General features: G+C 36.3%; 3 protein-coding genes, 1 non-coding gene and 1 pseudogene across 4 annotated transcripts; 2 read left to right on the forward strand and 3 right to left on the reverse strand.

Moving 5' to 3' along the window:
- Positions 1-1402: 1402 nt before the first annotated feature.
- LOC148852946 (uncharacterized) lies at positions 1403-1792 on the reverse strand. The gene has a single exon (XM_088945872.1). It carries the CDS (start codon positions 1790-1792, stop codon positions 1403-1405), a length of 390 nt encoding a protein of 129 aa, XP_088801998.1.
- A 1210-nt stretch (positions 1793-3002) lies between these two features.
- Positions 3003-5247, forward strand: LOC148852947 (basic form of pathogenesis-related protein 1-like; annotated as a pseudogene).
- A 9897-nt stretch (positions 5248-15144) lies between these two features.
- LOC148852948 (basic form of pathogenesis-related protein 1-like) lies at positions 15145-15928 on the reverse strand. The gene has a single exon (XM_088943076.1). It carries the CDS (start codon positions 15781-15783, stop codon positions 15280-15282), a length of 504 nt encoding a protein of 167 aa, XP_088799202.1. The 5' UTR covers positions 15784-15928; the 3' UTR covers positions 15145-15279.
- Positions 15929-35751: 19823 nt separating this feature from the next.
- Positions 35752-35858, forward strand: LOC148852949 (small nucleolar RNA R71). Its single transcript, XR_016100050.1, has one exon. It is a non-coding gene; the product is annotated as a small nucleolar RNA R71 (small nucleolar RNA).
- Positions 35859-47440: 11582 nt separating this feature from the next.
- On the reverse strand, positions 47441-48183 carry LOC148852950 (basic form of pathogenesis-related protein 1-like). Its single transcript, XM_088946623.1, has one exon. The coding sequence runs from the start codon at positions 48142-48144 to the stop codon at positions 47656-47658; it is 489 nt and encodes a 162-aa protein (XP_088802749.1). The 5' UTR covers positions 48145-48183; the 3' UTR covers positions 47441-47655.
- Positions 48184-60948: the final 12765 nt, after the last annotated feature.

Raw genomic sequence — 60948 nt, forward strand, 5'->3', positions numbered from 1 at the left:
GTAGAAAAATCCAAACGGCTTGCGAGAAATCATCAACAATAGTCAAAAAGTACGAGGCACCACAAGCCGCCCGTACAGAGTACGGACCCCATAAATCACAATGAATCAAATCAAAAGTCCCTTTAGCATTATTTTCAGTAGATTCAAATGTACCTCTTGTCTGTTTGGCTTTTGAACAAACACCACAAATCCTATTTTCGCTACCACATCTAATGTTCAAATCAGGAAGAAGTTTAATTACTTTCTCGGAGGGATGACCCATTCTCTTGTGCCATAACTCGTATGAAGCTTCGACCTTTGTTTTGTGAACCTTGCTTGAGTATGCACCTTTGAAGCAGTAGAGCCCTCCGCGTAATTCACCAGCACCAATCACCATCCTCAAAGTGCGGTCCTGTATAACACAAAACTTATTAGTGAATTGGATATTACAATTTGACTCCTCTAATAATTGCGATACAGATATCAGGTTACAATTCAAATGAGGAACATAAAGCACATTAGTAAGTTTCATGTATTTATTTAAAATGATGGTCCCTTTCTTTATTGCCATGACATGCTTTCCATCGGGCAATCCAACCTGACAACCAGTCATGGTCTCGGCATCATGCAAGTGACTCAAGTTCCCGATCCTATGGTGTGAAGCTCCTGTATCAATTATCCAATTCATACCTGTCAACTTCTCATTTGTTCTGGGTTTGCAAGAATTCAATTAATTAAGAAAAGTGGACCACTGTTCATTAGTCAATCCACCGAATGTTGTACGATCTCCCTCGGTCACGTGAATTGATTCAGAGGTTTGCCCTACCGCTTGTGCAGCATTTGCTCTCTGTACACTTTCATGTCCATGACCAGTTTTGCCTTGTGTTCCTCGGCCTCGAGCTTTCCCACTTCCAGTAGATATCGGCCGGTCCCCCCACCATTCTGGGTAGCCGATTAGTTGAAAGCAACTCTCAGCCTCATGTCCTGTTCGTCTGTAGTTTGTACGCACTCCAGATTTCTCTTTTGTGCTGTGTCCCGTTCTCTTTGTGCCACCTTTTGCTTGCGCAGCAAAGCTCATCGCCTCTCTTTTTTCTTCTTTGCCGCAGGTCACGGTTCTCAGCCGCTACTCTTGTATCACCATGGCATAGGCTTTGTTCAAGTTTGGCAGCAGATCGGTGCCCAGAATATTGGAACGCACTGTTCCATATACTGTGTCATCCAAGCCCATTAGAAACTGATGGACTCTTTCTTCTTCCCGTCTCTTCTCCAGCTTTGCAGCAATGTTGCAGTTGCAGCCCGCACAGACGCATGTTGGAATTTGCTCGTAATTAGCAAGTTCTTCCCAAATTTGTTTTAGTTTTCCATAATATGTCATGATTGGGAGACCGACTTGCTTGCTGTTTGCGAGATTTGCCTTGAGTTGCTAAATTCTTGGCCCATTGCCTACTGAAAACCGTTCTTTGATGTCATCTGATAGATCCTTCACGGCCTCCATATACGTGATCGTAGAACGCAGGCTCGGTTCTATCGTGTTGAGGATCCATGAAACCAGCATCGAGTTTATAGTCCACCAGTCTTCCAATTCCGGTGAATCATCTGTGGGCTGAGATGTAGTCCCATCGAAAAATCTGATCTTCTTCTTGGCTCGGAGCGCCATCCGCATTGCTCGAGCCCATTCTTCATAGTTATCTCCTTTTAATTGAACTTGGGTAATTATATTACCCGGGTTGTCATTAGTAGTCAAGTAGTATGGTGAGACTACCTTTCTGCTTCCGCCCTCACCTTCATTTCGCTTCTCTCTTCCATCTGCCATGATCGATCAGTCAAAGCAAGGTTTCATCTTGGTTTCAGCGAAGAACAGATACCAGTTTCAACAAATGGAAGTAAAGAGAGTTCTACACAATCCTCAGAGATCTGCTCCAAAAGAACAAGGATCAGGAATGATCGAATATCGCAAATACCAGCTTTGGAAGTAAAGAGGGATCTGCAAAAATCCTCAGAGATCTGCTCCACGAATAGAGATCAGGAATGATCAAAATTTGCAAACTCAAAATGTTGTGCGACAGTCGAATGTTCCTGGCTCTGATACCATGAGAAACTTCAGGTTGAAGGAAAAGATTTTCTTTCTATTCTATTTCAGCAAACGATTGTAGAGAATATATACAAAGTCTGAGTTTGCTCCCTCTTGCGAGGATCTCGGCTAACCAATAGGTACAAACTCCTAAAAGAATAATGAAAACAAAAACCAAAACCAACTAAAACATAAGAGATAAGACTCATACAGAAGATAAGGCTACGCTAAGATAAGGCTTAATATGACTGAAGTTGGTTCGGCAGGGAGCTTCTTCACTGGCTCCGAGAGCCAGCCCAATGCCTATAACTTCATGGCAAAAAAAAAAGAAACTATAACTCCATGGCAAAAAAAAAAAAGAAACTATAACTCCATGGCAACAAACTAGGATGGCAAGAAAATCAATTTGGACCGATTGGACGGACCAACAAGACATATTGCATTGGACCTAGTCCATCCGTAACAAATTTATATTGAACTAGGTTAGATTAAGCCAATATCTGGTCCATCGATACAAGATAAGAATATATGTGTCAATGGACCGGGTTTGGGTCGAAAGCAATCTAAATCAAAATGAATTTGAACAGATTGGATGGTCCAAACATTGAATTAGACCGGTCCAAATTGGTCCAAAACATTCATTACTTGGATTGGATTGGACCTGCTCCATTTATAATGGACTCACATTGAACCAAATCGGATTGGGCCAAATGCAGTCCAATTGACACCCCTAGTGTATAGAATGTGGGTTGTTTATAGCTCTACAGTGGAAATCAGAAACCTGCATTGAACCTGTACCTAGTTTTTCGTAAATTTAAGGGAGTTTATAGATAATTCATTGACTCAAAGACCTTGATGAGTATTATGACGTCCTGTAACTCTGCATTGTAACTCTACTCTACACTTATATTTTCTCATCAACGATTTCTACCGTAGTTTGTGAGTATTGAAAATGGTGTTGTGTAGGGCTAAATCGTCCCTCTTCATTCTGATGGTTGGCCTAGCCTTGCTCCATGTCTCTGAAGCTCAAGACTCTCCACAGGACTACATAAATGCCCACAACGAAGCTCGTCGAGCAGTGGGGGTTGACCCACTCAGAGATACGCCAATCAGAGGATTGGCGACTGTGCCATGAAGCACTCCAATGGACCCTATGGCGAGAACCTCGCCACTGCTATGCCTAACTTGTCGGGGACCAATGCTGTGAAGTGTGGGTAAGCGAAAAACAGTTCTACGACTACAACTCCAACTCTTGTGCTGCCGGAAAAGTTTGAAGAGATAGGAAATCCATCACATGGACGCCCAAAGATTGCGGAATAAGGGGGCGAATTTCAAAAAAAAATTTCTCTCCCTTCAACTAGGAATCGAATTTCCTATTTAGAAAATCATATTTTTAAGGATCATTCTTGAACCATAAACTGAACCAGATCTGAACCAGAAGGAGTAGAGAAAGATAAAACCCGATACAAAGAAGTAGTATCTCCCAATGGAGGTGTTCACACCCAAGGAAGGATCCAAAATCTGCTCCCACTAAAGATGGCGCAGTGCTGGGTGGAGCAGAATCAGTAGTGTTCTTCCAAAAGAACTTGACCCTTCTCAAGAATCACCTGGACAGCTTGTGAATACAACTCCCACCAATCTTTTCTCCAAAAGATTGGAATCAAGATCCAATCTTAATTTCTCCCAAGAACTGGAGATCGAACTGCTAAAGGCGGCGGCTACAGGAAGGAGGCGGCAAGAGAGTATTTGTAGGGTGCAGATTCTCTCTTCTGTGAATTCAGCTCTGAAGACAAGACTATTTGTTGCTTGCTTGTGATGGATGTCTAAAGGCTGCCGCCCCCTCTTCCTTTTATAGACTTAAAGGGATCAGCTCCTAATCCCATTAGGAGTTGCTAACCCAAATCATATCTGGATTAGAAGTCCTTTTAAGATAAGGGATAACCCTTATCTTATCTACAGATTAGATCAGCCATCTCCTAATCTAATTAGGAAGTTTCCAAATCTAAATCTCATTTAGATCTTGGACTCTCTAAGTGGATTGGGTGTGGGCCTAATCTTATCAGCTGATCCATCTCAGAATTTGCCTCTTAAGTGACTAATCAAATTAGCCCAGTTCGAAATGAGCTTAAGGCCCATTTATGGTTATGTATTCATTTAGCCTTCCAAACTGCTGCCCAGTTGGGCTTCCTTGTATGGCGTGGGACCCAAACATTGATCTACACATCAGCCACATTGGTTGAGCCCAGCCTTTGTTACAAGGCCTGGCCGAATACACTATTATGGATAGTGCACCCCCTGAAACCCATCAGATGGGCTCTATGGGCCCAACACTTACCCTAAGTGGTCCCTGGGCCAAGCCACCTTGTAACACCCAGGGACTGTGGGCAGATGCAAGATTAGCCCATCAGGTATTATCCTCAATGGTCTTACACTTAACCTCTCAGCCCATAATGATCATACACTGCCCGACAAGAGAGGACCTCACTCTCGGCTGCAAGGAATAGTGTTCCACTCTCTCTTCTATGGATCCTGGGAATTAAAACCTTTTTGAAAATCATTTCGAAACCATAATATATATACTTTTATATCTCATATAAAATATATTTTGCAAAAACAAATCTCAACGGTTGAAATCGGCTGCCGGTAGTCTTGGTTTCCATCAGTGAGAGTGCATCCCCGATCATTACCTTTGTCCGACAAAGGGGCTGATCCTGTCACTATGATCACCCACTCGGGTGTAACTTTTCAGTTTTGCCCATCAATCTCCAAGGTCCAGGGCAATACTGGAAATCTGGTCAAATTCAATGATTCAATTAATCCTACACTGTATGTGCCAAGGGTCTCACCTCGGTAGTTGAGACAAGCCACCCAACCGACCCACTGGCTGTGAATATTCTAAACTAACACGAGTCTCATTAAGTGTCCAGTTTAAGAGTATTACAGAGAAACATACCAAGGGAACATCAATCAAATATGCACTTTTATTCATTTACAATAAACTCATAAAGTACATCATTTTTTATTGAAGCTAAGGGCATATAAAACTGTCTAACAAAGTTTGCGGCCACTACACTATGGTGGTCTGGAGAAGCTCAGTTCATCTTGGGTGTGCTAAGGTTCACTGCAACAATGGCTGGGACTTTGTCATTTGCAACTATGCTCCTCGAGCCAACTATGTAGGGCAGCGTCCTTACTAGTCTTTACCTGCACATCCAAAATAAAATGGAGGTCTAGATATGTAGCTTCCATCATAATAAATTACAAATGATGATCAGATTAGATGGAAGGAGAGGGATTTTAGAGAAGATCTTCTGTATCAATATACTTAAAATGAAGGAAATATGAATGACTTTCTGATCATAATTGCTTGCACATAAATTGACTATGGATGGAAATATTATTTTCTAAAAGTTCATATTTCTCAACTATTCAGGTTTGTTCTGAACTGAGGGGAGGTGAAGTATGAACTACCAGAAATATTAGGAATTTAATGTTTCTTCTTCATTTTAATTAAATGCAATTACCAAAACCGGTTTGATATCTTGTTTCTATTGAAATTCTATCAATTGATGTATTTTGATTCATGAGTAATCCATATACATTGTTTGGATGTGAAGCTGTATTAGTTTTGTTTGATTGGTCATTACAAAAATCTGTCCTTCTAGTCTGTACGGTGTTTGGTTTGATAGAAATTAAATAAGAGAGAAACATCGGATTCTGGCTTCTGGGGTGAGAATTATCATTCGAAATTGGCCTGGTGAATTTATAGTGGAGAGAACCATCCATCTTCATCTCTGTTCTGCATAAGAATCAGACCCAAGCAGTGTCTGAAGCTTCTGTTGGAGGGTTCTAACTAAACACTTCCTTGGAGATTAGCCCATCCAGAGATTTAATTCAATTGGGTTGCTTATAGATTAATTAATGAAACCTTAAACCCTAAATTGATTACCACCCCATCCAGTATTCTCAATTTTTCGAAAAACCATGGAGACGTGGCCTTATCAACTATGAAAGTAAAACCCATCCTAGCTACCAGAGTAGAAGGATGAAATATTTTGACTGCTCAACAAACCCCAAACTTATAATTATCTAAGTGGGTTTTCACTCATTTATGGCATTGTTTTCTAAATTTTCTATGGTTTTCAAAACAGGACCGGACCAGATGGTCGGACTTGGAAACCCGGGAACCGGTCAATTCCGTTTTACATCAGAATCATTATTTCCCAAAAACCGTTGATTTGGTCAGCAAATCACTGACCTGGGTGGTCGACCTGTTTGAACCGTTCAACGGTTTGGCCAGTTTTTATTTATTTTTTATTTTTGTCAGAATGGGCCATCCGTTCGATTTAAACAGTCGGACCATTCGAACCGAAAACTGGACCCCTGACCAGTTTGTTGTCCGATTCAATTTTAGAAACCTTGAAATTTTCTGAATTTCTATTTTCATAATTAGGGTCCAACCTTAATTAGCAGTTGAGATATGGTTGGCGTTCATAAGCAGTTTTCTTGAAAATAATCCTACTTCCTCTAGAATTACAGGGATAGAATGAACAGGTTAGTCTACACCTTCTAGATTGACAACATCTTCTCCGGTGGCGCTTCATTCCTCTTGACATAGTCTTTGTGTTTGTCGATTTGAGCTTTTCTAGTCCAAGTCAAAGTTGTCCACTTAAGAAAATTTCCACTGTACATGGACCATTAGGATGTTATCTAATGTAACTTTTTTGGTCATTTACTCGAACACCCATTTTACAGATTTACTTAAACCTACCTATAGTTTGCACTTTAGTAAAACGCTCTTTACAGTTTGCAATCTATTTATTTAATCAACTTTTCATTAAAATTATTTATTTTTCCATATGAAAATAGTAACATGATCAGCTAAACTAAGTGGAATATGTTTAAGGGCATGGAATCATGGTTGTTTATTCCAAAAATACCGCTAAACTAAGTGAAAAATATTCAAAAGCATAGACCCATGGTTGTTTGTTCCAAAATTACCCCTAACACTTTTTTGTATAGAAAACAAAATTGACACATAAGAGAAAAATAGTGGTTGTTTGTGTTTGAATGGCTGTTAGTGTTAAAACTGTCAGTTTCCACTTTCATCTAATGGAAGGTCGATTAAGTAAATTGATTACAAATTATAAGGGATGTTTTAGTAAAATACAAACTATAGGATAAGTTTTAGTAAATTCATAAAACTATGGGGGGTTTTAATAAATGACCCTTCTTTTCTTGTTATAAGTTCTAAAAGCAAAACAAAATCAGTTGGCTTGAAAACAAATTGATTCTTAAAATAAAAAACATAGAAAACAAAATTGATTTGCAAATCTGAAATCCAAAATATGTTTTTGAATGTTTGTAAAACAGGATTCAATTGTATTACAAGAAAGACATGATATCCGGAAAACTTATAATCATCAATCAATGATATTACAAATGTGGTAACCAATCAAATGCTTATTTATAAAATTCAGATGGGAGGGGATTTGGTTAGTCAAAGTCCTTTTGGTATCATGTTTTTCCTAAAATTTGTTCTTTTTTAAACATCATTTTAAATCAAAACTGTCTTTTACTTCTCAAAGCAAAAACTCAGTTAAGAACATGTTTTTGTTTTTGACTGATGTAGCAATTTCAAAACATGTTTGGACATGGTTATCTTATTCTAATTGTAGCTAAATCTGGAGAGTTTGGGTTATCATGTTTTGAGCATTAGGACCCATCATGTGATGTGAAGGATCTACCCAGTTAATCTTTTAATCAAAAATCAAATTTCAAATCATCATTGATCTGAACGGCTAACCATTGATTCAGAAATCAGGGCAGCTTTCAGGTGTTGGCTAGGATCTTGTCGTATTGATTATCAGTGTTTTAAAACCCTGACCGGAGATTGAATCGTTCTCCCCTCGGGATTAATGGATCAGCGGTTAAATTTTCATGGCTCAAAAATACAGGAACACAGGAATTACCAGATGAAAAGGTCAATGGTTCATCCACCTGGGTCGATGGGTCATTCATCTGCTTTTTGTAAAATAGCAGGTTCTAGAGGGTTTTATCATTTGGGTTCTAATGGGTATTTTTCAATTTCGTCTAATTTCTTGCGTAGTGATGGGTTTGGGGGTATGGTCATGAAAAAGAAGCCCAAGGTGGTGGCTTCTTTGGGTTTGGTTAACGGTGCTTCAAGGGTGGTGATAATGACGATCACTTCCTAGCAATGATAACTCCGTCTTCTCCGGCGATGGCGATGGAGTGAAAATAGAGACAGAGAGAGAGAGAGAGCGCTACGAACTGATTTAAAATTTGGGAAATTTAAGGTGATTTAGATTAACGACGATTACTTTCGGACAGTTATTCCATGCAAAGAGAAAGAAGTTGTCGGAGGTCACTAGGAAGTAAAGATCCTCACCTGGAGGAACGACTGGAAACAAATTAATTGTTGAGCAACAATTTGAATCTCTCAGTCCAATTCTGCGATTTCATCGTCTTGCTTTCTTTAATTGTTGAGCAACAAATTAATGATGATTTCTTATGTGTTTGTTAACGAAAATAGAGAAATAATATGTCAACGTCAAGTAGAAGATAATAAACAGTGTTTCTTTGAAAAGGTATAATTTTGATATTTTCAAAAATTTTAAGCTGTACATATCATTATGTGATTAGATAATTAGCGATCAATTAACGATATAGACCAACTTAACACTTTTTGAAAGTTTAAATACTATAATTTAAAAATCTAAACACTAACTTAACACTATCACCAAAGTTTTGAGTATTAAAGTAAAATTTTCCCTTAATTATATATAATGATTGATGCAATACACATGCTCCACACAATGCACCCACCAAAAGTTTCAGATATAATATTTTTAGGGATTTTTACGGTTCAGTTCACCTCCGAATTTCATTTATTTACCATGCATCCACTCCAGCAATAATTAGGCATCTTTCCCTCTTGACACTGATACAAACTGTTTGATGAATTGACCAATCAACTTACATAGAATCCATCACGTTGATATAACTAGTCAGGATGACCTGCATTTGCAAGTGGTCAATTTATTTATTTTTGAGATAAATAGACTGTTCTCTCCCTTAGAAACAGCCATTTCTAAATTTATTAATACCTCCTATAACCCTCATCCTGCCTATAGATCTAACATCAATTAACGGTAAAGATTCAGTCCAACCTTAAAAATCTTAATTCACACCTGTGGAGGAAGAAGCATGTCAGAGGCCTCGAGTGTTATCCCAAGGCGGATGACCCAGCAAGGGCATAGTAAAGGAATCAAATGAAGCCTGAATAGAATATCTCAAACAAAGTCATCAGAAAGTTAGAGAGCTTAGAGCAATAAATGCCAAGATGCCTTACCTCATAGTGATGCCACCTATTTATAGCTGAACTTGCCTGGAGTTAGTTACGAGCGAACGGCCAGGATGCGATCTACCTTGTGCCATGTATCGCCATCCCGAGTCTGCCATGTGCATCCACGCCCTTGGGCCTGCCATGTATGCCTACATCAATAACTAAAAAAGTTGATTTTGTTTTAAAAGCCAATATCTTATTGGTTCCAAAAACATGTCTTTTTCTTTTTAAACAAAATCAACTTGTTTTCCTTTTCCAAAACAAGAGCAGAATTCAAACACATTTTTTAATTTGCATGTTTTTTTTTTTTGGTTAATGTAACGATTTCAAAAACAAATTAAAACAAAACTATTCATGTTGTAAAACGCCCCCTATGATTATCACAACATGATTATATATCTTCTTTGAAGAGTCCTTCGGCCTGAAAATTTATCCAGTGCTAATATGCTAGGATGATAATTATGATAAAATAAAATATTTATCTGAGGTGAAGCGTAGAAATTTTGCCCAGTTGCAAAATTGCAATATAAATCAAGTTTTCTTAGGTTCTTCGTTCAAGGTTGAAAATTTTACTGAGAATTTCTGCCAAAATTGATGAAATCCACCGGCAAGAGAGATTTGTAGCCACCAGAGTAGTAGGAATCTCTACTGCGTGTTGTGGATCTTTGGAATCATTTTTAAGTTAAATACAACAGTGGATCCTTGAGAAGTGAGAAATAAGGGTTTACGCTGAGAAAACAAATTAAAAGAAGAAAGACCATAAAATTTTATTCTTTTAATTTTTAAAAAACTTATAATGAAAGAGAAGGGTTAAATCGCTTAAACCTACCCTGCGAGCTTTCTAAAAAGGTCTTAAACCTTCCCTCAACTTTGACCTGCCAGTACGTAGACGTTCTCCCACTTTTGGGGATAAAGAGACTTACAGACCCTTTTAAATGGACAAAGATATTAAATGTCCTTTGCCCATACTAATTCCTCTGTAGATTTTTCTTAATCTTAACTTTACCCTTAAATTGTTAAAGATTTAAGGGTGTTTTTTGGTTAAAAGTTTAAGGGTATTTCAGTCATCAAACATTTGATGATTTTATATAGGGTAAAATTGGCATTATAATATGTTTAAAATTCATGACATCAGCGGCTGCTGTTAGACTTCTAACAATAGAGTAACAAAAGGGGTGTATAAGTCCCTTTATCCCAAAAAGTCAGAAGAAGTTTAAGGGCATGTCAAAGTTAAGGGTAGATCTATTCACGGGTCAAGCTGAGCTGGGTTTGGGCCGGGCTTTGCCTTTATATTAACAGAATATGCTCAGGCCCAAGCCCGAGCCCAACCCTCATATATAGCTCAAAGCCCAACCAGAGTTTGGAAAAAAAAAGATATCTTTTCTTTTTTATTCAATTAAAAACTATTTTAATATATATATATATATTAAAAGATCTCATTATTACTTGAAAAAGAGAAAAAAAATAAAGAAAAAATATTATATGTATTTTTTATTATATAATACATTATTAACTTAGGCTCGGACCGGGCTTTTATAAGAAAGCCTGAGCCCAACTTGAAAAAATGCCAGACCCAATATTTTAGGCCCAAGCCCAAACCTGTGGGCTTGAAATCTTGTCCAAGCCCAACTTAGATAGAGTCGGCCCAGCCTAGTCCGGCAGGCTATCCAACCCATGAACAGGTCTAATTAAAGAGAAGTTTAAGACCTTTCCAAAAAACCCATGGAAGGTTTAAGGATTTACCTTAAACCCCACCTCCAATTAAAGGGTGACCCCATGACCTAGCTCTTATTTGACATCCTATATATATGGCAGTTTAAAGATATATGGTGCATCATATACTGGGATATATTCCATCAAATATAAACCCCACCTCCAATCATCAAAGAAAACATTTAACTTTTTATAAATATGACCATTAAATGAGAATTACTATAGTTGGGTGATGTCACATTGAATATAAATATTTCATTTAGACAATTTAGGTAGCAATGCCAATACCAAACACAATACTATTCAAAACACCTGTTCAATGCCTTACTTGACATAAGTATTAACCAAATAAGTTTCATATAAAAATGCTTGTCATGAAATGCCATTACCTTTCTAAGAGAGTGTTTGGTGTCATGGTGAGGTGTGGCAATATAATTGAGGGTAAAATAGACATACCATACCCCATAATAGTCTACGTTTGGTAATGGATGAATGCTGACTAGGCATTATCGCCACTTGAATCATATCTATTAACCTACCTACCATGCATGCATATAATAAGCCAGGAAAGTTCCACATCATTTGAGATGCAATAGCTGCTCCAATAGCTATTGGAGGAAACATCTATTGGATGTTTCATGTCGTTGTGTTGTGTTGCATTGTGAAGAATGGCAGCAATAACCTCAAACAGTCTGACTATATGCATTTTATTAGTGTTTTTCTTAAATGCAGATGTGGTGTTGATGAGGATCCTAAACAGAATCACAACACCTCCATACTAAATTAACGTCCCATAAAAGTTTGACCCTGAAATGGCAATGATATCAAATAAAACCTCAGTGAGGGTATTCATGCATAGGGGCCAAATTTTTATGGTTGGTTGGTGCTAGACGGTAGGGGTGAGCAGATGGATACGTTCTATTCGGAACCGAATGGAACTGATCTTGAACCGGCCTTGAATCGATTCTATTCAATTTGTTACAGGGTAGAGTTTATTTCCAAATTTTTGGAACTGATCCCTATTCAGGCAGGTTCCAAGGTCTAAAGGGTTACCCTACCTGAACTGACCTTGATTGGCCTTGGTGGAACCTGCCTTCAAACCAAAACTTACCATGAAATAAACGCTAAAATACTTTTGGGGATGTGAAGATTTGAACCCAAGCACTGATGGTTAGAAAGGCCATGGTCTCTCTTGACCATTGAATTATTTAAGTTATTTGATCATTTGTTTTCATTTTAATATTTAAATGCGTACAATAAGTAATGTAAAAGGTAACATTTACAAAATTTAAATTTAAATTATAAGTTTTGAACCATATAATGATAATCTACATACTAAGTTATTCAACTTAAATAATAAAGATAATATAAGTTTTAAATTTTATATTATATTTATTGACAATCAAATTTTTAAAGAACATGCTTTTTTTTCTCTTTGAAAGGGGGAGTAAAGAAAGAACAGGTTCCATGGATAGACCTTAGAATCGGCTTTTACAGGGTAGGTTCTGATTTCAAAAACTTAGAACCGACCCCTATAAGGTAGATTCTAGGTTCTGCCATGAAACCAAAGCAAACTGACCCATGTTCACCCCTACTAGATGAGATAGGTAACAATACACGTAGAGCTTAGATGTTAAGTATATTCATTGCCAATGCCAAAAGAACAACTCTTGGTGAGAGAGAACTCAAATTGATGAATCAAAATCAAAATTTGCAGTTTAGAAACTTCATCTTTTATCAACTTGTAATAAGGAGGATATGAATTTTAGTGAGGAATAATAACAATAATATAAACAACGACTTCATCTTAGGGTTGCATATATAAAATAGTTTACTATATCATTTCTCCACTTTAGCTACTCTGTCTAATTATATATATTTGCATATGCATGAATCTTTGGAGATTGTATTTTCAATTGTAGTCACTATAAGGGCTCTAGCTGTGCATTTAGATCTATTTTTTCTAATAACATAGGGCAAATGCTAGCATTTTTATCTACAGAAGTGTCATGTCATTTCTAAAACATGTTTTTGAATTTCGTCCCTTTTGTGAATTAAGCTCCATTTGTTTGTTGTGAAAATAGTTTTGTTTGTATTGGTATAAATTATTGTATATGGGAGTATTCATTTTGGGATGTCAGATTCCTTGTATATTTCTTGGGTATGCCTTTGAAGGGAATCCATAGATATTCATTTTTTGGGCCCAGTAATCAAGAAGTGTGACAAGTGGCCTGTCAAAAGATGGGATGGGAGATTACTTTAATTTAAAGTAGCATTGGCTGATCTCCTGCTGATTACTTTAATTTCTCTCAATGTTTCAGGTTCTATATAGAAAAAGTGAGAGAAAGGTTAAAGAAGTTGTATAGGGATTTTCTTTGGGGAGGAAGGAATAAGGGTTCTCATCTAGTGAATTGGGACATTATTTGCAAGGGGAAGAGTGTAGGTGGCCAGGTGGGTTGGGAGTAAAAAATTTACAAGAAGATAGAACACAATCGTTTTGGTTTGCAGGAATAGGGGTTTGGAATCGGAATTGGAATGGGCTATTCCGATTCCAATTGTTTAGTTGGGCGGAATCGGAATCCCATTTTCATTCTCATTCCTGCTGGAATAGCATTCTCCTATTTGAGTGAATGGCCATTCATTGCCTCTCCCTTGGGAATAAAATCCTATTCCTGTTGATTTTAATTCCCATTCTCATTCCTGTCTGAACCAAACAGATTATGGGAATGGACCATTCTGATTTTGATTCCAGAAGATTTCTATTCTAATTCTGATTCCAAGTACAAACCAAACAGACCCTAAATAAATGATTATGATAATATCCGATACACCAAGGCATATACACTCTGGATAAGGGCGACCAAAAGTAAATTTCCTAATAACAAAGAACGAGTTAAAACAAATATGTTTGGCCTACTTTAGTGACTTTAAGTTAAATTTCCATCCATCAAAAAAATAAAATCTGAAAATTTCCCCGTGAATGAAGGCAGGAAAATGGGTGGGGGACCACCCTTTTGAACCCTAAATCAATTTTCCACATGGAAAATTCTTCCTTGTTTGGATATTTTCTCTGAAATAGTACTTGTGAAAGAAAAGCCAGAAAACGTTAATTTCGCAGCTCTTAATTTCCTCACCCTACAGATAAGGTAGGACCATGGAAAGATATTTCTAGTTTTGTCTTGTTCTATGCCATTTGCATAAATTTTCTTCCTATTTTTCCATGTTTTTTGGGAGTTTATTCCCCACCCTGACATTTTAATACTAGAAACCCCCCTCCCTATGAGACACTTATTTTTCTAATTCCAAAACTAACTTTGATACCCTATTAACTGATTTTTATATGACAAGAAAATTTGGGTTCTTTTTTCATTGCCTACTTCAAATTCATCTATATTATAATCCAGTTCGAATCAAGTAGGCACAACCTAAATGAATAAACCTACTTTTGGAATCTTGATTCAAAGGATGGATTTAATTAAGGAATGCAATGTGCCCAAATCGCCACTCAATAGAAAATATTTAATTATAATTGTCTTCATCAATACACTAGACGAGTAAGGCCTTATGATAAAGCTCATCATGAATGCTTGTGGAGTTATTTATTTATTTTAATTATATATATTGACTGTGGATTTGAAGCGTGAACAAGCACCGATCCACCCATACCTTGTGCTGAAGTTTATTTTATAACGAGGGTAACAAAGATTGAACACTAGACCACTTGGTGAAATGGCTTTAATACCATCTCAAAGAACCATTTAACCTAAAAGCTTAAGCCTTTAGGTGAAGTCCTTGAATAGGTTGATATTTTCTAAGTTGTAAAATTTGTAAGTTTATTTTGGGAAGAGTGAAAATACAAATAGATTTATTGCAAAATCTTTTATGTATTTCTAAACCTTGTATTTACATTCTTCCCTTTCCTTAATAATTAAGCAGTAAATAGGATGCATATTTGACAAAATTTAAAGTTCAAATTTTGCATCAGGTAAGAGTGTAAATCAAGGACACAGACAAATGGATACAAATATCAAACCAGAAATGTTTATTGCAAATTATAAAGTTATTGCATGGATCATAGGTAATCAAAGCCAGACGATTTATTAGCAGCAGATAGACTGATGGACACCCCCATTGAAGAACGTAACTCTAGCTAGTAAGGTCGTTGTCCTACATAGTTGCCAGGAGGATCATAGTTGCATGTGACGAAGTCCCAACCGTTGTTGCAATGAACTTTGGCGCACCCAAGGCGAACTGAGTCTCTCCACACCACCTGAGTATAGTGGAGGCATTCACCCCCACTACATGAGTTGGAGTTGTAGTCGTAGTACTGCTTTTCGTCTACCCACATCTTCACGGCATCGGTTCCCGACAAGGAAGGCATTGCAGCGGCGAGGTTCTCTCCGTAGGGTCCGCCGGAGTGCACCATGGCACAGTCGCCGATCCTCTGATTGGCATATTGTTGGGCGTAAGCAGCTACCTTGTCATCCCATGTCATAGACCCAACACCCACCTCCGCACGAGCTGCGTTGTGAGCGTTGATGTAGTCTTGTGGGCTGTCTTGAGCTAGGGAGACATGGAGCCCTGCAGCTAGGCCTATGATGAGGAAGAAGAGAGCCGATTTAGGGTTGCAGAAGCAGAACGCCATGATCTGCATGCACTATTACTTAATTAGAATGCTTGATGATCAGAAAAGATTGGCAGATATGGGGGCATTTATAGGCCAAAAGAGAGGGTGAATTATCATGTTGGATGACGTAGAAGAGGAAGAATTTCAAAGATTGACACAAGAAGAAGACTAAGTCATGCACAGGCGGCAATTGAATGTCCTACGTTAACTTTTTTCTAGCTGAGCTCGTCTGAAAGAGTTTATCTACTCATTAAAAAAAAAAAAGAGAGAGAGAGAGAAAAGGAGAAAAACGGTTTAATGCGAGTCCGAGTCGATCCAATTTGGAATTTTACACGTATTAGATTTGGATTTTCAATCCTCGGATTGGATTCGGGCCAAAGAAGTCGGGCTTTCTTATTTTTTGGGCCGGACTCGGACTTAAGAAATTGTGATTGTGTTTTCAGATTCCTTGAATTCAATTTTGACTTGCAATGATAAGGCATCTCTCGGGGTAATGATGATAGATTAGATTAAAGGAATTATACAAAATTTTAAGGATGTAAGGTTTTGTTATATTCCTATTTTTATAATTATACTGTTAATACGGTTAGCTCAAAAAAATGATCTTATTTTAGATTAGAATATTAAAGGAATTTTACAAAACTTTAAGGATGTAAGGTTTTGTAATATTCCTATAATTTATAATTATACTGTTAATACGGTTAGCTAAAAAAGATGAGAATCTATTAGTTTGTGCTGAAATCACTTCATATCTTAATGCCTCTAAAATTGTAATAATTAATTTTAGAGATGTATTGGAATTGGTGCACTTTTATTTGCTCTTAAATCTGAATGTAGAAAATGTAGTTCTCAAATCTGAGTGCTAACTTTTGAAAAAATAACAATTCACTATTTTAACCAAAGATATGAGGAAACATGTTTGAATTTTAAGAAACTAATTACCAATTAATTAAATGAATATAAAATAACTAAGATAATAATAATAATAATAATTAATTATTAATGAAATTAATAATTAATATTATTTATTTTTAATTAATCAACAATTAACTATTGGTTATAGAGGTGTAGGCATATGGATACATGAATATGGGATCATTTCACTTGGGTTAAATGCAATCTCTTGGTTGTTCATAAAGTCTATACAAATCTAAAAAGATTGTGATGGGTATGTATGGTACTCATTCACTCACACTCAATTTATAACACTTAAAAAGCTGGGTTATCACAAATGGATTAAAAGAAGGGATTCTAGCCAATAAGGCGGGCAACTTTTCGCCCCTAATATCTATAAAAATAACCATTTTAATAATTTTTTTGAAATATCAAAAAATTTCCAATCTGTTCACCTCCTTCCTCCTCCCGAAGCACCGCACAATCGCAACAAATCTCCCCTACCTCCAGTCTCTCTCTCTCCCTTCTTCTTCTTCCTCTCTACTTCTGAGTATTTCCAAACTCAGAGTAAAGCAGAATGGTGATTTCTCATCATTCACAGCAGAGCAAAGTTGTCAGTCTTTTATTTTTTTTTCCACTTGGCATTATATAAGCTTTTGTGACTGAGAACAGAAGAGGTAGGGAAGTTCTGAAAACAATGCGGATAGGAAGAAAAAGAAGAAGGAAGAGGAGGAGGGAGAAAGAGAGAGAGATTGGAGGTGGGGGAGGTTTGCCACCATTTTTCAGTGCTTCGGAAGGAGGAAGGAGGCGAATAGTATATCTCATGCCCTTTTTTCATATTTTTTCAAAAAAATTAGGGAAAAGTACGAATACACACGATGCAGAATTCTGAAGTCCAGCCATCCCCTATGAGTAGCCCTCTCCCTCCCTATAAACCACATCCTGCCCGTGAATTTGGCATCAATTCACAGTCAGGATGCATTCCCCATGTACTTTGTGGCTGGTAAATTCTGAGCTGGGCTGATCGGTACTTCTCCTAAAAAATTATCCTATTTTGGAAATTATATTACAAAAATGTTCTTTTTTTTCATGTTGTCATTATTTGCTAGAATCCCTGAACAAGTATCCCAATGGGATCCACACATGACACACCTATTTTCTATTAGGAAGCCCCTGGGAAAGAGAAATTAAAACTTAATAGACCGGTCAGTCAGCGGTGAGCAACAGTTGTTACCGTAATTTGACTTGCATTGGAACTTTGGTTAGTCAATAAAATTCTCACCGAGACCTTAAGGCCTCGTTTGACACATCTTTTCGCGTGGGCTGCCGGCTGTTTAGAAGCTCGACAGCCCATGTGTTGGTCTTTTCCCGTTTGGTTGGAAAAACATCTAGCCGTCAAAGGATGGTGCCTTGAAAAGATGCATGAATCCTGTTTTGGGATATTTTTGAGAAGTTTCAAATGGAGATTTTCAACTTCTTTCATTGTGTTTTCACACAGAAAGCACACCTTAACCATATAGTCTTTATGCTACTAAGGTCTTAATGCAAAAGCTCACATCATCTTTTGGCTATCAAGTCTATTAGAAGATCTTTCAAAAAAGACTTACCAATTGACACATTAGTCTAGGAAAGAAAAAATTTACAAGGGTAGAGTGAAAAAACAATGATATTGGAAAAATATGATGAATGTAAAATTGTTCTTTTTATTAGGAAAAATTCTCAATTAACTAGTACCCTGTACTTTGGGCCTAATGTCACTTTGGTCCCTGAACTTTAAAAAAAATGCAACAATTGAGTACCCGAACTTTCAAAACGTGTTAGTCTAGTACATGTTGTTAACTAGTCATTAAGTGGCACTTGAAAAGATATAAATTCCCTTTGAGTGTCATCTAATTCTCTTTATCAACCATCCAATAGTTTACAAGAAATGAAAAGTCCTAAATCCTTTCCTCTTTTTCTTGTACTCTAGTATTTGTTCCGCCAATCACCAGGTCGAGGGGAGGCCTTTTGCCGTTCGAACTTCAAAATTATGGTTTTTACTACGGCTATTCTCAATAGCTAGTAGACCTGTTCATGGGCCGGGCTGGACTTTCACTCTGTATTAATAGATTTTTCTAAGGCACGAGCCCGAGCCCGGTACGACCATTGGGCCTACAACTTGGGCCCGAGCCCAAAATTTAGTCCATATTGTTACTACTGCTGAAGTGGCTGAATAGAGAGAGAGAGAGAGAGTGAGAGAGAAATTATAAAGAAAAAAATAAAAAATGTATATATTAAATTATAAATATATATATTTTAATAAACATTATATTATTTATATATTTTATATAATATATAAAATACATATTATGTATTTTATAAAATATATAATGCTGAGTCGGGCCGGGCTGGGCTGGGCTTTTTGACAAATCCCGAGCCCGGCCCGTAACACAGTCGGGCTTACTGTGTTAGGCCCGAGGTCAGGCCCGCGGGCCTAATTACATGACTAAGCCCGATCGGGATGCGGGCCGGGCCATCAGGCTACCCGGCCCATGAATGGGTCTAGTAGCTAGTGATCAAAACCACCGATGATTATTCACTTTCTCCCTTCTTCATCTTCTTCCAAAGGTTGGGTTCACATAGCAGATCTCTCTCTTTGCTCTTTCCTCCATGGTAGAACAAGGTCGAAGGTTTCCCATTATTACAGTGATTAATGATATGGTTCAAGATCAGATTTCACACTAGATCTGGTTCAAACCCAGATCTATGTTCATCATTTTCCTCTATTGAAGATAGGGAGAAAACAAATTTGGGTTTGCAAACACCGATCCACCGCTTGTAATGGAAGAGACCGTACTAGTTCTGGTTCAAACCCAGATTTGTGTTCATCGTCTTCCCCTTTGAAGATAGATCTATGTTGCAAACACAAATACACCGCTTGTTTGGAATTTTAGATTTCAAGATTAAGTTTATTCCATTTCTTTCATGAAACTCAAGAATCAAAAAAACTTTTTGGAAAATTTCCTACACTTTTTACATTTTCTTCGTCTTCCACTTCTTACATTTTCCTACACTTTTTTTTTAATTTCCTTTTAATTTAAAAAAATGATAGAAACTTCTATCAAAAAGCCTTTCCTTTTTTTTGTTTCAGATATATTTTCTTAAAATTTCTTACATTTTTTATCAAATTTCTCATTAATTAAAAAAATTGATAGAAACTTCTATGAAAAAATTTCCCTACATTTTTTCGTTTTATTTTTCTAGTATTTTCAAAAAAAAATCAAATTTTGTAATTTCCCACATTTTTTACACTTGGTTTTCTTGTGCTTTTGTTATTTATTTGCATTTTTGTGCTTTAACATAATTTTTGTTGTTTTGTCCTGCAGTTTTTATATTTTTCCACTTTTTTGTTTTTCCTATAATTTTTGCATTTTCTTTGTTTTTTTCATTTTTTTATAATTTGCAATGTTTCATAGTTTGTGTTATTTTTTAACAATTTATACATTTTCCCCTATTTTTTGTTATTTATTTGTAATTTTTATGTTTTTTATATAATTTTTTATAATTTCTTCAGTTTTTTTTTAACTTCTATTTTTGATATTTTATATTTTTAAATTTATGTCTTGCACTTTTTATCATTCTATGTTTTTTTGTTGATATTTCTATGTTTAATGCATTTGAGATAGAGAAAAAAAAAAAAAAAAAGTCACAATTTGGATCAGGTTAGATCATAAAAGTTGGTCAGGGTGAATCGGAGTGACCCACTAACATCAATAAATATGGGTGGCAAATGGTTTAAAGGGTCAATATGATGAATTAATATTCAACCCAACACCCAATCCAATCCACCCATTTTCCACCCCTACCTCATAAGTCATAAATATACAAGGCAAATACGTCAATTTCTTTTAGAATATCTTTATTCCCTTTCTTCCATTTCCTTTGCAACCAAACACGGCATGACTCACGCTTTCCATTGCATTACTCTATCTTAAAATTAAAAAAAAAAAAAAAAAAAAAAAAAAAAAAAAAAAAACAGTTTAGTAATCTAGAACATTGACTAGATCATTTAACGTTTGTATTGAAAAGAAAATCCCCGCACTGCGTCGCACACTTGGATCAATATGTGGAAATTTGGCAAAGAAGCATGGAATTTGCTGACCGAAGTGCCTAACTGTTATTTTCATGCTTTCGTGTGTGGAATAATTCCCATTTGAAGCCACCACAAGTCTACAAACAACTACTTCACGTATGTTAGTGCTGAGCACAAAGTGAATAAGATAACGATTAGTTTGAGTTCTGCTTGTTGCACTCGAGTCCGGTTCTCGTGCCAACAAAATGCGATTCAACTACTACCAACATATGATCGGACACCACATATCTAATATATAGTGGGTCCTGCTCTCATGATGTCAGATTATGTTGGTAGAGTGCTGGCATGGCATGCGTTTTGTGGGAGGAGACACCCCAATTCATTGCACACATGGTTTTGACTATTATATATCTGAAATACATGTTATCGAAAATAATTTACAGCCCTTTTTTTCGCTCTAAGGGCTACACACACCATGGTTTTTAAAAACGAATTGGTGATCGAATCGGTCAGGGGTTCAGTTATCGGTTAGAACAGTTGGCTCAATTTGACAAAAAATAAAAAAATTAAAAAATTGGAAAATGATTAAAACCGTTCGAACGGTTCAATCGGTTAACCGGCCGGTTCAGCAGTTTACTGACCAAAATCAACGGTTTTGAGGGAAAAAGCAGTTTTGGAGGAAAACGAAACCGGTCATGTGACTGGTTCCCGATTTTTTCAGTCCGACAATCCGGTCCGGTCCGATTTTGAAAATAGTGACATGCACAACTAGGGTAGCTCATTCCCCAACGACCAACCCATGCACAGGTGGGATTTGATCGCAAGTATCCACTACAACCAGTAGGAGACCTTACCATTTACCAATCCAACTGCTTACAACCAATTTATTGGTATTAATCATAATTCACGGGGCGGTTTGATTAATCAAGCTTTTCCGATATCATGTCTTTTTAGTATTATAGATTTTTCATGCATTCCAATTCTCATTTGCACCGTAATTTCTTGGTGGATTTGAATTTATAATTCTCTTGTTTACACTTTACATTTAGTATTGGAGGCATTTGGTAAGTCTTTTTAAGAAGATCTTTTACAAGAAAAAAACCTCAAAAGAATGATGAGTTTTGATGAATAGAATTTTAAAGACCAAAAAAAATGTTTGGTTGCAATTTTTCTCACAGATCTTTTCAAAAGTATAGGAATACCAAAAGATTGTTTAATAAGTGCATATAGCACAATAAACTAGTGTTAAATATCGAAATGGAAAATAAACCTATGAAATGTCATGTGTAGGACCAATTGGCACATTTATATGTACATTTACCACTTGTGCATTAACTATTATCCAACATTAACTGTTGTTTGAGAAGCATTATATGGAATGTTCCTCCTTTATCTTCAATTGGCATTTCCAACACCAAGAAACCTTCCCAATATTTATCTTACATGATACTCTATTAAATTGTTGTATAACATACAATAATATTTGCTTATGCATTGAATTGGTGTCATCAACTTCAAGATTGGTAATCCTACCTTTAGGACACCAAGGTAATACATGTTCTATGACATTCTTTAATGAAGAATTTATATAGTTGAATTATTCTTTGACATTTTTGGGATGACTGCCTCTTCTTATGATATGAAGACCCAGTTTGATTTCACTTTTAAAAAGTACTTCTTTCAACAAAATACTTCTTTTAAGACATGGGACCATACATTAAGTGGTTTTTAATAGGGCTGCAACTTGGGTCGGGTTGGCCCGAACCCAACCCGAAAAAGTCGGATTGGGTTGGGCCGGGATGATGATCGGGTTAGGGTTAGGGTTGAAATTCTTCAACCCGACCTTAGTTCAGGTTGGGTTAGGGTTGACCCCTCGGGCAACCCGACCCAACCCGAACCCGACACCCTATAGTACTAGACTACTAGTCTACTTGTCTACTAGTCTACAACTCTACTACATGTCATATATACAATTATATATATAACATACATTGATTTGTTTAGATGCATGGTAGTTGTATCCCCTTTGTGTAAGTTATTCACAAGTACTTGACTACTTGTCTTTTCCTTTTGTCTTGTAATTTTTATGTGTGACCTATCTAATAGATTCAAATTATTTGCTTGATCCTATTAGTTGTTATTAGTGATTTTATTTCCATAATTTTGTGTTTCATTATTGTTGATTTCATGATTTTATATTTTTGAGAAAAAATCTATCATAAGTCATAACTCACGATAAACAAATACTTATTTTTCTACTAGATTTTAAAGGATGGGAAGGTTGGGTTGGGCCCAACCCAACGCGAGCCCAACTCAACCCGAAGTTGTGGGTTAGGGTTGAAGGAATTAGTTAGGGTTAAGGTTATGGTTGGGTAGGTCGGGTTGGGTTAGGGTTAGGGTTGGGGGTTTAGAACATAGGGTTGGGCTAGGGTTGGCCTTAACCCGACCTAACCCGGCCCAACTTGCAGCCCTAGTTTTTAAGTACTTATAGATGTTTGCTAAAAAAGTGGGGAAGAAGTACTTCTTGTTAAAAGAAGCAACAAGAAGCACTTCTTAAAAAAGTGAAGTGGATGTGGCTTTTTTCAGCACTTTTTGAAGAAGTGCTTCTTCATTCGAATGGGACAAACTTGTCCCTATTTTTTAACGACAAAACTACCCCCATGTGAGGTTATCATCCTCCACCTCCATTCGAAACCCTGCAATATACCAAGCAGTGACAGCGTTAGTTGAAGGTCCACCGGCGACGTTTGAAGGTGAGCAAAAAACGGCCAACAGACCTGTTGTTTTACTCTTATCTTTGTTTTTCTATAGTATTCCATCGATTTGAGGCTATTTTTTGTGTTTTCCTGAAGTCTGAAACTCCCCTTTTCTCTCTAGTCGCAGATCTGTGTTTGGGCGACTTCAATAGTGATACCCCACTGTCCAACTGTTGATGACTAGAAGGTGAGTTCGCCCAAACTCCTCCCCGTCTAAGTTTGTTTTTTTTTTTTTTGGTTTTTTGGATGATTATTTCTCTAATTTGATTTTTTTGTGTTCATATGAGAAATCCAAAATTGTTTTAAATGTTCTTTTGTTAGAAATCATGCAAAAAATTTTCTTAAATTTGATGAATATTTTTGAATATTTGTGTGAAAATTTGCTGAAGTTGGATGAATATTTGTGTGAATATATTCTTCAATTGTGATTGAACTTTTTCTTTATTTGATATGAATATTTGTGTGAATGTTTGTGATTTTTTTCATGAATTTTTGTTGGTGATGTTTTTAATATTTTTTTGATAACTTAAATTTTTTTTTGAATAATCTGAATTTAGCCATCCTATTTTTTTTTATTTGATAATGGTGGTGTGTTTTTTTTTTTGTTTTTTTGAAAAATATGAAAATTTCAATTATTGATTTATATATGTATAGTTAATATTATCCCATTTTATTTTTTTCAATAATCTAAATTTAGTCATCCTATTTTATTTATTTTTTAATTTGATATTGGTGGTGTTTTTTATTTTCTTGAATAATCTAAATTTTCAATTATTGATTTATATGTATAGTTTAAATTATCCTATTTCTATCTTTTTGTTGATTTATATATATAGTTAAAATTATCCAATTTTTATTTTTTCTATTGATTTATTTATTTTTTGAATAATCCGAATTTTAATATGTATAATGAATTATACATATTAAAACTATCCAAGTGAGATGCACTTTTACAAACATTCACACTTTTGTGTTACTTTAGGGCACATTAAATGAACATGGACATGAAAGTATTTTGTGAATAGTACTTTTTAAAAGTACTTTCTAGAAATGTTTTGTGAAAGTTGTACCTTGAAAGTGCTTTCTGGAAGTATATTTGTAACACTTAGTTATGAAAGTGTTTTCTGGAAGTAGTTTGTGAAAATAACTCCCTAAAAGCACTTTCGGAAATTATTTTGTGAAACTTGTTCCTTGAAAGTGCTTTCTAGAAGGAATTTGTAAAAACTAGTCCTTAAAAGTGTTTTATGGAAGTAATTTGTGAAAATTACTCCCTAACAGCACTTTCTAGAAGTAATTTTTGAAAATTGCTCCCTAAAAGCACTTTCTAAAAGTATTTTGTGAAAACTAGTACTTAAAAGTGATTTTTGGAAGTAATTTATGAAAGTTGCACCATAAAAGCACTTTCTGAAAGTATTTTGTGAAAGTTGCGCCTTGAAAGTGCTTTTTGGAAGTAGTTTGTAAAAATTGTTCCTCAAAAGCACTTTCTATAGTACTTTGTGCAAAATAATCTTTGTAAATTCCTTTTGGAAGTACTTTGGTGAAAATTGATCATTGAAAATGCTTTTTGGAAGTATTTATTGTTATTATTATTATTATTATTATTATCCATGTGGCACTCCATGTGTGAGCCCACGTGGGCTCTCATGTGTCATGATATAGTGATGTGACAATTTTTCATTGAAATGTGTATTATAATGATATGGAAAGCATTGTTTATAAGCACGTGTGGAGTGAAGGCTAAAAGTGTCATTTAAGCTAATATAAGCACTTGTGGTGAAAGTAGGTCATCAAACATCCCCACCCCAATAAGTGCTTAAAAAATACAATAAGTAGGTGGCAGGTGGGTTACCAAACATCCTTCAAGCCCTGTTAAAAGAAGCACTTCTAAAAAGTACTTATGCAACAAGTACTTCTTTTCCAAACCTCTTATTCACTAAACATAGCCAGAGTCATTTAAGTGATAGATCTCAAAGCACTAGGGAGACAAGAACAAAAGGCATATTTGTGTATCTTAAATCAACCATAGTATTTTCCTATATTGAACAAAAAGAAAACTAATATTATTTAAATGAAGACCTCAAATTACAATTATACCAATTAATAGTTACAATATCTTGCAAAATTATAAGGGAAAGGAGAACAAGTTTGAAGGGCATGTATATAAACACATTTATACCAAAACAAAGAGGTGTTTGCTTTTTTCTCCTTTTGTTGAATCTTTTATATTTTCTTTTTATTCCATATCATTTTTACAAACGACCATAGATACTCCAACTCCCATCTAATTTCTCCTCCGACTACATGTATCTCCAAAAACAACAAACCCATTATCATCTCCCCTCTATTCTCTCCACATACCCATTAAAATAGGGTCCTACTTAGTAAGATTTGGTTTAGCAACTAACACTAGGACCAACCCAACTAACTAATACAACAATTTATAGTTCTGTACACTATTTCCATTTGATGTTAGCATTTACCTATTTAAAAACAAATGAGGATCAACCCAATCACCCATAAAAGTGACCTTTTTGACTAGTTTCAAAGTATAAAACCACTTAATTAATTAATGATTGCATAATTAAGTCATTCGTTACATAATTCTTCAATTAGTTAACTTAAAAAATAATAAGTTTTAATTCAATTTATTTCATTGACTTACTTAAAGTCATTACCTTAATTAATTATTTATTAGTTAACTTTATGTACACCTAACCTATATAGGGTTATTTAATTAGTTAATTCTATTTAGTTAATTTACTTTTATCGATTAAAGTAGAAAATTATTAAATAATTTTTTTAGTTACATTAATTAACTTAACAAATTTAGTTAACTTAGAAAATGATCATATAATTTAAAGCATTAGTTAAACATTAAGATAATTATATAATTAATTAACTAATTAAGTTAACAATGTAATAAAAATTATAGATAAAAAAATAATATGAATTAATAAAAATTATTTTAGTATTTTTTATTAATACAAGTTTTATTTAAAAATAAAATTAATACATGTTCATTAATAAAACAACAAAAGGCTAAAAATTAGTTTTAAAATTAAATCTTATTATTTAATATCCATTTAAATTTAATTATAAAAAATAAAATGGTACTACAAATTTGTTAATAAAATTAACAAAATTATTAGTTTTAAATTTAATTATTATTAGTTTAAAATTTCCTGATTCATTTAAAAATAACAAAAAATAATAATATAAATAAAAACTTGGTAAAAGTTAAAACAATTTGAAAAAATAAAACTAATAAAATTAGGAATGTCACAATGCTCCTTCCTTGTTAGAGTGCAACTTGGGTGGGTTGGGTTGAGTTGAGGGTCGACCCAAGCCCAACCCTATGTCTCAAACCTCGAGCTTTGGCTTGACACAATTCAATGTCAAGCCTTACCAAAGAAGCCCAACCTGCCAAATTTCTAGGTAGAATATATTGATAATATGTAGATATGTATAACATAAAATGTTGGGGAAGCTAAGACTAGGTCAGATTCGAGTTAACCGATGCCTTAACCCAAGCCAAACCTAAGCTGGAGTTAGCCCTGAGTATTTTGGCCCAAGCCCACCTTGAAGTTCAAAAACTCAAGACCAACCTGTGCAAAAGCTTTGGTTGAGTCGGGTCGAGTTTGGGTTAGGCTCACCCAAGTTGCATCCCTAGCTCCTTTTGCCTCCAATTTGTTTCACAAAACCTATGCATTACACAGTCCCCACTAGTAAATATAATAAACATATCTATGTATTTTTTCGAGCAGAAATGAGTTGAGTTGCGCCTAGGTTGGGTTAGGGTGAGTTCAAGTTAGGTTCAGTCAACTTGAGGCCTCAACCTAATCCCAACTCAAGTTCAAGTTGGACCCGAGTTTTTAGGACCAAGTCCAACCCACAACCCGAAATCTTAGGCACAACCTGTGCAAAAGCTTTGGTTGAGTCGGGTCGAGTTTAGGTTAGGCTCACCCAAGTTGCATCCCTAGCTCCTTTTGCCTCCAATTTGTTTCACAAAACCTATGCATTACACAGTCCCCACTAGTAAATATAATAAACATATCTATGTATTTTTTCGAGCAGAAACGAGTTGAGTTGCGCCTAGGTTGGGTTAGGGTGAGTTCAAGTTAGGTTCAGTCAACTTGAGGCCTCAACCTAATCCCAACTCAAGTTCAAGTTGGACCCGAGTTTTTAGGACCAAGTCCAACCCACAACCCGAAATCTTAGGCACAACCTGTGCAAAAACTTGGGTTGGACCTACCCAAGTTGACCCTAGCTACCAAGAACTCCATCGAGTCATTAGAAACGAAAGTCCCTCACATCATGCCACAACAAATGTGAAGAGCATGTTTAATCAAGGATATAACAAATATTTAAATGTCATAACACATCACATTTTAAGTAGTCAATGACTTTCTTCCTCAAAATAGAATTTGGTTAGCAGTTGGCATACATTCATGAACATGTTTGTCATCTATTGCACCAACATAATTTTGCAAGGAACATATACAATAAATATTTAAGTGCAATTTACTAGAAATTAAATTGTTATTAAACGAGGGGAGTGTATGGATTGTTACCTTAAATCATATTTTGTTCCATTGGTATTATACTCCTTTTATTGTGTTTATGTCTAAAATTACACTTGTCATGGAGTATTTTTTTCCACTCTTTCAACTATTGTACTTGATACAAACACTATCTACTATGTGTAAAGGGATGGTAATAAATTGGCCAATGCCTTTGCTAATTTGGCTTGTGATTTACAATATTTAGTGATTGTTAATTCCCTTATGTCCATAGCCTCTCAAATTCATAGGATTTTCATTGGTGATAGTTATGGGCTCCTTCTCATTCAAGCCTTCTGATTTTTCCTTGTTTGCAAATCAATTTATTGTTTTGTATACATTTATAACTCAAAAACTTGGTGTATAGATTTTTTAGAGCAGTAAGGTTTTTATGAAACCCTTATTGGTTTTATCTTTTTCATTATTTCAATAAAATTCACAATGGCCACCTCTCCATCAATAGTACAAACACTAATTTGCCTATCTACTTGTTGGTAACTTGACATAATCTCACTAATGTCCAATGCCCTCTTCTTTCAACCTTCCTACCTAATATTTGAACTAGAGATTTCCATAATGTCATTATTAGCATCATCACCTCCATTAAGGTAGTAAAACCAACTAGTAAGAGTTGTCCCCCAAATGTCACATCAAGAGGATTGTATTCTAAACAACCTATGGTGGGGAATATGTACAAGAGGAATATGCTTTATGCAGCAAATCAGATCAACAAATAAATGAGAACATAAAGGATTTGAGAATTTTATAAATTCTTTAAAAAACTACAACATTCTTATCATTTTTGTAATTGTTAAGACTTAAATGTTGAAAAATACATCAAAATGGATTTAAATTTGTTAAAGCATAGAAACATGCACATATATTCCAAATGCATATATGTATGCTAACATTTTAAGGTATCTCAAAGTGTAAGAAATGTTCTTTATACTTTTAGGAATGAGCCTCAAGGTTTTCACAACATGGCACTTGAACATTTGGAGATAGAACTGACACATAAGAAATATGACTTGATTCAACTCTTGTCACTCTCCCTTCCTAAAATGGGATATTCATTTCTAGATTGCAACATGAATCATGCTTAAGGTTTTCACTAGTCCTTTAATTTTTTTTTTTTTTTGAATGATAAAAAGGAAATTTTATTAACCTGAAAAAAGCCAGCACATCTCAAAAAGATAGCTCTCAAGTTGATAAACGAAATACATATCAGATATCAAGTTGTGAGGGAATCACAATTAAAAGGATGCAAATCAAGCGTGCTCTAGGCATTCTCAACAGAACCACTTCTGGTTTGATATTTCAGAGCAAATTCATCCCTATCTCCCTCCTTCTACCTTCCTTCAAGCCCCTTACATTTCGGAGAAAATTCATTCCAGAAAGTTTCCGGCACGGTACATGGTACCAAATTGAATGTGTTATATCTATTTGTCGTATCAAGGCCGTATCGTGCCCATATCATTGAGTATTGGTGCGTTTCGGCACTGTATCGACCGATACGCTACCAATACAATACAATTTTACTGTGGCGGAAATGCAAATAAAACTCCCTTTCAAAGAGGGTTTCTAAAGACTCAAATTCAGAAACCCTCTTTCTTTCCCAAACCCTTCAAAAAGCTTTTCTTAACCTTTTTAAAGACTCAAATCTCGTAAAAATTTGCCAAAACATCTATAAATTTGCAAGATTCAACAAGTTTTTCAAGGTTGTGAAAAAATGAGTGAAACTAAATATGTTTTTTCAAATTTCTTTTACATTTTCCGCCAATGTTAGAAAAGATAAGGGGAAAAAAAGTGGTTTGCCCCCTACCCCTTCGGCTGGGGGGCTTCAACAAAACACCCCTTTTAACAACTATTATACATTTTTATTTTCTTAATATAGAAGTTTTTTATTAAAGATGAAGAAAAAAATGAAATCCCCCTTCCTCCTTCCTCCTTCCTCCTCTTAAGGAACCTTATGCCTCTTAAATTTTGAACTATGCTTCACGCCTCTAGGTAGTGGAATGCCTCTATGATTTAAAACATTGATAATTTTCTTTTAATTTTTAGAAAAAAAATATGCAAAAAAAATTATTTCATCTATTATGTCCATAAATCCATTCAATTTTTTGTTACATATTTACTTTTCTTAATTTTAATTTAATTTTTGTAATAAAACATGCAAAATAATTATTTGAATAAAAATAATTAATTATTTAGCTTTTAGAAAATTAGAATAAAACATGCAAAAGAATTACTTGATCTATTATGTCCATAATTAGATAGTATGTTTCTATTCCCAACTTCCCGTTTATTGATTATAATATGTTTTTCATTAAACCCACTTAAATGTGTTATTTTTATGCATAAATAGCTCATTTATGTCTTATATTTAGTGATATTGATGTTTATTTATGATTTATTAGAGTATTTATAGCATTTTCATGTGTTTCCATGTGTATCTTAATTTTTCATCTGTATCCATGCGTATCCAAGGCGTATTCCGATATGTCTCTCAAATTTGCCTTTCCGATACGCATAGCATTTCCGATACTTTGAACCTTGGTTCTAGCTAAGTATCCTCATCTTCCTCCCCCTCCCCTACCTTCTCCCCAACTCCCAATGTCCACTCGATCTTGTCCAGTCCCTCCTCTTCTCCCCCTTCCTCGTCCCACCCCTTGTTTTTTTTGCTAGATTTTCTTCCTTATTCTTTCTCTCTTCTCTTTTATTTTTTTCAAACTTCTCAAATGATATTTTCGCAAAGCCTTCCCCACCCCAAAAAACTAAACCAGCAAACTTTGCTATCTCAACCTCCCTCTCCACTAATTTATTAATATTTACCTTCCTATTTTGTACTATTTCCATGACTTCTTGGTCCTTTGGTATTTGTTCTATTCTTTCTCTCTATCTATTCCTATCCTCTATCTTTGGAACTTCTCCCTCTTCCCCTTGCTTCTCTTCTTCTGGATTCTAAGGTTTGTTAGAGTGTCTTCTTTTTCTATTGTATACCTTGTTTTGAGCTCCACCTCCTCCCTCCTCTTCCTATTGTTTTCTTTTTTTTTTTTGTTGTTGTTTTCTATCTGTTATTAAGTTTACAAGGGATTATGACTTGCATTTTTTGAATCTCATAATTGGGATTATTTTGTTGCAAAGGATAATAAGGGGAGAACATTAATTCGAGGAGCCAATAGAGATGGTCTATATCATATCCCTTCGGAAGAAGTAGTAACAAAGTCTTCTCCTTCAACATATATTGGTGAATGTACTTCCATTTTGGGCTTGCACTTGTATCTTGGTCATGCTGTGTTACATGTGGTGCAGCAAGTATTATTCAAGTATGGTCTTGCTTATAGTAATGAGTGTTGTGGTTTGTAAGTCTATAACACCTATCAAATGCCATGTTAAAGTCTTATTCTCTACTAAGATTAAATCCTTTCGGTCAAATTGGCTTCCTCACCTATCCCATTCTCTTTTTGGGATGATGTCCTAGATTATGTTATTCTCTATGATTTTGGGTGTGCATGTTACTCTCTATTGAGACCATACAACACCATCAAGTTTGCCTACCACACTCCATATTGAAGATAATCCTACTGCTATGTCATCAGGAGCTGCCATGTCATCAGATAGATCTCCATCTACAGATAGATCTCCTTCTACAGATGTAATTCTATCCAAATTGAGATATAACTCAACTAACTAGATAGACCCTCTCAGATAAAGTTTAAATCTATGATAAACTCTACCTGATAAACTCTATATGATAGAGTTCAATATTATCTGACTCTCTCCAACTATTGTTGTACCCAAACTGTACTTCTTCATCTGTAAATACATAGGGTTCGAATAGTTCATTGATTCCATCGAACCATTCTCCATTTATTTGATCTTTCTATTTTCTGTTTTATTTCTTTAACTTGGTATCAGAGCTAGTTCTCATGGCTTCTTTCAATAGCTCGATAGGAGGAGAGATCAAAAACCTAGGGTTGTTGACACTACCATCTGCAACAGGCACGCTAGGTTCAATTCCAAATGTCTCTCACTATCTCCTATCAACTTGAATAGCGACAACTACCTGCTATGGCGAGCATAGCTTCTTCCCGTTCTTCATACTCACAAAATCATGGGTATCGTAGAAGGGAAGACTCCTGCTCCTCTTGAAGAAATTGATGGTCTTGAGGATCCATCAAGGAAGATTATCGACCTAGCATTCGAACACTAGTATCAACTAGATCAACTAGTACTCAGTTGGATCATTTCTTCACTTACTAAGGGTGTCCTAGCTCAGGTCATAGGTATGTCCTTGTCCTCTGAAGTGTGGAGTGCGTTGGAGGAGTCCTTTGCTTCCCACTCATGTTCCAGAGTCTTGCAATTAAAGAGACAACTCCAGAGTATCAATAAAGGTACTTTTTCTATTTTTGAATATATACAGAAGGCCAAAGGTACTGCTGACAACCTTTCTCTGCTATTTCTGAACCTGTCTCTCGACAAGATCTTGTTATGTGTATTTTGAGTGGACTTGGATCTGAATATGAGTCCATTATTACTACTATTGCTAATAGACCTAATTTTGATAGACTGAGAATTGTTGATGTTGTTGGCCAATTACTCAATAATGAGTCTTGGCTCAAAGAAAATCATTTTACTAAGTCTGATGATGGCGCTTCTGCCAATTTTGCTTCAAACAATAAAAGTAACTCACAACACTCTCAACAGTTGCGCAATAGTTCACAGCACGACAGAGGCAGAGGCGGCCGTGGGAACCAGAATGATGGTTCCGGAAGAGGTCATGGACGTAGCAATATTAACTGTCAGTTGGGCAACATCCCTGGCCATGGTGTTTGGAAGTGTAGACGCAAGCTTGATATCTCCTATCTTGGTCCAAATCGACAACCTACTCAGAATACCACACCAAATCCAGCTGCTACTTTTCACATCGGTTCTTCATCATAGTTTGATCCGGCTTGGTATCCGAACTCTGGAGCTACACACCACATCACGTCCGATCTAGACAATCTGCAAATTCGATCAGACTATGGAGGGTCTAACTAGGTAAAAGTTGGTAATGGCGCAGGTTTGGAAATTAATAATATTGGTTCTTCTGTAGTTTCTCATGATAAAAATAAATTTTATCTTAAGGATATTTATCATGTTCCCTCTATTCTAAAGAACCTACTTTCTGTCCGCAAATTTACCAAAGATAACAATGTTGTCTTTTAATGTCTTCCTTCATATTTTCTCTTGAAGAATCATATGGGGAAAGTTCTACTTTGCAGGCCCAGTAAAGGTGGACTTTATCATTTTCCCACTTCAACATCCATTCCTTCGTCTTCCAGCAGTATTGCATTTATTGGTGAGAAAGCATCAGTTCGAGTTTGGCATCATCGACTTGGGCATGCTTCAGTTAAAGTAGATTGACAAGTGTTGTCTCAGTTCAGTCTTCCTTATCATGGTTCATTTGATATTTCAATTTGTCATGCTTGTCAGTATTGAAGCACACAGGGATCACACCGGACATTTTCTCTACCAACGCTGGTATCTTATTGATCTTCTTCATCGTGTTGGGCTGGATGGTTCTAAACCTCTCTCTACTCCTATGGCGGCAATTACTAAACTCTCTAGACTTCATGGGTCTCCTCTCTCTGACCCTTCTCAATACAAGAGGATTGTGGGCAGACCGCAGTATCTTAGTCTTACTAGGCCTGACATCAGTTTTGCAGTCAATAAGGCCTGTCAGTTTTTACATAATTCCACTGGTGAACATTGGATAGTAGTAAAACGTATTCTTCGATACCTCAAATATACCCTAGATTATGCTTTGTTCTTCTCCTCTTAGTCCTCTTCCAGACTCTTGGCTTTTTCTGATGCTGATTGGGCAAAATGCCTTGATGACTGCTGGTCCACTAGCGGGTATTGTGTCTATCATGGTTCTCATCTAGTAAGTTGGAGTGCTAAGAAGCAACAAACTGTTGCTAGATCTAGTACAGAAGCAGAGTTTCAGTCCCTTGCCAATACTGCCACCAAATTAGTTTGGTTGTAGTCTCTCTTATAGGATCTTGGAGTTCGACTTCCATATGCTCCATCACTTTATTGTGATAATGTCGGAGCTTGTTACCTTGCAGCTCATCTGATCTTCCATGCTCGGACTCGTCATATCGAAGTCGACTCTCACTTCCTACGGGATCATATTCTCAAGAAAACTCTTCAACTCCATAATGTTTAATCCTTGCATTAGCTCGCTGACATTTTCACAAAACCATTGGCTTCCCCTCATTTTTCTTCTATTATGGACAAGTTGCATGTGCTTCCAATGCCCATTCGCTTGAGGGGGCGTATTGAGGGTAACCCTATTGCTATGTCATCAGGAGTTGCCAAATCATCAGATAGATCTCCTTCTACAGATGTAACTCTATCCAGATTGAGATATAACTCAACTAACTAGATCTAACTAGATAGACCCTATCAGATAGAGTTTAAATCTATGATAAACTCTATTAATAGAGTTCAATATTATCTTACTCTCTCCATCTATTGTTGTATCAAAACTGTATTTCTTCATTTATAAATACACAAGGTTCAAATCGTTCATTGATTCCATCGAATATTGATGACTTCATGCAGCCTCAGGTTGTGAATATATTTTGCGCTACTCTCATTGCCATGAGATTCCACAGTTGTGCAACAGGTCCTTTTCTCTTCATTTTGCACCAAGGGTCTCTATTTTTAAATATATATGATTTGTGTAGACAATATTCTCATCACAGGGTCATTAGCCACTTCCATAATTACTCCCATTAGTCACTTTCTGCCACTTTTTCTCTAAAGGATCCAAGTGAGATTCATTATTTTCTATGGGTGGAAGTTAACTTTATCGCTTAACTTAAACGAACCAAGCATGGATGCTTCAATTAAGTTATCTTAATTTTGTGGTGAGTCATTAATAGATGCTACTGAATATAGGAGCATAGTAGGTATCAGAGCATTGCTTTTGCCTCTGTCTTGTCATATTAGATTGGCTCACATGTAAACAAAATTGTTATATATTTTGAATATGGGTTCTTTGATTTTGAATTTTTTTTTTGTGCAAAATATCATTGGGAATCATTTTTTTACTGCTAACAGGTCCTTTTCTGTGGTGGTGTAATTGAGTTGAGGTCCAGTCAAGGTTCTGCTAGCATAGTAAATTGGCTGAAAATGTTTGTTCATTCTTTGTCCTAAAACAGCTCCTATAGCAAAATCACTCGCATCACACATCAATTCAAATGGGAGGGTCCAATCTGGTGCTACCATGATAGGTGCATGGATCAATTTGTCTTTCAAGATGTTGAAAGCATGAAGACATTCAGTTGAAAATTCAAAAGACACTTCTTTCTGAAGCAAGGTAGATAATGGCTTGGAAATTTTTGAGAAATCTTTAATAAACATTCTATAGAATCCGACATGTCCTAAGAAACTTCTCAAAGAACGAACAGATGTTGGGGTTGGCAATTTTTCAATTGCCTCCACCTTGGCCTTGTCGACTTCTATACCTCTTTGAGAGATCTTGTGTCCAAGCACTATGCCTTCTTGCACCATAAAATGACATTTCTCCCAATTTAACACAAGATGTGTTTATTTACATCTAGTAAGCACCTGTTCCAGATTATTCAAACATGCATCAAACGAAGAGCCAAAAACTGAAAAATCATTCATGAAGAAAGTCTGCACTTGCAGCCAAATGGGGAGGCCATGGTGAGGAACTCTCCTTAACAGCTCCTTGTATCGTTCCCATGACTCATATAAAGATTCCCCCTCTTGCTGGAAAAAAGTAGTGATGTCATTCCTCATTTTAGCAGTTTTAGAAGGGGGAAAATATTTAGAGAGAAAACGGCTGGCCATTTCGTCCCATGTGGCTATAGATCCTACCGGTAATGAGTTCAACCAAGCTTTGGCTTTATCCTTCAAAGAAAATGGGAATAACCTCAGCCGGATGGCATCATCACTTACCCCATTGTGTTTGAAGGTGTCACAGATTTCCAAGAAGTTAGCAATATGGGCATTCGGATCCTCATGGGCCATACCACAAAACTGAACCGTATTTTGTATCATTTGGATTATGGCCGGTTTAATTTCGAAGTTATTGGCAGCAATAGTTGGCCTGATAATGCTGGAGACAGTCCCGGTGAGGGTGGGCTTGGCATAATTCATCATAGTTCTTTGTTCAGCCATTTCTTGTGCTTCTTGTCTGACTTGCTTAGCAGCTCTCAAACGGACACAGAGAGTCCGTTCAATCTCCGGGTCGTAAAGGATCTCTTCCAGTTCAGGTCTGCTTGTCATAAACTGTTAAAGTCAAAGCAATAAAAATGCCAATATTCACAAAAGAAAATAAATAACTAATCCTATCACACTGAAAATGTAAAGTGAAGTATTGGAATACAAAACCTACATCCTATCATGAATAAATGAAGCCGATTATACGAAAAGCAGATTTAAACCAATCATCTTATTCAAGGTTCCTTTATCTACATCCATCGATTGCAACATCTGAATTCAGACCCAATTTAGATCTGAGTTCAGATCTACAAGTCTTTGGTATTGTTAGTCTAGAGAAATTAATAAATAATAATTCAGATCTGAGCTGGATATCTCATACACACTCATTGGTATACACTACAATATACATACATTAAGGTTGGAATCAATTCTATGATGCTTTAGGGCTGAAATCAGATCTGATATGAAAAAAATAATAATTTAAAATGATCTGAAATAAACTAAAGCCAATCCTGAGTTAGGCTTGGGTTAAAGATTTTAAACTCTACAATTGAAGCTCAAACCTGTATAGCTGATGCATATCAAACACTTGCTAAGACCTGAAAATTGGGTCTGCAATGTTTGGTATTGCAAGCTATTCGGTCCATACAACTTTTGTAGAAATCTGAAATCAGGTCTGCTAACTGTTGCACTATAGCAGCCCTGCTACAGATCTGAATGCTAATAGAAATACTTGGGAAGTGCTAATTTTTCTTAAATATCTGAGGCATAACAATTATTCAATCCAAACATACACCTCCTTAGCTAATGTAGCTCGGTTACAAGTGGGTAAAGCCAAGAATTCAGTCCACCCAGAATTCATAGTATGCTCTGTATCAGTTCAGTCCTCACATCATATCAACTGCATTTCAGATTTGAATTTCTCTCATTCCTTGCTATCCATTCACCCTTGAGGTAGGTTGGATGTATCATAGGGTGGATTGGGGTAGTGATGGCACCCAATTCACCTCAAACTTGCATCGGTTCAGATCTGAGTTCAGAGGAACTCAGATCTGAACTGTTGCAGATCTGCAATAGCAGAATTCAGATCTGAGTTCTGATCCGAATTCTCAATTGCTCCTCTGGTTGTTCAAAAGATCTCCCTTTTTTTTTCATTATATATATATATTTTTTTTTCTTTTTGTAATGAAAGAAAAGAATAATAAAATCTGAAACACAAGCAATTCTTTTCGGCTGAGTGCTGCAGATCTGAAATCTGTTGATCTGAGTGCCGAATGCAACTCAGATCTGCAACACTCATGTTTATGTGAATTTTTTCTTTTTTTTTTCTTTTTGAAGGGAACAACACCAAGATTGAATAGAAATCAAATATGCCTTTATTAAAATGAAACTGAAACCAAAAAAAGAAAGTAATCTACTTAAGAAAGAAGAAACATAACTACAGTAGTACAGCAGTTGCAGTCCAAGCTGAAATGAAAAAGTTAGCAAATTAACCCAACTATGAATGCAATGCTGAATGAGATCAGATTAAGAATGCTCAATGTTTCCTAATATTGTTTCTCTAATTCCCCGGCAACGGCGCCAAAAACTTGATGTGTTGCTCATTGTGACACTAGCAACTGCACTAGCCGTTCAAGTAATAAAGTAGTGAGTGAAGTATCGTTCCCACGAGGATTTAGGAAACAATTACCAATACTAAACTGAGCACTTCTTATCTGATCGACAAATAAATCAAAACTCTAATGAAAGCTAAGAAATCCTAAATTAAAATCTATCTAAATCATTGGTCCAATTGCCTTCAATTCAGGTTAGAAGAGTAAGCAGTAAATGTCAATCTCAGAATTCAGCAATCTATCAATTTGGATCATTCGAATGAATCATGATTGAGCCTTGGTTTGGTGAAACCCCAAGGTCATGAACAGCCTCTCTCAAGTGCATGTTCATCCTATGCGTGAGTGACGGTTCTTCTATCTCTAGCAAGAATCTAATCCCCATGCATGCATTTCTTCAAACACTTCTAAGGCATCAATTCAAATCTGAATTGATCACCAACTGAATTGTGCAAGTTATCTCTAACCTTGCACTCAATTCAGTTCTTGAATAGTAGATCTGAATTCCTAGAGTCTCTCTCAAGCACTCTAGGAATTCCAAGCTGTAGATTAATTCGCCCAATCTGAAAATTGCAGATCTGAATTCTCTTTCAAGCAATTCAGATCTTGCAATCTCAGATCTGAGAATTCAGATCTGAGTTTTGAAGGTTAGTTGGCCGAATTAATCTACAATCACACCCTTATTCAAGAAACTTCAAGTACAATGCATGACCATTTGAATGAATCAAAAAGAATTAGATTGCTGAACTGAAATTTTACAAGCTGAAATACATCAAGGAAGAATGGAAACAAGGAGAAAGAAGAAAGAACATATAACTAAGAAACTGAATTCAAATCAAAAGAGAATGAAACTACAAATGATTTATTACAAAAGATCTTTGAATCACAAACCCTCAATTCGAACTCACCTTCTTCTTCTAGCTTGCTTGTCTTGAACTTCCTTCAGCCCTTCTTCTTCTTCTTCCTTGCGCCTATCCTTCTTCTCTTCTCTTCTCTCAAGGTGGACGAACCTCTAAGAGTGGGAGAGCCTTCCTCTCAAGCAATTGAACAACTTTCTCCCCTCCTAGAGGCCTCCTTATATAGTTTTTCAAGGGGGCTCTTGCCCTTTCTGGAAGCCTCTAGAATGGGGTGTATTACACCCCTCATGAACCTTCTAGAGTGCTCCCTCCTTCTCTTCAAGAAACTCCTAGAAGTTGCCGCCCCTAACTCCCTTTGGGCTGCTATTTGGGCTACAACTTAGCTTGCTTTTGAGCTCAAGTGGGCTACACTCTAGGCTGTTATTTGGGCTAAAAATGGGTTGGGCCGAAATTTCCTTCTTGCTAGGCTTCTTCCCTTGGATTTTCCAAAGAGTTTCACTTGCTCTTCTTGGGCCGAATGAAATTCTCTTGCTCTCATGGCTGGGCCGAACTGAACTTGATAAATTTTTGGGTTTTCTTTTCTTGCTTTTGCCTTCTTTTTGTTGATTTGGCTCCCCCTGAAATCTTTCTTGCAATCAAGCTAAATTAAGGCAAAGATTTATAAAACCAGCATAAAATTTCATGCAAAAACCTCATAAAATATAGATAAATTGTAGGTTCATCAATTTTGTGCATATTTTACGTTGGCAACACATGCAATTAAGTTTTGAAAGCCTCAAATTTTGACATAAACATTTGGACCTTTTACAATATCTCAACCTACTACTTACTTTGATATGCGCTTTGACACTCCTGAACTTCGGGGTGGCAACTATAAGATATGGAATGAAGGAATCCCCCTTCATTTGGGGTGGATGGACATGGACTATGCTATAAGGAAAGATGAACCACCAGCTGTAACTGAACAAAGTACTCCTACTGAAATTGTGCTATATGAGCGATGGGAGAGATCCAATCGGCTTAGCGTAGTATTCATCAAGACAAAAATTATTACTAGTATTCGCGGTTCTGTCAAATAGTATGACAAAGTCTGTGACTTGCTGAAAGCCATTGATGATCAATTTGTCACTTCAGAGAAGGCCTTGGCAAGCACCCTAATCATGAAATTCTCTTCTCTCCGTCTTACAACTGTTAAGGGTGTACGTGAGCACATTATGCAAATGCGGGACATAGCATCTCGACTGAAAAAACTTGAGGTAGATTTATCAGAGTCCTTCCTGGTGCACTTCATTTTGAACACCCTTCCACAACAGTACGGGCCTTTTAATATCTCTTATAACACACATAAGCATAAATGGTCCATTAATGAATTAATGACCATGTGTGTTCAAGAAGAGGAGAGGCTTGTGATGGAATTGGGTGAAAGTGCAATGCTGGACACGATCAACGGGAAGAACAAAATTGACAAATCTCAGGCCACCACTTCTAAGGCTAATCAGAAGGGGAAAGGTAAAATACTACCCCAAGCTAATATTAAGAAGGAGAATAAGTGTTTCTTCTGCAAAAAGAATGGACACATAAAGAAACACTGTGTCAAGTTCAAGAAGTGGCTTTAGAAGAAAGGTAGTCTATCTTCATTTGTTTGTTATGAATCTAATATGGTTAATATTAATATTAACACATGGTGGATTGATTTTGGTTCTATAATCCATATTAACATGCACCCTAACTTTACGTAGTGGTTTTGTTTTAGTTTTAGAAATGACCTTTTATGTAACAAGTTTCTCATGAAACTTGATTTCTATTTCGAGACTTATGCCGTTTGGTTTTTCCTTTACTTTTAAAGACAATTCTTTTATTTTCTTTTATAAATCAAGTTGTGTTGGAAATGGTATTTTATCTTACGGTCTTTATCGTATTTACTTACAAAATGATGCTACTAGTAGTTCAATGCATGCTCATACTAGCACTAAGAGGTGTAATATTAATGAGGACTCTTCTATGTTATGGCACCGAAGATTAGGTCACATCTCTATAAATAGAATTAAGAGATTAGTAAATGATGAAGTACTTAGTACTCTTGATTATGCTGATTTCGAGACTTGTGTGGACTGCATCAAGGGTAAGTAGACAAACAAGTCTAAGAAGAGTGCCAAAAGGAGTTCAAACATATTAGAAATCATACATACTAGCATATGCTATCTAGACATGGATATGCCTGATCAGAAATATTTCATCACCTTTATCGACGATTACTCACAATACATGTATGTGTATTTGCTTCATAACAAGCATAAAGCATTGGATGCCTTCAAAATCTTTAAGGTAGAAGTAGAAAACCAACCCAGGAAGAAAATACAAATAGTGAGATCTGATAGAGGTGGTGAATATTATGGTAAGTACACTGAGAGTGGACAAGCACCTGATCATTTGCCAAGTTTCTTCAAGAACATGGGATTGTTGCCCAACACACTATGCCTAGATCTCCGGACCAGAATGGTGTTGCAGAGAGAAGGAGCCGAACACTGATAGACATGGTGAGGAGTATGCTTAGTAACTCCAATCTTCCTAAATTTTTGTGGACTGAAGCACTAAAGACGGTTGCGTATATATTGAACCGTGTTCCAACCAAGGCTATCCCAAAAACACCTTTTGAAGTACGAAAATGTTGGAAACTAAGTTTGCGACATATGCGTGTTTGGGGATGTCCGTCTGAGGTAAGAATATATAACCCACAAGAGAAAAAGCTGGACCCAAGGACGATTAGTGGTTTTTCCATTGGCTATGCTAAAACGTCTAAGGGTTATAGATTTTACTGTCCATCTCACTCTACTAGGATTGTGGAATCAAGAAACACCAAGTTTCTTGAAAATGACACGATTAGTGGGAGGGATCGGTTCAGGGACTTAATTCATGATCATGATCATACAGAAACTCAACTTTCCACGTTTTCAGATAGATTGGTAATAGTTCATAACACTCTTCAAGTTCAAATAAATGTTGAAGAACCAATCGCTGAAGTTCCACAAGTTGCTGAGAATCTTCCAATGGATCAACCAGTTTAGGAATTACCTCAAGTTCCTGAACAAATAGTTGAACCATGAGCTTCTTAAAGAGAAGATGGTCAAACATTAAGATGATCTACTCGTGAAAGGAAATCAACAGTTCCTAGTGATTATATAGTGTATCTACAAGAATCTGACATTGGAGCCGAAAATGATCCTGAAACGTTTTCACAAGCCATGAGTTGCAAAGAGTCTGATTCGTGGGATGATGCTATGAAGGAAGAAATGAATTCCATGAAAAGCAATGGAGTCTGGAATCTTGTGGAGTTACTTAATGGAGCGAAGGCCATTGGTTGTAAATGGGTCTTTAAGACCAAGAGAGATTCATTAGGGAACATTGAGAGATGCAAAGCAAGACTCGTTGCTAAGGGGTTCACTCAGAAAGAGGGAATCGATTACACGGAGACCTTCTCTCCTGTATCTAAGAATGATTCTCTTCATATAATTTTGGCATTAGTTGCACATTTCGACATTGAGTTGCATCAAATGGATGTGAAAACAACATTTCTTAATGGTGATCTAGAAGAGGAGGTTTACATGAAACAACCTGAAGGTTTCTCTTCTAGTGATGGTGAGCATTTGGTTTGTAAGCTTAAGAAATCCATATACGGTTTAAAACAAGCTTCCCTTCAATGGTATTTCAAATTCCATGAAGTAATTTCCTCATTTGGTTTTGTTGAAAACCCCATGGATCAATGTATATACCAGAAGGTCAGTGGGAGTAAAATTTGTTTTCTCGTTTTATATGTGGATGAAATTTTGCTTGCAACTAATGACAAGGGTATGTTGCATGAGGTGAAACAATTCCTCTCTAAAAACTTTGATATGAAAGATTTGGGTGAGGCATCTTATGTCATTGGCATCAAGATCCATAGAGATAGATCTCGTGGTGTTCTAGGTCTATCACAGGAAACCTATATCAACAAGGTTTTGGAGAAATTTCAGATGAAGGATTGTACACCAAGTGTTGCTTCTATAGTCAAGGGCGATAAGTTGAGTTTGAATCAATGCCCAAAGAATGACTTTGAGAGAGAATCCATGAAAAATATTCCATATGCTTCTACAGTTGGGAGCCTTATGTATACTCAAGTCTGTACAAGACCTGACATTGCATATGTAGTTGGGATATTAGGGCGATATCAAAGTAATCCAAGTATAAATCACTGGAGAGCTGCAAAGAAAGTCATGAGGTATCTCCAAGGAACTAAAAACTACATGATCATGTATAGACAGACAGACAACTTGGATGTGGTTGGCTATTCTGATGCAGACTTTGCTGGTTGTGTTGATTCTCGTAAATCAACATCTAGGTATATTTTTATTATGGCCGATGGAGCTGTCTCATGGAGAAGTGTTAAGCAAACTTTGACTGCCACTTCTACAATGGAAACCGAGTTCGTCTCTTGTTTTGATGCTACTCCGCATGGTGTATGGCTTAAGAGTTTCATTTCTGGGCTTAAAGTGGTGAATTCTATTTCTAGGCCTTTAAGGATTTTCTGCAACAACTCAACTGCTATTTATTTGGCTAAGAATAATAAGAGTGGGAGTCGAAGCAAACATATTGACATTAAGCACTTAGCCATTAGAGAACATGTTAAAGAAAAGAAAGTGGTCATTGGGCATATCATCAGTGAGTTGATGATTGCCAATCCTTTGACTAAGGGCATGCCACCATTGAAATTCAAGGATTATGTAGAAAGAATGGGACTTGTTTCTACTTTGTAATTGTATATATACATTCAGATTATTGATGAAACTCTTATATATGTTTAGATGTTTTCTCATATTTGTGTGCACTTTAAATTATTTGAGAAAATATACTTTATTCTAGACCTAGAATAAACATAAGGTTTATTCATTAAGTGTTGTTACCACATGAAGAACTTGGGAAGTAAAATACATTGTAATACATAGTTGATATTACTCGCACCTAGAGGACCTATCACTATGATTCGTGTATTTTGTTTTCTCATGAAGGTTATTAGTTAACATTTGCACCAAGTGGGAGAATGTAACGTTTTTATGTTACATTTGCACCAATTAATAACATTATTGTAGTGCAACATGTAACGTGAAAACGTTACATAATTGTGGGGCAAATGATGGCAGGTAATGGCAGTAATGCAAAATTAAGTTTCAATCTCTTCTTTCTAAAGCTGTTTTGATGGTAGATGGCTATATAAGCCCATTATTTTGGTCCTCTCACTACTCTCTTCTGCTCACTTACACCATCTAAAATAAAGAGGAAAAGTGAGAGAAAAGGTATCTTGCCAAGCACCAAGACAATGGTTGGAGGAAAGCCTTAATTTTGTTTTCTTTATCGAATGTTTAGAAACATGTATTGGGAATATATATATATATATATATATATATATATATATATATTACTTTTAAGAAGAAGTTGAGAAGATGAAAGGACTTTGAATGTAAAAATAATCTTGCTCAATAAAAGCTTAAGCTTCCTTACCAGAATTCTAACAACTGTTTTATATATAGCATTGCACATGTTGATGGGTCCAAAGTAGTCAGTTGATTGACAATCACGCCTATTAGGTATTAAGGTAAGATATTATGTATCTTGTTTCCATAAATTTTCTTCCTATCATTCCATGTCTTACCTATGTTTCTTCTCTACCTTAGCTCCAATGGAGGTGAATCTATTGAAATACAAATTTTGATAAAAATGTGAAAAAAAAAATAGAGAAGGGGCTTGTTGTTTAATCTTTTAAGAGTAAGAAACCTACACCCTTGTTAAACCACTCCTATTAAAAGAGATAGACTTTTTCAATGATTCAGGTCGTGTTCAATATCACTGGTGTTTCTACTCAAAACCTTTTGGATTGATCAATACAAATTGGTGAGAGATATGTATTATCACATCACATGTAAGAGTTATTTAATTCAACTTAAATGTTAGACTCCATCACTTGTAGAGCAAAAAACACCAATTTGATGTTTCTAGAAATAGCTTCTCACGAATATATTCATTTTAAGGTACTAGTGTGAGGGCACATGCTATGCACCTATGGAATAAGATGAACTAACATTATAGAATCAAATTTCATTTTTTATGACCATCACCAAAACCAAGGCAAATATCCTTGGGTATAGATGTTTATTTTAACTATAAATAGCCTCAAATAATTATTGTATGCCAATTTATATTGATCAACACAAAACTTCTAGGTAAAAATAACAATGATACCAAAATCAATATATACCTCCAGTTTTTCAAAAATATTAAATTGATCAGTTCAGTTAATCGAATTCTTTTGTTTGGTTCAATTTTTTTTTTTTTTTTGGTTTTTTCAGTTTTTGATAACCACTCCCTAAGTGGGGTAATGTGTGTTGAAGGGTGTTTTTGGAAGAAGAGTATCTAGAATTTGTCATGTGAAAAGATTAATGTACGTTTAAGACTTATAATTAACAAAATATTGAACCAAATGTTCTAATGCCTATTAAAGACCTTACGTGGTCTTCAGCATTCAGATATAAGGGTTGCTGAACAAGGCCTTGGTAAGATCATAGGCAAAGCATTTGTCTTTTGGTTTCACGCTTTGAAGATTGCAAACTGAGATTTCTTTGGCTTCACTCTTTGGGCTAAGATAGTATAGGATTTAAATGATGTTCTGTTTGAGCCTGTCAGCTAACACAACTTATAACCTTCTTTTTCTTTTAATACAATTTTTATTTGACCTTAAAAAAGTTTCTATAAAACCATCTTCTTCTTCCTTTTGAATCGATTAGTAACTATGTTCATCTCTCACTTTTGTGGATACCAGTATTTGTTTACGTGCTTTGCATGTGACAAATTTTGTGATGATGATAGTATATATTATATTTTCATTTTTTTTTTGCAATTTTTTTATATTTCTACATCTATAAAAAGTATTCTTATTTATCAAATTTATTATGGTTCATTAATAAAATTAAGAAAATTAATAACTATTATCAGTTACCTTTGTCAGAATTTTATTTGAATTCTTGTTACCTTTGCAAGAATTAATTTCTATATGATAATCGAATTTCAACTCCTTCAACCAATGAAAACCTTACGATAAATTGTTATAAAAAATATCACTCGCTCTTGCAAATATCTTGTCATCCAACGATATGGGCTTTAAGGCAACTGAAATGTGAAATTAACCCACCATATGGTAGGAATAAAAAAGAGAAAACCATCTCCTATCTTAATGATCAAGAACTGAACCAATGAAAATAGGTTAAAAAAACAAGAAAATAGTTTAAAGAATAAATTGCTCATCCATTTGCAAGTTGGAAATCTCTTCTTGGTGGCTAATGTGGCCCAGCATTGGCTATTGAGAACTAAGATGTACTTTAAGGTTTTTTTTTAATATAAATAAATAAAAGGGTAAATTGCTAAAACCTCCCGTAAAATTTTTTATTATTGTTGAACCCCCCTATAAAGTTTGTTAAATGCAATCACCTCACATGAACTTTTTGGCACAATTACAAATAGACCCTTGGCTAGAATCTTCTAACAAAAAAAGCACAAAAATGTCCAAAATACCCATTGTTGTATTTGTACTCCATCCAAACTAAACCTAATACACTACACGAGTAATTAAGGCCTGGTGCATGCATGTAGGGAGTTCAGATCAGCTGCCTATACCAGTCGTTGCAACTCCACATCGGGAGCATCTTGGATTTTAATCTCATAAGAGATTAAATCCAATGGGTTTGATTGGTCAATTACATGAGAAATTGCACCTGCACACTTGGTTGAAAAATCAGTTTTTCTCTTACAAAAAAAAAAAAAAGAAAACCAGTTTTGAACTTGTCCCACATTGGATAATTACAAGGTTTGTTTTTACACTCCTTAGAATTAGTAGAGGAGAGTATGGGGATTCGATACCGCGCAACGCGCACACACGCGTGTGCGCACGTGTATGTGGCGCAATGAGGCGCTTTAGAGGCGCACTTTGCTCGCACTTCGCGTGGCTCGTGATGAGCAGCTCTGGTTTTAGTGCATTGATGACCGTTGATCACCGTTGATGAGATCAACGGTCACGATTCGATCGGGTGTGATCAAGAGGCAAAATTCAAAGTTAACAGTCACCAATTGTTAACAACTTTTTAAACAATCACAATGTTTGAAATTGTGACTGTTCAATGTGCCTTCTCTAAACCAGCACCTACCTTTTCCTCATACCTCTTCACAAATTATTTAAGGAGCATGAATCACACTCCAAAACACACAATTTCGAAATTCACTATCTCTCTCTCTCTCTCAGTCCGGTTTGCTACAGTCTCACAGAAGGTTTCTTTGGAGACTCTTCAATTTTGCTGGTTGTAGATTCTCGCCCAAAGCTCTGTTGTATCCTGGGAACGAATTTGCCTATAACCCAACAGCTAACTCAGTAAAACTGAGTGGGGGCAAATAACGTTCTAAAGACAGTGTCTTCAGACGTGCCTAAGAGCTTCTCCTCCTAAGTTACAGTGACCCCGTCTTCCCCAACAGCATCTCCCATGAAGGATGATGCATCAACTTTCTTGTCTCTCTGTTTTTTGTTTTAGTTTTATAAAAAAAAAAAACAAAAAAAAGAAACCTTACAATTCTATTTCAAATTCAAACAAGCTGTAAAAATAGCATTTCAAATTGAAGAGAAAGTGATAACAAGCCAGAAACGTACGACATTTATTAATTATATATATATATATAGCATAATCATCATTAGCTAGTTTTCATGGAATAATGCTTATTGATGAAAGCCAAACGACTCGATTACTAGAGATCTAGGTATACCGGGTGACGTGAAACCCAGCTTATTTACGTGATATATATTAAGTAGGCCATTTCAAGTTTCAAGTTGGAAGAACTCTAGTAAGGCCGTTGCCCTACATAGTTGCCTGGAGGGTCATAGCTGCAGATGACGAAGTCCCATCCGCTGTTGCAATGAACTTTGGCACACCCAAGACGCACAGAGTCACTCCAAACCACCTGCGTGTAGTGGAGGCACTGACCCCCCGCGCATGAGTTGGAGCTGTAATCGTAGTACTGTTTTTCACCCACCCACAGCTCCACTGCTGCAGTCCCCGACAAGGAAGGCGTCCCCGTGGCAAGGTTCTCCCCGTAGGGTCCGCCAGAGTGCACCATGGCACAGTCACCAACCCTCTCATTGGCATAAGCTTGGGCATAGGCCGCTACGTTATCATCCCATGTCAAAGGCCCAACACCCACATCGGCACGAGCTGCGTTGTGGGCGTTGAGATAATCTTCTGGGGCGTCTTGAGCTAGGCAGACATGGAGCCAGGCTATGGCGCCGATGGAAACGAAGAAAAGAGCTGATTTAGGCTTGCAGAAGACCATGATCGATCTGCTTAATTCTGCAGTGTTTAGTTTGTGATGGTTGATGAGAAGAGATGGGCAGATATGGAGGTATTTATAGCCCAAATTAAGGAGAGAGAGAGAGAGAGAGGATGAAGTGTCATGCTAGACGTAGAAGAATAACGTAATGATAATGAGAATATAAGAGTATCATACTGCACGCGCCCGTAGCTGACGTATAGATATTTAAAAAATGAGAAGGAAGAGAGATATTTAATTAATTTATCTGTGACAATGATCTGGTGAATAACAGAACCACGCCACAGAATTTATTAAGGAGAGAAAGAGAGATAGAAAGAGAATTTGACCGGATCAATTAGTTGTAGTTATATATATATTTTTTTGAAACAGTATTTACATCTACCTACTCGTGCACGCGCGGGTGTGATGGAACCTCGCGTCTACTTTGAAGGAGGCCAAGACAGTATTATATATACTACAGAATGACCACCCCATACATATGCAAGGCCTGTATTTTTGATAAATTGTGCTTGAAACCCATTATTATGTCGTAAATTTAGGTTATTTTTTTATTTGATATTTTTTTATATATAGATTTGTTAGAGAGTAAATTAGATTTTATTTCTAAATAATAATCCTTTTAATTGATCCTACATAATTTGAAATGATTTTTTTCTGAGTAGTTAAACATATGTTTGGAAAAAAGTGTTTCTTTTTTTATAGAATAACAAAGGTGCTACACAATCATGGGGTAGCATGTCCCCATAAATCACAAAAACAAATAATCTCTAATTCCCAAGGAACAAGAAAACAAAATTAACCAAAATTTGAAGAGATTGCCAAATTTGCAACCCAATCAAGTGCCTAGTTGGCTTCCCTATAAATATGTCTTAATCTTAATTTGATGTTGCCCGATCCGAGGTGTTTCAAACTGAGGACACGGTCAGATAGTCTTACCAACTGGACGAGGCTAAGGTGAAAGGACAAAGTGGTGCGCCGAGATCTGCAATCGGGAGAAAGGTCAGAAGCCCAAGGAGTTGTTTCCCGAGCAGGTACTCCGAGCTCAAGTGAACAAGGTAGAGAAGGATGCGGCTGTGACAAGCCGAAGAGATAGTGTAAAGAGGTATTCAAAGAGTTTGGTTTCGAAACATTCCTTACCTCGAGCGGGGAATACCTATTTATTATTGGGTGCCCGTCTCCTAGATGGATAGGGCTTCCGTGGTTGTCGAGATGAGGGTGCCCTTTGAGGACTTCAAGAGGTTTCCTCTTCCCCAACGGAGTTCGCTTCCTTGTCTGTGCAGGATACTCATTAGGAAACAATCAACTAGAGAATTCCACCATGAATCTACGATAACCAACCACAAAGACATCAAGATCACATTCTGATGACCCTGAATGATTACCAAGAATGACCACATCTTTCTCAAATCAGAACCATCCACTTGACTCCTTACCCTTATCCATGCCTACCTACCAAATTATAGCTCAAAATTCCCTCGTTTAACCCCCCATCAAGCATAGATCCTATTCCAACAAATCTCATTAATTAGAGACTATCATCCATCATACCAACTTCACATAACAAATCAGACCTTAGCATTGTATTCAAAGACCCAAAAAACCCTAGCACGTCAAATTTCATGACCAAACACCTCCATTTGACCATTGAAAAAGTAAGATTCCATTTCAGGCCATTTCGTTGGTTGAAAAATCATAAGCTAAGGCAATGATCTGAACTAAAACAATCAACCCACACCTTTGTTCAAGGATCCATCACTTCCATTAGATTCAGGATGTTCAAGAGTGCCAACCCACTAAATTGCATCCCAAAATTCTCATGTTCAACACTTCATCAATCAAAGATTCAATTTTAATAAATCTCATTGATCCAAACTTGTCAGTCATAGATCTCAATCATCACGACCATTTTTGTCCGATCAGACCTCACCACTGTGTTCAGAGACCTAAAAAACTCCAACACACCAAATTTCACATCATAATTCATCTATTTGACTGTTAAACTAGAAATATGTCATTTCAATGCACCATATTGAATTGCCACATCATCTGAACCAACCTAAAGCCTTAAAAGGGTGATGGCTTATGTCAGACCCATTCTTGACCCATTAAAACACCTGGACCAATCAAACAAAGCCTAATAGGCTTAAAAAGCTCAAAATGCCAAACAGACCCCCGCTTAAAACCAAGAAAAGACAAAATAGCTTTTAAAAGTTCTTCACATTTATATTTTATGCCATTGACAATCCCAAATATGAAACTGCAACATCCTCTTATTGGACGCACAAAACCCTTGAAAACTACCCCCAAATTGAAGAAAAAGTTTCACCAAACAACCACTATAGCTTAGTGAATTTAAACCAGACCCCCTCCCTTTCTCTATAAATACCGATCTAATTCGAGCTCAAAGGGAGAGAGGAGACCTAAGAAGAGACCAAGGGGGACTAAAGAGATGAAACCTGAGAGAGGTCCCTAAAGAAAGAAAGAGAGATAAGGGAGGAGAAGATTTTCCCCAACTTCTGTAACTCACCTGTTCTGCTTGAAATCTCAAAACCCTTGAAACCAAGCTTAAGCCTCATCCCCTGTTTTCAACTTAACACTAGAAACATTCATTCCAACTCCTGCCTTACTCAAGTTCCATTTGCAATTACTTCTTGGCTGAGAGTACAGGTAGAGAGTTGAGGGTCTTAGGGAAATCAGTACCTAAGATCCGATAACATCACCTCAAAATCAGTCTTAGGAGAAGTTGAAAGCATGTTTTTCCAGATTTAAGTTCTTTCAATCATTTTTGTTTCACTATGAAAGAAACAGAGTCTGAACAACTCCCGTATTGGGTTGCTACAGCAGCTTGGAGAGAGGGGTGCCTAACATCTTTTCTCTCCCAATCCTTGGAATTCGAAATCTCTAGGTTGTATGCCTTTCCCATGGAAAACAGAGTCACTACCAAAGACTCGAATCAAGTTTTTCAAACCAAAAAATGAGGGTCAATTTCCTCTAAAAAATGGGTGGCGACTCTAACTCCTTTGAGCCGTCCATGAGCTTCCCAGAGTTCACATTCATGCTCTTCCATTATGCATGGCGTCGACATGGCCTAAGACGGGGGCGACTGCGGAGATAGATACATGACATCCTTGGCTAGCTCAACCATCACCCGAATACCACTCCCCTAGTTCTGAAGTCAAGGAGTGTAGTGCTCGGCTACGGCTAGGCATGGAAGAGTTATGCGGTCTTCGGTTGAGGAACTTTAGTTTCTTCGAGTTGGCTGGCCCAAGGTAAGACTGGTTCACTAGGTAGACTGACTAGTTCAACGTTCATGTTGTTTTCGTTATGGGTCTATAGATGCGTTATTTCATCTTCCTGAGGTCATGCACATGCAAAGTGCAGCATCCAATGTATGCCATTGATCTGATTTGATCTGAACTATTGGTTGTCTTTATAAAATGGGGGTATGTGAGCCATTTCACTTTGTCATTTGGAAAGAGTCTACACCTTGGAGTTCGGCTGACATCCCTTTCTTGATATCTCGGGTGTCCCAAGCTTCTTTTTTCTTCGATAAGATGTCTTCCACTACGTCTTCCCTATCTTCCCTTTTTATTGGATATACTTCAAGGGATGTGAGTGAGAGTAGTCCTTGGCTTGAGGCGACCAAGGTTAGGGTACCAGAGACCGATGCTAATGTGGCCGAGGTTGGTGATGAGGAAAAAATGAGGTCTGAGAGATTGGTGCATGGAGACTAGGGCTGACAAGGCAGTTGAAGCTAATGTGGAGTCAGAAGAGCAAGCCTTCAAGAGGAGATTTGGGGAGTGGTTTACGGCCGACCTAGCTTGTATCTGGGAAGTGTATCACATTCCCGAGGAGTACAAACTGAGGTGTCTTGGGATCGGGGAGAGGACCACTTCGGCCCATCCCAAGGAGATTTGTGTGCACGTCCATAGTTTGATTACCAACCCTAGGTTCCCTTTAGATCCTGGGGTAGTGGCCATCCTGAGGTGGTATCGGGTCCTACCTATTCAGTTGATGTCGAACTCGTTTCGGTACTTGGTCGGGCTGCTTTATTACTACACTCTCAAGGATATTCAGATTACCCTACCAATATTTAGATATTTCCTCCACCTAAAGTAGCACAAGCAGGGGTACTACTACCTGTCGGCCAAGTTGAACACCAAGGTGCTCACTAGGGCTCCCTCTTCCATTAAGCACTAGAAAGAGGGTTTCTTCTTTGTGAAGAAGCGAGGAGGTTGTCCATTCTGAGGACATGGATAAGTGTCCTTCCCAAGCTGAGTTGTCGAAAGAGGAGATAGCTGCTATGAGGAGGATAGTGCGGGTGCACATCAAGGAGTACATATCATCCTGATTGCTGAATTTGGCTAGGTTGATGTGCCCTTCAGCCGAACAATCCCAATCCGATCTGTGGAGTACGCAGTCTTCTTTTTTTATGAGCATGTCTTCACTAGGTTCTAACTTTTTGGTGATTTGTGTAGATTCAGACATGGCTGGTGTTGAGGAGAGAGTTCAGCATATGCAAGCCACGACCATGTGGAAGGCACAAGTGGCTAGGACCTCAAGTGTGTGGCCTGGGGCTGTAGAGCTCCAATGCCATTCGGCAGAGTGCACGCCTCAGCAAGGGAAGAGGCTAAGGTCAATGGAGGAAATCGTGGTGGTTGATTCCGAAGAGGCCACGACTCAACTCGGGCGATCTTCATCATAGAGGGAGGACACTCTAGAATATGCTTCGACTGAGGGCTCGGTTGATGTGTACATGCCACAATGGTCATTTCAGCTGAAGGACACCCTTGAGGCTGAGGGGTGGTTGAGTAGCTTGTCCGAGGTGTGATGCTCTCCAGTATTAAGAAGGAAGCCAGTAGCTACACTAGCAGCTTCCTAGAGAGTGTGACTCTCCATCAGATCATAGCAATAAGTTCAGCTTTACTTGTTCTTCCTTGTTTCTCTTATTTTCTTTTGCACTAACTATTTGATGCCCTATAGTTGGTTTATTCAATCATCACCCTTGTCGACTGCCGCCGTGGCCTACTATGATTTTATGAGTTGTGAGAGATTGAGAACACCCAGTTGAAGGCAGAGTTGACCGAGTGGAAGAATGGCATCAATGAGAGGGACGACACCATCCGCAAGCTGAAGGGTCGTGTCCATGATCAAAGAGGCGCGGGTGGTGCTGAAGAAGAGGCTCGAGTAGGTCGAGGCAAAGGAGGAGGGTGTTGCCGAGTATAGAGCTTTGGAGGCTCATCGGAACAAGTTGGATGACTACGCTACTAACTCTTGGCAAGAGGCATTCGCTATCTATTAGCGGTGGGTGATGCGTCAATTCCCGGAGGTGGTCAGTGTCATTCAAGGGTTTGGCTCGTTCGATACCGAAGAGCTTGCTTGCAAAGATGTTGTCATCATCGACGCCCAGAAGCATGCTGAGGACCCCCTGGCGGAAAATTCATGTCCTGTCTCTTCCCCTTTTCTTTGAGGGTCTTTGTATTCAGCCCAGTATGTCAGGCTTATAATCACTGTATTAGCTTCTTGATTAATGGAAATTTAGTCTTTTTGTTGAGCACGCTCTATGTTGCTTCTCTCTTCTATCTAAGTTTCTCTACTTTAGAATTAGGCTGCTCAATCAGGTCCATAGGTCGTGCTCTTATACTTGTTCTCAAGCTAGTCAAGGTCTCAGACTTAACATTGTAGTTGGGATCTTCAGCATTATGGCCTCGGTCTCGTGCTGGCTGAGGTCTTGGGATTGCCAAGGTCTTTGACTTCATGGCCTCGATCTCATGTTGGCCAAGGTCTTGAGATTGATGCCAGATGGCCGGGGTCTTCGACTTCGTGGCCTTGGTCTTGCATTGGCCGAGGTCGATGGTTTAGTGCCCTTGGTCTTAGGCTAGCCAAGGTGTTTGGCTTAATGCTCGCCTACCAAGGTCTTCGGCTTCATGGCCTTGGTCTTGCACAAACCGAGGTCTTTGGCCTAGTGGCCTCGATCTTAGACTAGTTGAGGTGCTTGGCTTGATGCTCGCTAGCCGAGGTCTTTGGCATAGTGGCCTCAATCTTAGGTTGGCCGAGGTGCTTCCAATATTTCAATGTTAATTAGTTAACTATGTATTTAATTATTTAATAATTATTTTTTGATTATTTTATTTAATTATTTACTTATAATTAATTCATTATATAATTATTTTATCCATGATTAATTATTAATAATTAATTAATAAAAGTAATTAAACATTCATTATTCATTATTAGAAATAATTAATTAAACATTCAATTAATTGATTATTTTGTAATTATAATTTAATTATTTCTATTAATTTTTACGTATCATTAATTAATTATTGAACTATTTTAAAATTGATTATTTTTTACTAATAAATTAATTATTTTTACCTATTTATTTGCTTTATTATCTAGTTATAAATGCTTAAATCTTTAATTTATTATCTAGTAATTATTTACTATTAATTTATGATTAAATGCTCAAATCTTTAAAACTATTTAATTATCTATACATTTTTTATCAATTTATTTATTTTTTAATCATTTTATATTCATTTAATTATTTTATTAAATAGTTAAACAAACTTTCTTGTATCCAAGTTTAAAACAGTCAATTGTTATTTTCGTGAACTCAACATTCAAGTTTTAGAACATTCTTTGCGTTCAAATATCATAACCAAAAAAAGTTCACTAACTCCAATACACCAGTAATTATTACAATTTCTTATGTCAAACTTCAGAGTAAACAAATAGACACTAAGAGAGGCTACAGACCTACATAAAAGGATTGACCCACAACCTAATAGCTTATGCTTTGGGGTTAAAGGTGGTCTCCAACTCATGTATGTAACTCCTACGTGTCTATGTGTGTGTGTATAAACTCCTCAATTTTGGCAGTTCCCCCCGTGACTAATAGCATTACCGTTGAGAGCATCTAGTTATCTAGGTTTGGTTTCATTCCTCTATGTTTGAAGGGACACATGACCATCTTAGCTTCTAGATCATCAACAATTAGGAATAGCAAAAATAAGTCTTGACTCAAATTACAATTAGGACACAAAACTCATAATTACCAATACAATCTGTCAGTTTGGTTGTATGTTGAGTAGGTTCGAGCCATTGATAGCTCTAAAATTTTAGGGTGGTGTACTAATGAAGTAGTTTTCATTCATTAGCATCTAATTGGAGAGTGAAAAAAGACATGTATGTGGAGATTAGGAGGGTGATATATAGGGAAAATTTCTTTAAGGCCTTGTTCGTTTAGGATTTTGTAACTTACCCAAGTAAATGTTCCTAGATAACATTTACTCGGGTAAGTTCACTTATTTGATTCCCAAGTAATATAAATAATTTTTAAAAAGCTAATGTCAAAATGGGCAAATTTGTCTCATTATATTTTATAGTTTTTCCCCATATGTTAAAGTAACTTACCCACCTATAAGATGGGTAAGTTTTACCCAGGTAAACGAGGCCTTCTTTACGATGGGGCCCAGTAGTTAATGCAAAAAGAATATTGTAAAGTTGGTCAATGGGAAACCCTCCCCCCCACCCATTTACTGGGAAACAAACGAGACTAGAAAAGAAACATGAAGAAATAAAAGAAGAAATTTCTGAAAGGAATGCCTATATCTATATCGGAACCGTGGACAAACCTCTGCTACATCTTACATGGGGCCCATTACATGGTGGATCATGTTCCATTATTGCATGTATTAATCCATAGTTTAACATCTACCAATAAAAAGTTGTAGTTTAAGAATGCATTTGGTTGCAAAGAAAATGAGATACAAACTGACCCATGCATTTATGGCAAGTTTCGACTTACACCTATGAGGTAGGTTCCAGGTTTTGCCATTACAAGAAAATTAAGCAAATTCAGCGGTTTTTGACCAATAGTTCATGCATTATGGATGCTATCATTAAAAAAACACATAACATCCTATTTTTTCAAGAAATAGCATCCACGAACAGGTATATAGTTTCAATCTTAAACAATTTATACACATGTCTATCCACTCTATGAGAAAAAAAAAATCTATTGTGATAGTTATTTTCATTCTCAAAAGAAAATAAGTATCCAATTCAAACCACAAATCATATTGTCGACAAAAATTTCATGTATTAGATTAACACAAAATATGGAGATAAATTACAAAAATAAATTTGTAATAAAGAAAATACAAGGGAATTGAACTCTCTTTGATTTCTGCTCGATGACCTAAGCAATCTCTGATTAATGATCAAATTTAATAAAGACGAGGGCTATTGGCCTGTTTCTCGTGCTTCTCAAAGTGTCGATGTAGATTTTCTTAATTTTGGTGATTTTGAAGAGTTGATGTAGATTTCTTCACCCTAGACTTTACACTTGATTGGTTGGCACTGATGCTTCTCTAAGAAGGGCCCTTTTGTAGAGGCTTGATCCTTTTTGGAGAATTTGAATCCAAGTGTGTTGTAGAGAACTAAAAATATTTTCCCTTCTTTATTCTCTCTTGATCTTGAAGTATTTGGAATTTATAAGAGCTTGTAGTTGTTTACAATCCTCAAGTATTGGTGTGTAAAAGCTTCTTGCAATGTGATTGTGAAAAATGCACTCTTTCTTCTTAGGCAAGGCTATTTATAGCCTAATATTATGGTTGCCACCTCATTCCACTTTGCTAACCAATCCCATGTAAGTGGAATGTTAGGCTAGAGTTAACTCCTAAACATGCTCCATTATGTAGGAGTTAGTGATATTGCCAATGAGACCACCTTATTACAATAGGACATGATAGGACATGAGCCATATTGGACTTAGTACCCTTGAATCATTGAACCACTAATTTGTATTTATATAGACTTGGGCCTTGGGCCCATGGAGGCTCATATTAACTTGGAAGGGCTATCATGTAAATTAAGCCTAGTTATTTGGCTTAATAAAATTCACATGTCTACACATATGTTTCTACCTCTCTCGATAGAAGTTATCAATTTAGGGCGGTCAACCCATTTATTCTAATTGTACTTTAATCAAGCACAGATTCTTATATATTCTCATATTATCCATTACAAGTTAGAAAACAAAACAACACCTAACAAAAAAAACTTTTCAAATTTCAATCAAAAGAAGGGAATAAACTATAAAGACCATGGGATGCGAGCAATTCATGGGCTTAACACCTTCAGCATTTTCAACTCAACTGCTCTTTGTGATTTCTTGAAAAAAACCAGAAACGATATGAAAGTAGTTGGTTTCAAAATTTTAGAAGCATTACACAACAGAAGAGTAAACTTATTTTCTTCCCAAACTCCAACTTTTTTTTGTTTCGTCTTTCTAAATCCACCGTTAATGACTTTTAACAATTTCTAAGTCCATCAAACAACAATTCGAATTTGTTTTTTTTTCTTTGAAACAACCATCAGGCGCATTCCATTCATCAACGAAAAAGATCAGTTACAAACACTCCAATAAGGTCTTGAAGGACCAAAGGACAACCTCCACCACTTGAAGTAAACTTAGTGGTTTAAAAAAATAAAAGAAAAAAGAAAGGAAAACGAAAAGGAAGCCATTAACTAACCAACCATATTGAGTGAAATAACAAATCAAATTGAAGTACCGGATGGCCAAAAGTATTTAATATATAACACAAAAACTGAAACAAAGACCTCTCCTTTCTCCAAACCACCCTTCCTGCTGACTCCTTTCTCCACAACCCCCGCCCTGACCTCTCATTGAACCACATCAGCAAGTTTCTTCTTGCTCCTATTTGTCCCACTTTCTAATTACTAGAAATGGCAGCGGGGTAGGTTCGGGGCAGGGATTGCATTACCCATCCCCCACCCTGATCCCCAAATCACCCTCATCCCTGTCCCCGATCCCCGTCGGGGAAAGGAATTCTCTTCCATCCCTGACCCCAACAGGGATGAATTCCCCATCGGAGACCCGAATCCCCAATGTGACCATTTGAGGACGAGGATGGTGGACCCCAAGACCGATGAGAGAAAGAGAGACTAAGAGTCTATGAGACTAAGATTAAGAGAGAGAGAGAGAGAGGACTGTTGCGAGTTGAGGTTGGCGACGAGAAAGAGAGTCCGACGGGTGACAGCATTGACGACGGTGGTTGACGATGATAGATGAAGGGAGATTGAAGAACTGGGTTTTAGTTTTCAATTCTTTCTTCTTTGAGTCTCTCTGTCCTCTGTCGAGTGGTAGTCGGTGACTATAGATCTCTAACGTCCGATGTCTGACAGGCAAATGGCAAGTGGTGACAGTGACGGTGGTCAGTGAGTCGATGACGAATATGAAGGAAGAAGGGAAGAAGTGAATAACTAGGGTTCAAGTGTTTTTTAGAATGAATAGTATTAATTTTTGTTTTTAAGTTTAAATCTTTTACAAAAAAAATGAATACTATATAATATAATAATATTATAATATAAATATTATATAATATTATATATATATATATATATATATATTAATCAGGGCCCGAGCAGGGCAGGGATTGCATTCCCCATCACCGTCCCCGAACCTGATCGAGGGATTCAGGGATAGCTTCGCCCTGAACCCGAACCTGCCAAAGTACCCCCATACCAAACCCCATTAGGTCGGTGATCATGGGTACCCATCGAGGATAGGGAAAATTGCTACCCCTACCAATTACCTATAAATCTTCTTAAAATCTATCTCCTAAAGCCTCTCTTAAATTTCCTAAAATCTCTCTCTTTCTCTCTATTCCATAAATCTTCCTAAAACATCTATCTCTTTAATTGATCCCACGTTTTCTCCAAAATCACTCTTAATTACTTTCTATTCATTTACGTGGGTCAATAAGAGAGACACATCAGAAAAGATAAAGAAAACTTGAATTATTTATGGGTATAATTACTGATTTTCAATTTTAACAATAACAATTATAAAATTAACTAGCATAATATCATAACTAAAATTTATAGTAATAAATTTTAATGTTATTAAAATTTTTAAACAGTAGTAAACTTAGCATAATATCATAACTAAAATTACACGTCAATAACAAATTACTAAATAAATTAAAATTGATTTGAATTTAATTTTAAAATAATGTAAAATAAACAAAAAGCTGGGTTCAAATGGGTTTGCCTTCACAATTAATTTATAATAAAAAATTCTAACATTATTAAAAATTTTAAACAATAGTAAACATAGAATAATATCATAACTTTTATTACACATCAATAAAAATTTACTAAATGAATTGAAATTTAATAAAAGTCAAAATTGCTAATTTAAAATTGATTTAAATTCAATTTTAAAATAATGAAAAATATACACAACAAGTCGGGTTCAGTATGGATTTGCCTTCACCCTAACCCGACCCTCCAATGCTTCTACTCAAACCCAAAGTAATGAAAAAATAGTTCCTAACCCAACCCCATAGGGGTTCAACCTAATACCAATCAGATTTTCATCTTTTCAATTGTATTTTTCTATAGTGCATTTGAAAATCCAAGTAAAGATGGCAATCTAATCCGCCCCTACTGGGACTCCAACTTGCCCCTCCCCAATCAGGGTAATTGTTTTAACTGTTCATTGAGTTTAAAGTGGGTTTTAGGGAAACCCAAATTTTGGTGATCGATGACAAGGTGGGGTGGCATTTGTCCCAATGTTTTAAAAACCGACCTGGATCAAAACCATTTTGGCCACCGGTTTCTAGGTTAGTAGTTCAATCATCTAGTCTAAATGAATGAGTCATTGCAATTTAAAAAATAAAAAAAAAAACAAATAAAAGCCATTGTCTGAGTTGAACAATTTGATGGTTTGATTGCCCGGGTCAATGGTTGCTGACCAAGCCAACGATTTTTTGCAAATGAATGATTAAGGAGTGAAATGGAACTGCTTGCCTAGATGATTTTCAAGTTGAACGGTCCAACCGTTTGAGTCAAAAATAGTTTAGAAACCATGATTTGTCTAGCCCACCCCAAGCATAACACTACTATATAAAATATTATCTTTATATTTTATATATAAATATTATAATATATATTATATAATATTTTATATTTCCTGTCAAAAATATAATACTTTATATTATGTGATTTTATATAATACATAATATTGTATAATCCATGGTTTCTGAACCATTATCGACTTGCATGGTCGGACCATTTGGCCCAAAAATTGTCCAAACAACTAGTTTCAATAAACAATATCATCCTTAAATTAAAGAAGAGAATAATAGAGCATCAAAACTCCTTGAAATAAATTTAAAAAAAAAAAAGCTGTCAAAAATTTCCTCATCTTCAATTCTTTATTGAATAAAGTAAAAAAAAAAAAGGTCATTTACTAAAACAACATTATAGTTTCATAGATTTACTAAAACCTATCTTATAGCTTGCATTTTACTAAAACACCCACTATAATTTACAATAGATTTACTTAGTCGACCTTACATTATTTAATAGTGGAAAATGACAGTTTTGGTCCCAATGTTCATTTGAATAAATTTAGTCAAAAGAAAATAAAAATAAAAATATTATTTTTGCCTTTAATAAAACTAAGTGACCAATCTATATAATTTGATCAATTTTGTTTTTTGTGTGAAGAAGTGTTAGGGGTAATTTTGGAATTAACAATCATGGGCCCTTGCCCTTGAATATATTTCATTCAGCTTAGGTGATCATGTTACTATTTTCAGATGGAAAAACAAACAATTCTTAGTTAAAGGTCAAGTAAGTAAATAGGTTGCAAACTATAAGGGGCGTTTTAGTAAAATGAAAACTATAGGATAGGTTTAAATAAATCCATAAAATTATAGGGGGTGTTCCAATAAATGACCCATAAAAAGCTTCATCCTCATTTTA

This window comes from Nelumbo lutea, chromosome 5 (genome assembly GCF_056320005.1).
Source record: "Nelumbo lutea isolate HS-2025 chromosome 5, American lotus-T2T, whole genome shotgun sequence".
In the NCBI taxonomy this organism is placed as follows: Eukaryota; Viridiplantae; Streptophyta; class Magnoliopsida; order Proteales; family Nelumbonaceae; genus Nelumbo; species Nelumbo lutea.

Excerpts from the sequence above, each read along its gene's own strand:
- LOC148852948 (XM_088943076.1), bottom strand. The coding sequence starts at position 15,783 with ATGCAGATCATGGCGTTCTGCTTCTGCAACCCTAAATCGGCTCTCTTC.
- LOC148852946 (XM_088945872.1), bottom strand. The coding sequence starts at position 1,792 with ATGGCAGATGGAAGAGAGAAGCGAAATGAAGGTGAGGGCGGAAGCAGA.
- LOC148852950 (XM_088946623.1), bottom strand. The coding sequence starts at position 48,144 with ATGGTCTTCTGCAAGCCTAAATCAGCTCTTTTCTTCGTTTCCATCGGC.